The sequence below is a fragment of the Sander lucioperca genome, chromosome 13, assembly GCF_008315115.2.
Source record: "Sander lucioperca isolate FBNREF2018 chromosome 13, SLUC_FBN_1.2, whole genome shotgun sequence".
Classification (NCBI taxonomy): Eukaryota; Metazoa; Chordata; class Actinopteri; order Perciformes; family Percidae; genus Sander; species Sander lucioperca.
In genome coordinates, this window is record NC_050185.1 from 12,924,280 (window position 1) to 12,985,227 (window position 60,948).

Consider the following 60,948-nt stretch of genomic DNA (forward strand, 5'->3'; position numbering starts at 1 on the left):
ATCATGGTAAGGGGGACTAAAAGTTGCTGACTAGGAACAGCGGAAGAGAACACATACACAGTTTTAAAGTCTTTACAATGGTTGCCTGTCTTCATTCAGTTTGCATACTGATTATGACATTATTTTATTAGTTTATAAAGCAGACTTAATGGTCTTGCACCAGTTTATTTCTCTGACTTGCGATGTATGAACCATGACACCAAGTCTTTGTCGTGACACCAAGTCGTCCCTAACGCGCCAAATGTCCCTCCCCTTCCGCTATCCATTTTGCAAGGGCACCAAAGGACGGTTGTGATCGGTTTAAAGAAATACAAAACAAGCCAGAGCTTATTCCACTATCCCAGAATGAATAAGCGGTGTAGCCACTAGCCAGACCATACTCCAGCACTGACACAGCGCTGTGAAGATGTGAGACTACTGAAAATGTATTGTGTCAGCTGTGAACAATTCAAATATAATTTTGTATGTATTAATGATTAATTATCTTGATGGAGTCATCTGATGCTTGTCATGGTCAAATTATCGTAAACCCCCTATAAAATCCCAGAACAGCAGCTGAAGTTACAGACAAGATTGATGTGAGATCAAGGACAATTAGTTGGTCATTTTGTCTGTGGTAAATGCATCTCTTCTCATGTGTATCATTGTTCAGGAACAACACTGCTCCCTGTTCAGTTTCTTTGGTTAAATGGTTGAATAGAGACTTGGGCCGTGGCCTCACTCATTACCAACTGGCCCTGTTAGTATTTACAGCATCATGGAGGGTTGACCTCACAGTATTCATAGCTTCACACCTCACACCCATTCACTGTTGGAAAATAAACACAGGCTGCATTGGCCCCCAATAAAGAACCTTTTCCTCTGAAAAGATACAGAAGGTTTTGTGGCTTAACTCAACTTTTTTGTTGGTTTGTTGCAACAATGTGGGATGCTGCACAAGGAAGCAGAATCCAAACGCTAATTGGGAAATGAGGCCTTTCCCATCTTGAATGCTCTTTCGGGAATCGTTTTATTTCTGATCGGTCAACCATGCACAATCATCCACCTGCTACGTCTAAATGATGGGACGTTTTTTTTCAGATTCTTCCTAAAAGAATTTCAAATGGGTTTTCAAAAATGTGCACTTTGTGCTCAACAACACGGAAAGCACTGCCAGGCCACTGGGGTGCTGGATTGTTGTATTTGACGGCCTACAAAAACTCGGCAGTGTAAACTCTTTATTGTATGCTCTTCATTACAAAGTTGCTTTGATAACCAAATTAAAAGCTTACAATGTACGTCTAGACAATTTGGAATTGATACAGAACATAGAATAAATCCATAATTATGCTTTAAGTCTAATATTTGAAATGAATCTATATATGCGATGAATAAAGTATGCCGTTACGGAAAATTAAGAGAAAATTAAGTGAGAGGACACCTGTGTGACAAGCAGGTGACAGCGCTTTATTTAAAACAGTTGTTTAAGACACTCCACTCCACTGCTTGACGCTGAGGTTAAAGCCACAGAAGAAAGCAAAGATTAGACTACCTTTGTGCTGAGCAGCATTAAACATATTAATCTTTTGCTGTTCATTTGACTGTGAAATCTTTGGAATCACTGTTTCTAAAGACCAATGAGTGAGGCTTATCATTAAACCCGCCTCATGGAATGTTTACTGGCATTTTGAGTTCAGTAAAAGTGGCAAAATGGCAGCCCTGTGTTTTACAACCAACTTAAAATGATTAAATAATATACAGTTTTTAAATGTCTGTATTTCAAAAAAACATCTAAGTTAAGCTAACAACAACAACAGCCTCTTCATTCAAACCTCTAAAGAGGCTTTTTCTTTGAAGGCCAGGCCAAGAGAAACAATTCTGTCAGACCCCCAGCCTCAGCAAAGGCCTACAAAGGGCCATTTCTGAAAAGAAGAGCAGTTCTGAGAAATAATAGAAAAGCAAATGTTGAGAAATGAGAGCTTAGAAGACTAGAAATTGTTATAGAATCTATAGGGATAGTATTAAATGCAATTCCCAGGAGAGAACATGAAAACAAAGGCCAGCAGAGAGGGGTATCGGCTGAGGTCAAATTGTGTCAACCTGAGTTATGTTCAGATGAGCGCACTGAAATTGACCTGTGTACCAAGTGTAAGCCTGCACCGGGCTGTTTAAAAAGCCCGCTTTCATTCCAGTTCCTTGATGTCATTATATCTCCAGTGGGCCATGTGCCTTAAGTTGACAGCCTCCTGGTTTGAAGACATTATTTTTCCACAACCACCCATCAGTGAAAGCGTCCCCAAATCAGCTGCATTTGTGAAACGGCACATTTGTGATCTGGCAACAAATTAGGGTATTCATAAATGCGGAACAATGACAAGAATTCAGGTGTTTGGACTACAACTTTCAATAGCCTGTTTGAATAAAAGGGCACAGGCATACATGACGGTCATCTATGTATGAAATAGTTTAGTTTATTATTACAATTTGTTTATATGATCCAAAAACGAACCTTGTGTTTACATGTCTTAAATGTATTACAATTGTGCATTTGAAGATGCAGCTCAAACTGATTTTTAGTGTTCAATTACGATAATATTGGTGTTCAATCAAGATTCACAATAACTGTCTAACTCTAGTCAATCACCTGATCATATATGTGCCTCTTCAACACATTATGCAACATTTCTGACCAAAAATAAAGGACAAACATGCAGAATGACCATAAAAAAATACCATGTACACTGAAAGCACTGGCTTGCAGACAAGGGTTCTACCTGTGATAATGAAACTGTTGACATGTCATTATTTTAATGGTCATGTATAATGCGAAATACTCAGCTGCTGTTATATATTTCTTGCCACTTAGCTGTGATATAATCACAACATATCACAGACTGGGCGCCCGGATAGCTCAGTTGGTAGAGCGGGCGCCCATATATAGAGGTTTGCTCCTCGACGCAGCGGGCCCGGGTTCGACTCCAACCTGCGGCCCTTTGCTGCATGTCATTCCCCCTTTCTCACCCCTTTCATTTCTTCAGCTGTCCTGTCAATAAAGGCCTACAAATGCACAAAAAATAATCTTTAATAAAAAAAACATATCATGGACTGTAGTCATCTAGTATGGCAATATGAATGTTATAGTCACATTCCAGTTAAAATAGATTTTTATTTAAAAGAATAATCATGTTCACAATAAAATAGGTCCTCCTGGGCTGACTGCCTACACATACCGAGGCGGTTGCTATTAGGGCTGCACGATATGAGGAAAATATGTAATTGCGATTATTTTTGACTGATATTGCGATTGCGATATGATTCGCGATATTGGAGGGAATGATCGTTTTTGTATCATTTTCATTGAAAAATATTAAAAATTTAAAAGATGTAATTGCTTATAGTGTGATTTTTGCAAGGATCTGTACCAAACAAAGATGTTTTCTTTAGTCTGTAGGATAGGATTTGTAGCCCGGGACGTCTCTGCAGCACCACAATACTTCATTCAGAATGCTTTGACACATATTTTGCCTTTAACAAATATTGCGCCCACCCTGCGATTTGGATATTGCACTAGTCCATATTGCGATTTCGATAAAATTGTGATTAATTGTGCAGCCGTAGTTGCTATGGATCGCAGCGCAGGTAACATTAGCCTTCACTAGCAGCTAGCACAGACTATTTATTTTACTTAATGCTAAACTAAAGAAAGGCACACAATAACACAAACAAACCAACCAACCAATCGAGGCAGCGGTAGAAAAGCAACTCCCGTTTTCTGCAAGGTAAAATTGCTGTTTATATCAATGGAGTCTGGTGGCTTTGAAGAGAGTGTAGATAACGGCTTCCCTCCGTGGCACCAGCTATCAGTTTGTTAGTTTAATGTTTTTTTTTCTCAGACGAGGAGTGATACTTATTGTGCAGAGGAATTCGAATCATAGCCATTGCACGTGTTATTATATCACAGCTGTGAACCAATCAGATTGCTTGATTTGAGCTACATGTTTTATAATGCCACCTTGGCCCAAAGAGGGGACAAGAGCAACTTGCTGTCAGGAAATCTGTCAGGAGCTGAAATAAAAAGATGAATAACCTGTTGAGGTTATAAGACATTATGATGGCATGTGTTGAAGTAAAGGATATCATCTCATAGCCCAACTGCATGTTACTTCATACTGTCCATACATTAAAGGGGTGATAGAATGATTATATAGGGTATTTCACACTGTTCCTTAAGGCCTCCTAATAGGGTATGTAACATTGGTTGGGCTGAAAATTGCCCGAATGCTATTTTATTAGGCCCTTAACTACCCTGTGAATATGGCTCTATTTGGAACAAGAGCTTTTCTTCCAAATATGGTATGCTCATGAATATTTAGATGAGCTGCGCGCTGATTGGTTTGAGCGAACCCCATAGAAACACATTGGAGATGAGACAGCAGGTCTCATATTTCAGACACTGCAAAGTTATACATTGTTTTTCGGGCTATTTCGTTATTAAATTCACTTCTGATACGTTTTTATGCGAGAAATCAACTATATAAAGCTCAAATATTGGCCGTTTTACCAAAATTGATGGCTAATTGCAAATTTGGTAAGACGTGTCAGACTTTAGGAGCTCCACACAGTCTGACGAGAAAACGGCAACCTCCATACCCAGTGAAAGTCACCATTTCTCGGCTACTGCACTACTGGAGCTCCGTGGAGCTCCGCAGAGCTGGCTGGCTGCCAGCTGCCGGCATAACTAGAGTAGCTATATTTAGTTTGCATTTCGTCACGCCACTTATATAACATCTGACCCAAGGTCTTATAAAGCTAACTATGGTGTCCGATTTCAATTTAATGCATTTTTGTGAACATTAGGGATTTTGTTAGCTGCTACTTCTCGCTTCAATCCTAGCTATGTGTACAGATCGCAGCTAGCTAGTTAGCTTCACTTTCGGCATAATTAAAGTCTATTTACAGTTTGAATTTTGTCACGCCACTTATAGAACATATACCCCAAGGTCTTATAAAGCTAACTATGGTGTCCGATTTCAATTTAATGCATTTTTGTGAACATTAGGGATTTTGTTAGCTGCTACTGTCCCCTCATCCTATGGGTAGCTAAAGATCACGGCTAGCTGCAGGCCCTGGAGCTCCATCAGGACCTCGGCATTTTGTAGTCCAGTAACCCAGAACTGGTGACTTTGCGCGGGTATGGAGTGCCGCGGGCTTCCCTTCGTGACGGAGATCCAGCTAGCCCACAGCGAGTCTATGAAGAAGGACACGCCGGGCGGCGAGGCAGCACCGGCCGTTGTCACGTAGCCTGCTGAGCTCCTGCTGAACTGCGACACACAGTCGGACAAAATCTGCAATTAGCCATCAATTTTTGTAAAACGGCCCATATTTGACCTCTACATAGTTGATTTCTCGCATAAAAAAGTCTCAGAAGTGAATTTAGTAATTAAATAGCGTACCTCTGGAGATCTGCATGACCTAGCTAGATTCAGAAGACTAAGCTGACCTCAGGTCAGTGGTGTAGCCTATGCAAATGTTGGGGCGTGACAAAGACTAGGTTTTGGGATCCTGACGTCAGCATCCAGCTTTGTTGAGATTCGCCCGTTTTCAGCGGCAGTTTCAAAATGTCAGATTTGCTGAAGATAGGGGTATCAATGGGATTTTGAGCTTCTATGTATGTCCTATTTACCCACCGAACTGTCGTTATTCAACTATGACAAGGTAAAATCGGTTTTGCATTCTATCACCCCTTTAATAAAAAATGCATACAAACAATACAGATGCAGCTCTTAATCAGCTGACTGCATGTATCAACCTGACTAAGAATTTACTATCAGGCAGTTTTAAAAGATTGTTCATTTTGGACTTTACAGAGAGCTCCACTTTGGTCATGTTGCAGGAAATAAAACTAGTATCATACATAACAAATCACTTTGGCTATATACTACAGAAGCATATGCTGAGTGAGCATAATCTGACTCTAAGGACATACAGCCCCATTGGTTGCTGGTTTAAAAATGTTATGACATTTTCATTTTTTTCTTCATCAAGGGAGTATAGTCTTGTAGGCCTGAAATTAGCACAGATATAGACACAGTGAATGACACTGTGAAAAGGAAAAGCCTGTATGTATTTCACACTAACATATACTCTGACTTGGTCCTCGTAGTAAACAGATTTTGGTGCCACTGTAACCCAGTCAGACATAAACAGTAAATGTCACAGCACATAATTGAGACCATGTCGAGAGTCTGTATCAGGAAAGAGTCGAGTGGCTGGCAATGTTCATATCTCTTCCATGAGATGTACGGACATTTTATCCCACCTGACTGAAACCCCAAATTAGCCGTTTAGTGCAGGCAATATAAGGTATCATGGTTTACATATTGACTTAGGCCTTTTTGCCAGGTGCTTCATGCCTTAACAAATAAGCCACAGAATAACTGCAGTGGATTTGTAGTCCTGACTCCAGTAGCAGAGGTTTACATTAACTGACTGATTATCGTACATGCCAAAGATTCAAGAAAGAGCTTTAATTGCATGAAGGCAAGTACAGTAGTCTACTTCCAATTCCGTGTTAGGGTGCAACTCTTAAATATATTTATTGTATATTCCATAAGTCTAGAAAATACATCTTCCAAAAATAATTGATAATTTAAGAGACTTATTTTAAAGAGTTTAAATACAATTATATGAATGTCTTATAAAAGTAACAATAATTGCACTGACCCTTACTATTATAGCACGTTTCTAAATAAACAGCTATTACAAGAAGCCAGGAGGTGATTGTATAATAAAGAAACATTTACACCTGATAATGATGCCCAATTCATTTATTTAAATATCCACCTTGTGGTTAGAAAGTAGTACTACACCATTTACTGTTTTAATGAGGCTGCATGTGCGAGTATGTTGATCCATTTTGCAAAACTTCACTCTAGCAAACTAAATTCTAGTTGAATATTGCCAAAAAAATATAATATATATATTTTTTTATCAGTGGCTGCCAGCTTGTAATATTGTAGTCGATGAATGTAAATTCCCAATTCAACGAGGAAGATATAAAACGATACAAACAGTATGTTGCCTCTGGGCATAACAGATCAACATCACATCTTCAATTACAGTTATTTTGCAACATTGATCTATTCTCCTGGTCTACCACAGACTGTGACTTTATCTTAAGTCTGTACTGTTCTATCAGTAAGATGCACAAAATGTCTCTCATCATATTAATGTGAACAACAGAAAGCATCAAACGCTAATGGAGCACATACATAAAGATGGTGGCTCCTGCTTTCTAGTTTAATGTAATGTAATTTTCGGTCCCACGTGTAATTTATTTAACAAATGTTAAAACGTGACACAATGAGCAGTGACACATACGGCACTCAAAACAGCAGGATAAACTGAAAGGAAACAGTCCCTTAGTTCTTGGTACCAGTCAAATAAGAGGCCTCACGATACGATATCATCATGATACCTATGTCACAATAAGATATTATTGCGATTTTAAAGATTTAAACAATATTCTGCGATATATTGCAATTTATTATCATTTTTCCGACTTCAAATTTTTCCCCAATTTCAAATTATGTCCCCAAAAGGAAACTTTGTTAACATCTGTTTTATCTAAAAAGATAAGTTTCTCTGTTTGTTCATCTCACTTCAACTTTATTGCTGCAAAATGGGATCGTCAAGCAGACAAACTGACCAACACATATATAATAATAGATTGATACTTGGCGTCTGCGTATCGATACAGTATTGCCACGGAAAATATTCCGATACTATGCTGCAGGCTGAGGTAAAACACACATGTAAATGTGGTGATTACTATTGTATTTGGCTGCAAGAGGCCTCTGGGTGTTGCCTCTTGGGGGTACATTTGTTAATAGTCCTTAGAGACAAGATTAGGGAAAGGATTTGGCTCTGGGGCTCAGGAAAACCAGGATTGGATAAATTGACAATTTAGACAAAAGCAGATTCTTGTTTGTTTTATGATTGTGTATATTCAGCTGAAGTTTACCTGCCTAAACTAATCTGGATTGGGCATCAAATAAAGCTGGCTACTCATTCTCCCCTCTTTATATCTCTATTAGAATTGAAGTGCTTAAAACTTGCAGAGCCTCGCGTGGCTGCACTTCATGGCCTCGTCTACTTTGCAGAGATATTGTCCCAACACACACGATGAGATTCCTCGGAGTACACAGTCACACAGGCTTTTAGACACTCATTAGCCCCTGCTAATACAATAAGTGTCACCTTCCATTACATGGTGCTGGGCTGGATATCAGGATTGGAAACTCACCAAATCTCCACATAAGGGGTGCTACCCCCTCATGCATCGTATTGTCTTTCAGCCACAATGTCGAATTGTTTTCTCTTAGCCCATTCATGCCATAAGTATAAATATGTACAATAAATATACATCTATACACAAATGCACAAACTGAAGGATTTAACTGACATATAAACAATCTTATAGGCTATTTTTGAGGGTAAAAGTAAAGTGACGCACATTCCTTCATTGTGTGGATCTTCATGTTAACTTTGGCTTTTGTTTCAGAGCAGGCAGCTGTTTAAGGATCCACCGCACCCCACCCTATTCAAGTCTGTTGTCTCGCATATGAACAGCACATGCAGCGTTGTAAAAAAAATCTTAATTAAGACTCCTAATTCTCCGTGCCATCGCCTGACCAAGGCTGTGTGCTCACGTGAAGCGCTGCTGAACACAGCATGCCCGTAGATGTTGTTGGACAGGGAGTGTCGTTTTCCTGGCTTTCACAAAGCAGGGTACGAAGAACATTTGTCCGTAATCTTCAAAAACAAAACAGGGTTTAAATTAAAGACTAATTCCAAGAAGCTCTCCAGTTCTTCGTTTTTTTCAGGGTTTAAATTAGTTCAGCTAATATTTTATTGGCTGTATAGATATTCAGCTTTATATGCTGTAATTGTTGTGCTGCTGATATTGTGTTGCTTTCTGCTAACTTTACTTCCAAAGAGCCATTTGAGTAGCTAAACTTGGTTTTCAAGAATATATATATACGGGATTTGAGTAAACAGGCTTATTGTGATGGATTAGCTTCACATTTTTCATTGGTGGTTTGAATTTCTCTAAACAAACACGAGCGTTCACATCTAGAGTCTAGGAGAGACTAGGAGAGTCAGATTAATAGTTTTCATGCACATGGTAATGAATGTTCCTCATTATACCGAGAAGCTACAGTATGCTGTACATCACCACACATATAAAAATGTGAAGTGACAAGTGTTTGCCACTGTAAAGGTGATTTCAGCTATGGGTTTTGTATGTAGCCCTTTGGTTCGGAGGCTTCTCCCTCTGAGCAGTGGCAAAGGGCATGTGGTCCTCTGCGTGCAGCAGATGCCCTGAAGAAGACTTGTGACAGATGAATCGAAAATGAGCGTGACATGTGTTAAACAGGCGAAGCCCCACAACACTGACATTTGACAAGATGATGGGCGTTGGCAATCATTATTGTCTCCACTTAAGCAAGCAGTAAATATTCAGGGCTGATGTCTGTGAAAGCAAAAGCCATAATACAAATCAGCCTGAACAGATTTTCATTAATGATTGAAGTGTTTTGAATAGATCATGATCGGACTCAAACACAGCGGACTGCTGAAGTGACATCTAGTGTTTAAATGTGCAAAAAGCCTTGTGAATCCAAATTAAAGAACTTATGACAACTACTATTTAAATGTTGAAATGGTTTCAGTAATAACGTTATTTAAATTGCAAGCATCTGAGTTCATGAATTATTTTCTCAGCCACTTGTACTTGTCTCCACACCGTCACAGACATTCTATCTCGGTCCTTCCTGCCTGACAAAGGTGCCAATGATGGTGAGTTAGGCATTGGGAGGAACATGCCAAGGAGGTGCCCCCCTCCTCCCCTTCCCCCTCTACCCACCCTCCAGAACCATTTGGACCACAGGGAATGGGTTAATCACATTAGAGGCCCAGAAGAGAGATGGGAAGTAGACAGTACCGTGACAGCCGGGGTAGCACTGGCACGACTAATCCCGTTAGGGCGAGGAAAAAGGGGGACGCCATCGCGCCTACAAGGCTGAGAAAGAAAAAAACATTTTCCCAGGAATGAGTTCACCTGTATGGTAACACAGAGAAGTTGGCCTGTTGATGCTTATTAGAAGAAACAATCGCACTTGGCACATACAAATGTTTTTTCATGCTGGGCACCACTTTATTGTCAGCGCGTGAAAAAAAATCAGCAGCAGACAGTGGCATTGCATGAGATCCTCTTTCATGCCACGGTGAAGCAGCCCCTTTCAACCCAGTGCTATCAGTCTCCCAAACAGTGAGAAGATGGGGAGGGGTGCTGTAAGAAGGATAGAGCTTACTTCATCTGCCATTGTAAGTGCACCCGAGTTCAACCTTAATGTAAACCTTTGCAGGCAGGATATGAATAGGATGCTCTCTATAAAAAATATATCCTGCTGGGTAATCCGGCAGATGGCCAAAACAGTGGACACTACAAGCGCGGCTGGCCACTGCAGGGGTAACAGGGAACGTTCGATCGGCAGCCACTCCTCAGCCTGCGAGATGTGGAATCAAGATTCTTAACTCCCCTTAGCAACGCTGGGAAACAGAGCCGTCAGTTTAGATCCATCAAGTTTCTACTTAATCTCGCCCACCACTTTTTTCTCTCCATTTTCTCTTTTTTTGTATCTTCCCCTTTTGTTGTGGGGATTAAGCCAAGTGGTAAAACAGTGATTTAATGATCTTTCCATGGCTATGTGCACCACTTAAACCATGAGACAAACAAGCTGAGGCATTCTAAGAGTCACCCCCTCTAAAGGCTGCTGCTCAGGAACTGTGAGGCTTTTGATACGGCCTTAAGCTCCGGCTGATTATTTTTCCCACTGTCGTGTGATGTGCTGCACTCTGCTATGGGAAAATTTAAGGTTTTGTGTTTTGTAAAGGCCCATTGTAAACAAGATGAGAAAAAAACAGTTGGATAATTACTTGATGATAGCTTTATAATGACAAGATATGGTGAATTTTAATGATTTGTTAATGCAATAGAAAAGCGGTACTGTTTAATTATCACAATACAAAATCATTTGTAAATTAGATCAATATAACTATTTTACAGACATACAGTATGTGGTTAATTATTTTAATCAATTGACTAAACTTCAATTATAAACAACCCACTAAACAAATCCCCAAACAATACATGTGATATGGCTAAAAGCTCCCAGAAAAGTTAGTAAGTGGACCTTTAGTTGTGTTGGAATTATTACTATCATTATTATACGCAAGTTCAAGAATAATCTTCAAAGCTTAACTTTATTGCCACACAGATGAAAAGTCCTAAAAAGTGCAATGGATGGAATTTTAACAGCTATTGAGACAGCATGGCAGAGCACACTCCTGCTCATGAAGACCGTGTGAAATGGTTGAAAGCTCTGAAAAAAGTCTAGGGCCTTGATTTGTAATTGTTTTGTCATATCCACAAATACTAAAAGAAAATGTGTTTTTATTGACATTTTATTAATTTTTATTACTATTTGGTACTTTCAAAAGTCTCTTACCTGGGACTTGTGATTGTCTGGTTGTCTGAGGGGAAGAGCAGGACTCAACAGTTAGTGCTGCTCCTTAACTTCCTCTTCATCGCTCACATAGCTGATCAGCAGCAGGATCTATTCAATGAAGAAACATATTAAAACATATCTGCTTTTGTGCAAGCCTCAAATCATATATAACAAGTCAATTAAATACACACATTACACAGTCAGATATAGCAGCTCCGAAATTAAATACATATTCATAGAGATGCAAATCCTATTGGACTGCTTACAACTGCCTTTCATGGCATATTAACAAATTCTCACAATCATCTGAAAGGATATATATTTTAACCCACATATAACTGTTCATTTGTGCTACCAACCATAACCAACAGATGGCACCAGGTGAAAAGTGAAGGTGAAAAGTATGAACATCACAAGATTAATACTGTCAATATGGCACCTAATAACATAAAAATAGACGTTAAATACTACAGCCCTGGGGCGTCCTGGTAGCTCATCTGGTTGAGCGTGCACCCAATGTACAAAGACTCAGTCCCTACCACAGCGGCCCAGGTTCAATTTTGACCTGAGGCCCTTTCTGCATGTCATTCAGCTGTCTGCATGTCTTCAGCTGTCCTGTCAATTAAAGGCCTAAAATGCCCCAAAAACAATCTTAAAAAAAATAATAAAAATAAATACTACAGCCCTATAATTTTTGACTCTTCTCCAGCAATTTAGTATTTCCATAAAGTTGGGGGACTCACAAAAGACAGATAAAGAAAATTGTCAGAATCAACACAGAAGAGGCTGAAATAGGGAACACTGTATGAATGTAACTCGAGACTAAAGTTTCCAACACAAAGAATGAAGCATTTAAATGTTTCATAACTCTACATGGATACCACAAGTAAAGGCATCCTGAATCAAAAACCAGCAGAGGTCTACAAACTCCACAGACAATGTGTCTCTTTAAAGGTTATTCATGATTTCAACAAAAACACTACACAACAAGACTTCCTTATGATAGTCGGACAGTGTGGAACAAGATTATTATTCTAACCTTCAAGCTAAACATGAACACAGACATGAGTGTGATTTATACACTGATCCTCATGACACAGCTCAGTGGTTGTGTGTGTGTGTGTGTGTGTGTGTGTGTGTGTGTGTGTGTGTGTGTGTGTGTGTGTGTGTGTGTGTGTGTGTGTGTGTGTGTGTGTGTGTGTGTGTGTGTGTGTGTGTGTGGCACTCACTCACTGGGTAATAACTGGCAAGGCATTGGCAATGATCAATTTGGAGTAGGACTAGAAAGCCATAATAGGAGGACAAATATCAGAGGAGAGGCAGTCTGGGCATCTGTGTGTAATGGATGATAGAGGTGTTAGTGTTTGTGCTGGTGTGCAGTAAGTGGGTAAGCTGGTGGTTGGCTACATTGTGTGAAACCAGCAGGGTCAATGATGGTGATAATGGGGAGGGTAAATACTGTATTGGGGTTAATACTTCTAAGCTGGCCAAGAGATTATGGCACCGTCTAAAATATTGAACACCCCTCAGCAAAATGCTTTGCTCCCAGGCTTAACAGCAAACGGACACCATCAACAGAACATGTACTAAAAGACAGTCAGATATAGATCATATTGTAAGTGTTTTTTGTTTAATTAGTTAACCATGACACTGATGTATTGTAATCAGTTTTGTGCTGATACGTATACTGTACGTACGTAATCCAATGTGAGGCAACTCAGCTCTTTTTTGCACTGAATTTGATTTCCTGCACCTGCCTTAATTTAGGATGTGTATTTGAAAGTATGCTGCTCATCTTTTGCACCCTGATTGAAGCCACAATAAAGAATCCCCCCTTTGCATTCTAGGTGGAGATGTGGACATGGTTGAGGAGTACAGATACCTGGGTGTCAACATCGACAGCAGGCTGAACTGGAAAATCAACAGGACTGCTGTTTACAAGAAGAGGATGAGCAGACTCTATTTCCTGAGGAAGCTGAGATCCTTCAACATGTGCAGCAGACTGTTGGAGATGTTCTACCAGTCTGTTGTGGCCAGCGCTCTGTTCTCCTCTGCCATCTGCTGGGGCAGCAGCATCGGAGCCAGCGACACAAGCGGACTGAACAAACTGATCAGGAAGGCTGGCTCTGTTATTGGCTGCAAACAGGAGACATTTGAAGCTGTGGTGGAGAGGAGGTCACTGAACAAACTGTTATCTATCATGGATAACCCCGACCACCCTCTCCACCCCATACTGGTCCAACAGAGGAGCACCTTCTCTAAGAGGCTCCGACAGCTTCGATGTCGCACGGACCGCTACAGGAAATCATTCCTACCACAGGCAATTAAACTTTTTAACACTTCATCACTGAGTGTGAGATAAGACTCATATACATCACAACTGCACTGAACAACCTTGCACAACAGGTTTATCTACATCCTATCATTACTAGTGAAACAGTTGTACATTTTTACTCCCCAACTTGCACATTAAGTTTATCTATATCTATTGAAACAGTTGTACATGTTATTTCCAAATTGTATATATTTTAAATATTGCTCGTGTAGTATTCTATTATTATTTTGTGTATATTGTTTCCTATTATTTAATGTATACTCTGTATGTGTGCTGTGTGTCTGATATTTTTGCTGCTGCAACACCGTTATTTCCCATTTTGGGATCAATAAAAAAAATCTATCTATCTATCTATCTATCAATATCAAGATAGTTGCATTAAACAATATCTGTGAAACAAGCAATACTCTTACTCCAACAACTATGAGTTATAGTATCATGGCGTGCTACTCAAGATTTAAGCTCCTATATCTGGGTTAGATTAGTCCCTCCCGCAATACAGATGATGCCATCTGTGAGAAGAGAGCAGTGTGTAAGTGAGAGTGTGTGTGTGTGTGTGTGTGTGTGTGTGTGTGTGTGTGTGTGTGTGTGTGTGTGTGTGTGGCTTTCAAATCAAATGCTGAGTGTCTCTTTTCACTATTAATCCAGGCCGTCCCCACTGAAATGTTAATAGACTGGCTGGGAGTGACATACTGCGGTTTATGCCAAGTGGATGGTTTGAAAGAAAAATCAAAGAGAACTGAGAAAAGTTGAAAAGGTTAAATAAAAACATTTTTGTTCAGCTGCAATATATAATAATAATAATAATAATAATAATAATAATAATAATAATTATCATTATTATTATTATGAGATTGCATCGAAGGCTGCAAAACATGTTCTCTGTTATGTCAGATTATTTTTCGGTTTGGTATTTTCAAAATAAGTAGACTTCATGTTAGGCTGTGGGAAAATTGTGATGGGCTCAATGCTAAATCGACAGGGAGAACAGGTCCTAATTAGCAAATTAATCAATAATGAAAGTATTCATTACTACAGCCTTGATTTGATTAACGTTAGTTGTTACTATTAATAATTAGAAATTGCCATATTATTACCCAATTCATAGTAGGCAGATAATGACTTACAGTTCCATAAAATTGGACTAATACATCCGGAAATAGATGGCTGGCATGATGACTGTGATTGGATGACAGGAGTAAATCTGCTGGCCAAATCCCCTCATGGCTCAAGCTGTGATTTGGACCAGAGAGATTTGTTTTCAGAGTGAACTCCGCCCTGCAGACATGACTACTGTAAATGTCCAACACACGACTGCAGCAGGCCAGCAAATAGTTTGTTTAATTTGGATAAAACAGCTTGGACCCGACTTTCGCTGCTCTTTTCCGGCGTGCTGACGTGCAAAAACGTACGTTGAGCCCAACAACCTAACCCAACGCCAAATCTATGGTAGGATAGATAACGTACAATTGTTTTTTGCATGTTCTGGTGCAGCTCACATATTGTTAGATATCCCGTGTTTCGTGTACGTGTATTTGAAAAGTTACCTGCTGTTAGACGTTTAAACTTTCTGTCAAGAAGAACAAACAGCTCTGTGATTGACAGCCGCTTCAAAGAGCCTCCAAAGCAGATGACCGTCATGTTAGCATGCAGTAGCAATGTGCGGTTTTAACGCTCACGCGGGGAATTATGGGAAATTGACGCTCACCTGCCACCCTGAAAACAAAACGTATATTTGCATATTTACAATAATTGTGCCTATTTATAACGATGGGGGGCGTATGCCATTTTAAGAATTTAAATAAGGTCATTAAACGTTTTTGTGAATAATTATTCAAAGCAGAGTACTGGTGAAAACTGTCTGCTGCCATACACTGATGAGACAGCCAAAAGAATGTTAACTTACACTGCTGTCCTAGAAACCGAGGCATTGAACCCTGATTTGTGATTCATATCATACTTTATTTTTGTCAAAAATGCTATGATGTGAACTTCATATTGGTGTTATTGTTCCAAACTGTCAGTGAAGCAGCTCCATGTACTTACCTGGTAAAACATTCAGCGGTTCTCTCTGACTTGTTTGCCATGGTGCACAGATATGAAAAAGATGGTAGTTATGATATATTGGTGTTCTTAGTGTGCTGGCTCACCCATAATTACTGGCAATCACTCAACCCTTTGTTTTAAATCCATGTAATAAAGAAGTGTAAAGTGACTTGCAGATTCACTTAAAAATGTCCACATCTGTTGTCTTCACACCTCTTTTCTCACAATAAGCTCACTTAATAACACAGCTGTTGCCGAACATGTTAAATCCTTAAAAAAACAAGAACATACAATAGGTGTACCACTTTAATAGATGGTGATACATTGTGACATTCAACAGCAAGCGGTCCAGTAATTAACAGAGCAAATGTTACAAAATCATAAAAGCTTTAATTTGATTCTGTCCATTACACTTTTTACCATTACTCATTGTTAACTAATATCTTCAAAACAAAAAAGGATAACAGGCCCACCAATTGCTGCAAAATGTTAAATTCAGTTTAGATAAACAATTACAACAGGTTTTGTCTTTTTAAATATACAATTTATATCTGTTATTAGTGTTCATTTGTACACAAATGACACACCTGTGAAGTAAGTACAGAAATACTGCAAGTCACGACTCTAGGTACTGGTAAGAAAATCAGTAACAATACAGTAACAGTTACATTACATGCCTTAACCTAGAGTTAGTCTCGCATTGCCAGACCTTCCTCCACAGCGCTGCAGAGGAGGGTCTGGCTAGTCCACACAGCATTCCAGGATGGGAGAAAAACATGCTCTGGTTTATTGGCATTTCTTTAAACCAATCACAATCATCTTAGCGCTGGACGGAGCATCGGTGCCTCTGCAAAATAGCCTTGGGAAGGAACTTGTTTGGGTGGAACATGTGTAAGTTCAAAGGTTGTTTTAGTTGTGCAACAGAAAACTCAGATTGGACAGATAGTCTAGCTAGCTGTCTGGATTTACCCTGCAGAGATCTGAGGAGCAGTTAACCATAGTCCTCATAAATCCACCGGAGTACAAAATGCCAACACAAAGAAAGTGAAAGGTGAGGGACATCCAGCCGAAATGAGGGACATCCAGCGGAATTTCTGGCCGCACCTGAACAATCTCTAAAGTGGAACGTCATTGATATAGACTAACCTAGAGTCAATGCTTATATACTGATGTTTCTTTATGAATATGGATCAATGTTATAGTTATACTTTGCTAGTTGTACTGTAGTATGCAATGAGCTGTCAGAGCTGTACTCTGTCCCCCAGCAGGTGCTGTGGCCGAGATGTGAGAGGGGGTCATGCCTTTGGTCAAGAGAAACATTCAGCCTCGCCACCTGTGCCACGGTGCAGTGCCTGATAGGATTGGCAATGAGCTGGAATGTGTAACCAACAATACGTTGTCCGCCATCATCCGCCAGCTCAGTAGTCTGAGTAAGATAACAGTTACTCATATTTAGCTATGTTTGTATCAAAACATGTTCAGATGCTTCTTTAATGTGAGATCATTACAGGAGGGAAGCTGTATCACCTGTTCACCGCGAATTAGCATAAAACAAGTTAATTAAAAGTCAAGGAGTGGTGGATGATATCCCAGTGTCACTTCATTGTTATGCTTTTGACAAGCCAAAACAAAACAAATTAAAACACATAGAAGGCATTAAAAGTAATTATCATGTAACAGTTGTCAGTACTTACATCTATCTACTGTACACCCTAATCAGCCAATCTGTACAGAAGCAGAGTGATTAAAATGGTTAATGATGTGGGGCAATGTCCATATAAGCATTGGTATACCTGTGTGTGTTTGTTAATGGGTATTACAGTTTGTCTACTGAAATATGTGAGACAGAGAGAAAAATGTAGATGGAAAGACTATTTTGGGAAGCAAATACTCCTGGACATCTGGTGTGTGTGTGTGTGTGTGTGTGTGTATGTGTGTGTGTGTGTGTGTGTGTGTGTGTGTGTGTGTGTGTGTGTGTGTGTGTGTGTGTGTGTGTGTGTGTGTGTGTGTGTGTGAGCTTAGAGCTTACTGTAAAGCTTTGTATCACAGGCAGATAAGACGGAGAGTGGGCGGAGACACAAACAGAGGCAGTCTAATGAAAGTTTCCACATTAAGTGGATCAGAGCTGTTTGACGTGTGCCATTCATGCTGTTATGTGGGGGGACTAAACACGTAATGCTTGTGTATAATCCAGAGAAATAGAATGGATTCAGAAATGTACAAACATTATAAGACATATTATTTTCCTATGTCATGCAATATGCTGCACTTCTTTCTTTACCTCACAGGTTTGAAACACCTTTCTATGTATTAACAACTCCTTTTCTTCCTTCCTTTTCTCTTCTGGTTCTTTGCACTGGTTGCAGGTACACATGCAGAAAATGTTTTTGGGGAGCTTTTTAACGAGGCCAACACCTTTTATGTTCGCGCCAACTCTCTCCAGGACCGCATTGACCGCTTAGCCGTCAAGGTCACCCAGCTGGACTCCAACGTGGAGGAGGGTTAGTTCACTGGATGCACTTTATATCTTATTTTCATTCTCACATGCATTCTATTAAACTTTAAACCCCTGTCTTACTGTTTTGTAGTCTCTCTTCAGGACATAAACATGAGGAAGGCATTCAAAAGCTCTACTGTCCAGGACCAGCAGGTTTTGTCCAAAGACAGCACTCCGAACTCGGTGGCTGAGATGTACAACAGCAGCGACAGGCCTCCTCCCCTCAGCACCCTCACTGCCTACAGGTACTGAATGCGTTGTTCAAACTACAATATCTGAACAGGTTACATTCTCATTTCATGTGTAAACATTTTTTTTAAATACAGAGAGGATTCCATTGATGCGATGAAATTCTACTCAGACCCGTCTTACTTTTTTGAGTTGTGGAAGGAGAAAATGCTTCAGGACACAGAGGACAAGAGGAAAGAAAGGCGGAGGCAAAGGGTAAGAGCACTCTACTGACTGTTTTATTTTAATGTATTTATTTGGCAATTGGATTCTCATCTCCCTTTCTGTCCCTTCAATCTACCTTTCCCAGGAACAGAAGCGATGTGTGGAAAGCAGCACCCTTCAGCGCGAGGTGAAGAAGGTGAGAAAGGCTCGAAACCGCAGGCAAGAGTGGAACATGATGGCATTCGATAAAGAACTTCGTCCAGATCACCGCCATCCACAGAGTCTCCACCGAGGGGCATCGTCTGAGGGCTCGCTCTCCCCCGACGGCAGGTTAGTGCTTATTTTCTAACAGAAAATAGAGATGCAACCAGGGAATTTGGGTTTTTGAATAGAATCAACATTTAAAATGTCACAAACTGCACAGCTTTGGAGACATTTTTGCAGTAATAAGTTGTTGCATCTGCTCTTTCTGCATGTGAAATGTTTTGGGCTAGTTTAATACTCACTGACTTTCCAGTGAGTATTAAACTAGCCCAAAACATTTGTGTGTCCACAATCAAAAGTATTAGGATAATACTGTAAACAATTGCAAAAATAAGATCGGGAGGAATAAAATCTAAACTGTACTTTAGATCTACTTTACCTTGTGGTTGAAATAGCAATATCTCTGTTGTGTAAAGCTTCAGTTTTGATTTTATAACAAAGAATCCACCTTCTGGATATGTGAAGGCATCTGCATGAGAAGCTCTCTGTTTTTCATTGTTTATCCAGGCCTGACCTCCCAGACTACCCCGTCCCTCCATTGCCTGCCCACGTTGCTTGTAATCATGCCAAGTCACAAGATTACGTGCCTGGGAACGCACACCCTTCACCACCTGTGGAGCATGAATACCACAGCATTGATGTCAACTACAAGAGAGTAACCTATGCCACAGCAGAGCCTCACGCTGCAGACCGATTGAACGGTTCAATACGTCCACCTGCAAATTACAAGTATGTGTTTGTTGCATAATTAGAAAAAGAATTCAATATAATATCTATTTTCCACTGCAACATAATCCTCTTTTCTTTCACTGTCGACCAGCTCTCTCCCCCCACCTCCTTCCCCCGGCCCACCTATACCATCAGCCCAGACAGCCTTTGGTTTTCCTCTGGGTGCGCTCCCACCAACACCACATAATGGAGTTTTGCACATAGGCCCAGGCTACCCTCTCCCACCTGTACCTCCTCCAGGGCTGCACATGTTCCCTCCTCCCCCAGGACCCCCACCTCCACCTCTCCCTCCCCCAGCTGCACCCTCACACCTAGGGGGATACAATGAAGGCAGCAGAGCTGAGACTCGACCTGTGAGAGATGCAAGAAGTGACCTACTGTCTGCGATCCGCATGGGTGAGTCGCGGCACTGGCACGGTTTTAACCGGCATTGTTTTCTGCTGGTCAGATAAGAGCAGACATGGTTGAATAAAACTGTAAGATGTACAATATATGATCTTATTTTAATATACTGTATATGTGCCATTAATAGGCATCCAGCTGAAGAAAGTTCAAGAGCAGCAGGAGCAGCTGAACAAGCAGGAGCCGGTGGGGAACGACGTGGCCACCATCCTGTCCCGGCGCATTGCGGTGGAGTACAGTGACTCTGATGACGACTCTGAGCTGGAGGAAAACGAGTGGTCAGACTAAACACAAAGTGTAGCACCTGGCTGAAGTTTTGCTTAATTGGATCATCAGTGCAAATAAACCAAAATGGTGAATCCCTCTCTTTGGCTCCACCTAGTGGACTCCACTTAAACCACTGCTGCCAGAGCTCCTTTACTTCATCTTGTAGTATTAATGTGCTGCCACATTTCATGAGGAAACTGCAGGGGTGGACAGTTTGCACCATTTTTCTGAAACTAGTGAATTTTCAGATTCACATTAAGAAGTGATGGATCGTCTGATTAAATTGTATGACTAAATGTTTAATTTTCTACCACTAATGAAATGGAAGCCATTTGTTTTCTCACTTTGTCAATCTAAACTGTGCGTTCTAATAAAATGTCCTCTCCTGATAAACTGACACCTTGAACACACCATACCCATTGATGAAATGTGCAGTAGACCCTAAAATTGATGTCCCAGTACTAGGCCTTTTTCACTGAAGACATGTAGACATGTTGCAGTAGGAAAAGCACAGGAAGGTCCATAAATAATAAAATGATTTGCTGAATTCCATTTAGCTGCTTCAGTTTCAGTATACTGGTACTGTGCATTCTGGCTCATTGTCACATTGTCATGGCTTACTGGGACACTTGCATAGAAGAGAGACATCATTGAAGTTATAAGTAAAACCTGTACTTTTCCTATCATTAAATAGGATTATTATTAAGTCAAAATGTCTGTTGTGGAAAAGGCCTTTTATGTATGAGTGAGTGCAACAATTTGAAGTAAAACTTTGAAGGATTTCAGTATTTATTTTCATAATTTTATGAAACAACACAACCCTAATAATATTTTTGACTAAATATATCCCTCCCTATATTACGTGAATGTTTGAAAAGTAATTCCATTCAATATTTGGTAATGCTACCTCAATATCTGACCATTTCACTACCCCACAGTATGTGTAGTAGGGTACCAGTCTGAAAACAGTTTGGTCTGCCAATAAATAATGATCTGACTATGAAATGATGCGTCATTGAAAATGTTGATATATCATTGAAAAAAATCTGTATTAGCTATATGTTGTAATTCTATAGTAGCTATGTTGTGATTCTAGTAGCTATATTTATAGTTTATATTTATTTATAGTATAACCTAAATAGTATAATAATATATACTTGTATTTTAGTTCATATGCAGATGTGCAGCTTTACATCACAGTTTTATTATCTTGTAGCTGTTAGTTATTTATCACAATCGTAGCAGATTATCCCATAAATGATGCCACTCAATGATTGAATAAAATTAAGTATAACATCACTTTATTTTACAGTTCATGTGACTAGGTAGGCCTATTTATGTTCATGTAGTTAAAGCGTATGGTTGTAACCCAGGTAAAAGGTAAAACATATAGCCAAAAAGCTGAAATATAAATCATGTTCAGCAGATATAGTGGTTGTACTAGTACCTTTCATTTATTTATTTAAGAAAGGGTGTTGAAACCATCCTTGTTGGTTAGGTGAGGTAAACATTTTTCATTTATATCCAGCAGATGTCACTAATGCGCCTGATGGTAGTGTTTAGACCTTTACAGTCACTGGTTTAGACCGGCGGAACTTCGTCCATATCCACTGGGAAACTGTTGAGCTTCGAACGCCATGTTGGCTCCACATATCTGAGCCACCCAGAACAGAGGAAACCGGTTGAGCCACAATGGAGATGTTTTCTTTCCGTGACAGTCTGGTGCCTGACAGGTGATTACACTGTTTGCTACGTTGGAGACAAACCTGGATAATTCAGAACTGGAAATTAAAACAAGGTAAGATATTTATAGTAGCGTATAATATGAGGTTCGGGATTCATAACAGTTAGCTAGAGATTTCCTGCTTTTCTTGGACCAAATATTGCGCAAATAATCGTTAATTTAGCTAGTTTAACTTGTATGTAAATTAATGACGATGAAGATAGCTGTGTTTGCTAGCTAGTAACCTGACGCGCACACGCACAAATCAGCTTTGCTAGTAACAAACATGCTACCATCTGGCTAGCAAACATGTCCTTAGCGATGAATAGTAGTGACTTTACTCTACCTTATCTTTAAGCCTGGGGGAAAAGGGTAATGCATGAAATGTTTTGCAGCCTCAGCTGAGTTAGCTTGTGACCTTAACGTTAACGTTACACTACCAGACGTGGTCATTTATTCTGTAGAGAGTAACGTTACTGTGCTAGTACTCTGTAATGTGGTATGGTGCTCATATAAATAATTTACATCTCATCGTGGTGTGTTAAGTCTGTAGAATCTGTAGGGTGCCATATTTGATCTTTAACTATCTATATAAGCTGAAATGAGGTACTGTGTGTGTGTGTGTGTGTGTGTGTGTGTGTGTGTGTGTGTGTGTGTGTGTGTGTGTGTGTGTTAAACGATGTCAAAGTCTTCAGAGTGTATTTAAATTAACAGCATGGGTGTTTCATATTCATTTTTTCAGGACATAAACTAATATGGATACCTCAAAACTTCCTAAGATCCAGGATGAGGAGCGAGAAAGCGAGTTTGGATATGTACATGGAGTTTCTGGACCAGGTCTGCTTTTGTTAGATTGCATTGTTTAGCATATGATGGGTCAAAAGCCACTTATTTAGTTTTAATACAAAAATATTGTATTAATACAACCTTTTCTCAAAGCAGTTTGATTGATCTGCAAATACAAAAAGTAAACAAAAAAACCCTTCTATAAAATATGTGGATATTTGATGATTTTTAGCATATTCCTTGTCCAACAGATTTGTTCATTGTATCTATTTCTCTAATAGTGGTAACAGCTACTGCGATGGCAGGAGCAGCCATGTACGAGCTTGTTCGTGTAGGTCACAGTGAGCTGGTGGGAGAAATCATCCGTTTAGAGGGAGACATGGCAACTATCCAGGTCTACGAGGAGACTTGTATCCTTTCCTCTGCAATGTTACCTACCTCTACAGTTACACATGTAACAGACCATATCATGATCTTCCTTAAAACTACTAAATTCACATTATGTATGCTAATAAGGACACATTTTAGAGCTACTTTACTGATAGAAAATGTGAGTATGAATTTATAGACATGACTAGAGTGTCAATGTGCTTGCGGTTTGTTTGGTTTTCCTTAACTTTATGCCACAGCTGGTGTGTCTGTCGGTGACCCTGTCCTTCGGACGGGAAAACCCCTCTCTGTAGAGCTTGGACCGGGAATCATGGGCTCCATTTTTGACGGGATCCAGCGTCCACTGAAAGACATCAATGACCTCACTCAAAGTATCTATATCCCAAGAGGAGTAAACATTGGTGCTCTTAACAGAGACCTCAAATGGGAATTTTCCCCCGGGCAGAGTCTGCGGGTAAGAAAAATATAGCGTGGTGTGGATGACTCTGTTCTGCAACTATTCTGACTGATTTCACCTCATCTCCTCTCCAGGTCGGCAGTCATGTGACAGGTGGCGATATCTACGGTATGGTGTTTGAAAACTCCTTAATAAAGCACAAGCTGATGCTTCCACCTCGCAACAGAGGCACTGTCACCTACCTAGCCCAACCTGGAAACTATGACATTTCTGTGAGTGTTTGTCCAGAAGCAAAACACTCGGTAGTTGGATCAAACCTTCTGTGAGACTAATTTGCTGATCTCATTGCATTCAGGATGTGGTTCTGGAGCTGGAATTTGAAGGTGTGAAGGAGAAGTTCACCATGATGCAAGTGTGGCCGGTACGACAAATCCGCCCAGTCACAGAGAAGCTACCTGCCAATCATCCGCTGCTGACTGGTCAAAGAGTTCTGGACGCACTTTTCCCGTGAGTAGTTTTGTGTGAGTTAAGTTGAGCAACTTCAGCCCTCTATTTTAACTTGTGCTTTTACTCATGACCTGTGTGCTGTGTAGTTGTGTGCAGGGTGGCACTACTGCTATACCAGGCGCCTTTGGATGTGGAAAGACGGTGATCTCGCAGTCGTTGTCCAAGTACTCCAACAGTGACGTCATTATCTATGTTGGCTGTGGAGAGCGTGGAAATGAAATGTCTGAAGTGCTGCGGGATTTCCCCGAGGTAGGTGAAAGAACGAAAAGTCTAAAAAGCATTAAAAAAAGAATATATGAGTAAAGGGAAAACTAAATGATTTTAATATTTGTTTAGAGCAAAAAGACTTCAATACAACACAAGCGTTCACATTGTATTATGTTAACACTGCTTTTGCCCACAGCTTACTATGGAGGTCGATGGCAAGACTGAGAGCATCATGAAGAGAACAGCACTGGTTGCTAATACATCCAACATGCCTGTGGCTGCCAGAGAGGCCTCAATTTATACAGGTACAAACCGTTCATTTTATAGAGAAGTCTCATAGCTTATTTAAATGCTAATATATGATAAATAAAATGAAAAAAAATGTGAATTTTCCCTGAAATTCCATTCTGAATGATGTCAAAGTAGTTAACACTAAGTAAATGCCTTTGTTTCTTTCCTGTTTGTAATTGTTTGGAGAATCCAATTTGTAAATTGAATATATTTGACCTCTGCAGGGATCACACTGTCCGAATACTTCCGAGATATGGGCTATAATGTGAGCATGATGGCCGACTCGACGTCCCGATGGGCAGAAGCTCTGAGAGAAATCTCTGGAAGATTAGCTGAAATGCCTGCTGGTAAGTTTGTGATGGATGTGGTTGATTTATATACTGTATGTAATTGTAAGGACACTGTGAGGCAGTTTGTCTGTGTCGTTGTCTGTAGACAGTGGGTATCCTGCTTACCTGGGCGCCAGGCTCGCCTCCTTCTATGAGCGCGCTGGACGTGTGAAGTGTCTGGGTAATCCTGAGAGAGAAGGCAGCGTCAGCATCGTAGGAGCGTGAGTTGACTTTCATATAAGCAGGGGAAATTATTTCCATCTTTTTTTTCCAACATCTGCTACACTTAAACGCAGCAGCATGTGCATGAAAATAAAATCGACTTAGAGTAGGTGCATTAAAATCACAGACCAAGGATTTAAAATTAATTTCCTACCTTTTTTAAAGCAGTTGTTGCTTTCAGTAACAATGAAAATCAATTTGCAAAGCTCGTCTTTTTGGTGCCTTCAGGGATCCTCCACTGTCCATGTTTCTGCAAGTTTATTGTCAAAGCATTATAAAATCAACTAAAACCAATGGATGGTTAGCAATCAAATATACACACAGCACTATGTCTTTTAGCTGAACTGCATGGTGTACTGTTGAAGCTGTCTTTGGTGGTAAAGTAACTATATCCACCTCTCTAAGTTAATTTTGATTCTGTATGATTTTTAAAGGTTTTTGCAAAATGGTGTGTGTTGGAAAGGTCTTTGACAGTTAGACCTCGTAATTTAGCTTACATATTTTTTTAGTTCCCTTTTTCATGGAAGTAAGAAAAGTAAGGTAGCCTAACAAAACAAACCTAGACACACAAGGTACACTATCATATAGGGCTGAACGATTAATTGCATTTGCGATAATATCGCGATATGTTAAAACGTGATTTCCTAATCGCAAAGGCTGCGATTTGGTCACATGACTCGCGAGAGCAAATCAGTCTGCACTCTGTAGAGAAAGCATCAACTTAGCACGCTAACGCTACGCCGTACCTTGAGCTGATTTCTGTCATTCAAACAACTCTGAGTTGTAGTTTAAAACTTTTACAGCCATTTTAATAAAATGAAGGGTTTTATTCAGACTCGAGTCCATACATGCAGTTAATGAATACAGGCACACAGAACTGAAGGCTCGGTTGGCAACGATTAGCTCCGGTTAGCGGTTAGCTCCGTTATAAAGATATGGAGTGGAGGAGCTGCCACTGAGAGGGGTAACAACCAGACTGATAAATGACGTTCGGGGAGCTTTCACAGCAGCGTGGCCGCGGTGTTTCAACAGTTTTATTAGTACAGTTAATCCCACGGCAAGAACACCAGCAACTAGCTAACGTAACGATAGCCTCTCTGAACAAGTGCACACGGCAGCACGCAACTTCACGAGGGGGAGGGGCTGGAGGCAGCTCCTCTCTGTGCACTGTAAAAAATTACACTGGTGTGTGTGTGTGTGTGTGTGTGTGTGTGTGTGTGTGTGTGTGTGTGTGTGTGTGTGTGTATATATATATATATAGATATATACTATATTTTTACTTATTTAACTGTCTAGTGTGTAATTGTGTGTTCATACTATAAATTATATTATTATTCTTTGTTGAATAATACAGAAGACTAAGAGCTTAAAAAAATAATCGAATATCGAATCGCAATCGCAATATTTGGGAAAAAAATCGCAATTAGATTATTTTCAAAAATCGTTCAGCCCTACTATCATATATTAGGCTGACTTTTCCTTACATGCTGTGCATTCCTTAGTGTGTCCCCCCCTGGTGGAGATTTCTCAGACCCCGTCACTTCAGCCACATTGGGCATTGTTCAGGTAAGCAATGGGCATTGGCTCTTCAGCCCTTGATCCTAACATTTGACCTTGCAGTCAATATTTATTTCTTTCGCACCACTCTTGAGTGTGTGTCAACCTTTTTTTGTTTTCTTCTTATTAGGTGTTCTGGGGGTTGGACAAGAAGCTGGCTCAGAGGAAGCACTTCCCCTCTGTAAACTGGCTGATTAGCTACAGCAAGTACACACGAGCTCTGGATGAATATTATGACAAACATTTCCCTGAGTTTGTTCCTCTCCGTACAAAAGCCAAGGAGATTCTACAGGAGGAGGAGGACCTGGCTGAAATAGTGCAGCTTGTAGGCAAGGTGAGGCCAGCTCCTTAATTTCATTTCTAAAGGTTTTCTCCTACATGCACACATTTTTACAGCCAGGTAATCAATGTGTTTCAATATGTGAAATATGTGTTTTATAGGAGAGGTTTCTGTTAAAACTAGTTCATCATTTAAATTGTTAGCACGCTAACCTGGTTAATCAAAAACTCTGAAAAAAGTGGACTGATCTTCACGATCTTGTTTTGTTCACAGGCTTCTCTTGCTGAGACCGATAAGATCACTCTAGAAGTTGCAAAGCTCATTAAGGATGACTTCCTGCAGCAGAACGGTTATAGCCCTTACGACAGGTGAAGACAAAACATCTTATCATCCACAAAACGCATGTCTTTCTCATTCAAAAGGCCTGAAATGGCTTTCCCACCTTTCTTTTCAATAGACATATTGACTCTTGTAGACATTGAAATAGCTTCTCTCTTTGCTCCACAACAGTTGAAGACAAAAAGATGAAATAAACTTAATTATGAACTAATCAGTGGATATGATGAAGAGATGTCTCTAAATATTTTCCTTCACTTGATTATTCTATAAACAGTGAGCTTCACACAGTCTTCTGTCCCTACACACAGGTTCTGTCCATTCTACAAAACTGTTGGCATCCTCTCAAACATGATCTCGTTTTATGACATGGCCCGACACGCGGTGGAGTCCACGTCACAGAGCGACAACAAAATCACCTGGGTCATGATCAGGGAGCACATGGGAGAGATCCTGTACAAAATCAGCTCCATGAAGTTCAAGGTACATGATTGTTCCTCATTTTGTGGGGGAGAAAATATTGTGCATTGTTTGTTTTTATGTTTCACTGTTGTTTTCATCAGTCAAGATAAATAATTGATCTTCTTCTCTGTTCAATGGATTCTTTAGGACCCTATTAAGGATGGCGAAGCTAAGATCAAAGCAGACTTTGCCCAGCTGATGGAGGACATGCAGAACGCCTTCCGGACCCTGGAGGAATGAGTTTCCTACCTCTCCCAAATATCCAAACCCCCAGTGCAGTGCAACATAGTGCAGATAGAATGGCCCGTGTTCTGAATGTCTGCCTCAGTCACGTGAACTCTTATGATTTCTTAGTGTTCCTGTCCTTTTAAACATTCCTGCACACATTTCCATTTCATTTAGTAGATTTTGACTCATCTACTTAAAAAATACAGTACTGGAATCCCCTAAGACACCTGAAAGTATGGTTAGCAACACCTTCACTCAGCCCATTGCATAGCACTTATAGATCACTAGACCATCATGTTGTGGTTAAAATCAGTGGGCCCCAATCAGGTGTTTTACTTGCACTTAACCAAAAGCTGCAACAAAGAGTGAAAAGGGATTTTTTCCCCCAGATGTGACAGTGATGATAAATACAGATTATTAATCAAATGGGAACATGGGTAAAGGGAAAGATGCACTACTTTACTGTATATCAGGGGGTTAAAGGCATTTGTCTACCTCTTAAGTGTGATAGTGATGTGGACAATATACTTTATATCGTGCAAAAATGTGAATGAATGAGTCTTTTAGAGTTGTGCTGTAACAGATGTCTCACTATTATATGCGTGGTACGTTGCTGTTTCCTGAAATGATTAAAGCTTATCGTGTCAGTTACATTGCATTTGTCATGTTCAGGGGGAGTTGGTTGAATCGGTGTTTGACTTACTATAATATAATTTACACAATCACTTTCAAAATGTGGAGCTTCTGGTCTGTCCAGAAATTTGCAAACTTAAATTTACATAGCAAACTTCACTCCTTTGAAAGTCCGCTCTATAAAGCAGAAGATAAATACATTTGATTACAAATAGTAGTAATGTTAAAATGAAGGATGGGAACAGAAAAGGAAAATAAAGTATATTTTATATACATTTTTGTAGGTCTTTTATCTAAACAGCTGAACAAAGGTGTGAGAATCAACCTTTTACTGCTCCAATTCATGAACACCGATGTTCAGAGAAAGACTTACCTCTAGGTGGCATACATGTTGTTAGAATGTGCAGGGTGACTGTTAAGGAAAGTCTCTTTTTGATTAACTAACCTCTTGAAGCTGAATTTTCCACATAAATGTATTTTTAGTAGCTTTGATGAAGCGAGAAAAACATTTTTTACACACAACACCAAACACCGTATTACACTATTTTGTGTATCTACTTGTTTCAACACTTGTTTGAAGCTACAGTATATGATGCTTTAGACTGAGTGAAATATTTGTCTAAAACACCCAAGTTTTCTAATACCTGCACTGTCACATCAAATGCAAATATTCTAAACGTGTGCATTTTATTTACTTATTTCCCTAAAATTCAGCCTGACATATTTGTTAATTTTGAAATAGTTATCAGACCAACAGACAATGCCGCAAGTGCCCCAAATGTTTACAATTCAGTGTTAAATATCACCCAGAAATTAATTTTTATTTTGAGTAATCATTAAATTTTCTGCAAAATCTGACCATAAAAATGGCTTTTTTCACATTTAACAAGCTGTGCCTAACTTTGATCTTGTAAGTATAAATCGTTAAAGCCTGTAACACATTTAATATTCTTAACTAAATGTGCAACAATCAAAGTAAACGTTTTAAAAAATAGCATTCTAAATGATCATGTATTAAGAGTTTAACACTAAAAAACTCAGCTAATCTGTGTGGATGTAGTTTGATCAGATGTGATTGACAGTGACATGGAAACACAAGCAAACTGTCATCATATTTTGATTGAAATTTTGATTGAATTTTGATTGGTGCACAGAAGTACGTGACATCACATTGATCCAATGAGTTCCGCCCACTTAAAATTAGTGAGAAACACACAGACAAAGCAATAATATATCAATATCTATCATGAAATAACCCAAACTGTTTGCCAACTTTGGTAAAAAGTTGGGTGTTCATATCCGACCCTTATAACTTATCCGATTACTCATAATAAGAAGCTAATTGAGAGAAAAAAATCTTCAAGGCCTATAAACTGACTCAAGCAATGTCACTCTATTACTGTAAATAACGTGGAGGGATATGACCCCCACAGGAGAGAGCATGCTTCGTTCGTTGCGGGTACAGCATCTGTTGTAGTTTGCTGATGTGTAATCTTCAGCATGTACTCGTGGTCCAGCCTGACTCCCAGCATTAATTCCTCCAAAATAGATTAGAGCCAGTATCTCGGGTTCCGGGCTCCATCAAGACTAATGGAAGCATAACCCACAGCAGAAAGAGCAGCATCTTTTCTCTGCATTGATTCCGTCCATCTGGACTGACACTGATGCAGACATTAAGAGGTTTTAGTGGTCTCCGTCAATGCACCAGCCTCTCTTTCTCTCATTGGTCAGTTTTAATGACTGACTGACTGACTGGCAATGTGAGTGTGTTTTCCCAGTTCTCTTCTCCACTTCTGATGGATTATTTTTACAGTAGCTGCATTTTACCAATTCTTTCTCCATTTAGCTTCCATATGTGTTGGTATTCCGTATCACCAGCTAACTAACTGTTGTAACCAATTGTGTAGTTTTGTTTTTAAATGACACTCACTGACATTGTGAATGGGTAAAGACTGGATTCAAAGTCCCGTGTTGGCAAACAAGCTTTCTACTGAAGTGTTCATGAGCAAGAATCTGAATCCAAATTCCGAACACGTGCAGGGTTGTTGATTTGTATCTGACCCTGTGCTCTAACCCTCTGCAGTTGGGCAAAAGAAAAGAAGACTTCCCTGCAGAGATCACTTATCACTTTGTCCCTGTTAGTATCTAGAGTTGTCACATATGTCATACAAAGAGTGTAAAGAAACATAACCAGGAGTCCCCTGGTTATCTGGTTCCCTCTGATCACACACACACACACACATTCTTCCAGAGTTGTCTGTGTGAGAGTAGCAAGGTCAGGTTGCTTGTGGGAGGAAATGTGATCCCAGAGGGTGGGGCTGCCCTCTGGATCATTCCTCACTCTTTCATCTATGAGAGCCTGTCATGTTTCTCATATAGTACATCCTCATCCAGCTAAGTGTGGATTGTCAGAGCTGCCGTTACAACTTTTGAACACTCCAACATAGCCTGTCAGCTTTGGAGAGAGGCATGAAAGACTCCTGGCTCTCTGCCTTCCTCAACCAGTTGAGGTAACACCTATATTTACCAAGCATGCCAGTATGTAAACTTCAAATGGTAACTGAAAGAAGCTGTAAAGCAGAAGAAGGCTATGCAAGAGAACGACTTGTGAACTATTTAATGACATGCGAGGAAGATAGTCTTGGGAAAAGTGAGCGGACAGATATAACACAAAATCAAACTACTTGTCAGAAGGAATCCAGGTTGCCTTCTGTTGGGACACTTCCACCATGGGAATCCAAGAAATTAAAACCATCTCACTGCACTGATAGGGTATGGCAGCAGCACCGCCACAGCAGAAACATGCCAAATTCCTTTTTCGAATCAAATGACTGATGAGAAAGTAGGCTGCTGTTTAAATTTTTTTTTCATCAGTCATTGACAGAAGGAGCTTGGTGACAAGGGGCCATCTTCTTAATCATTTCCCTCTTCATCGTTTCCTGAAGATCGCATAACTTTTAGCTGGAGAGCGTACATCTGACATTTCAGCCCACGTGTGTTGATGGTTTTGTATTTTTGTTGCAGACACAAAAGGTAAGTTAAGAGAGACAATGTTTTATCTAGGCTTTGTGAAGGTGGCTATTCTTATTAACACAACTGGAAATTCCAGATAAAGAGTTAAATAAGTAAATGTTGTTGAATAATAGTTATTATATGGCAGCCTGATATAAAGTCATACAAAAACTGTTAAATTAGGAAACTATGATAAGAAAAACAATCAAAAGCTGAAATACATATTTTGTTTTCCTAGTTTTAATATTTATTCTGTTAATTCCTGTATAGATAAGGCTCTGTATGACAAAATAATAACTCCCACTGACAATAACTCAAGTACATCTCTAAGTGTTGAAGACTTGGGCTTGCTGGCCCAGATAGTAGAGCCCCTGTGGACACAGTGGCCTTGTTTTAACAAATTACATTTAAAGCTCTTGGGGACTGCGAATCCCCTGATTTTGGAAATTATTAATTTTTATAACAAACAGAATATCTTCTAGTAAATTACATGTACAGGTTGAGTCTAGTAAACATTGCCCATTACCTGCAAAATACTATATTGTGAGTTAAGGTGAGATTGTGTCTGTGTGTGTGTGTGTGTGTGTGTGTGTGTGTGTGTGTGTGTGTGTGTGTGTGTGTGTGTGTGTGTGTGTGCGTGTATATGTGCGTGCGTGCAATGTAGAATGAAAGAAAACATAGAAATCAATATAACCATTTTTGTTCTGAGGATTGTTATTGGTTGTGTAATACACATTTTATATGCAGCAGTAAGTTACATATTACATATTATATTATATATATTACAGATATATTTACCCTCCACCAATGTGCTGTAATTGTGTAGTTCATTGCTCAAGAGTGTACATTTTAAAATGATGGCCTTTTGTGTTGAAATGACAGCTTGTAGACTTCAAAGTCATCTTTAGCAAGCCATTATGAAATGGGAGAAGTTAAAGCCTCCTGAGCCAGATGATCCTATGTGTTGCTGTGAGTGTAACTACGACCAGTATGGATGTTGCTGTGACTGTGAAGATCTGGATGAAGCCTTTAACAGGTATGAAGGGCTTGAGGAAAAGGGTCAGTACTGAGTAGAATATACTGAAGTACTATACTGGAAAGTAAAAGAAGCCTAGCATACTTACATGTTATTCACATAGAAGTAGCACATTTGTTTAAAAAAAGTTCAGTATCTCTTTTAAAGCCTGCCATAAGTAACACTCTCTTTTTTTATGTATGATGATAAGAAAGATTGAGACCACCCTCATATCTGTCAGTGAAATTTGAGGCTACAGCCAGCAGCCGGTTTAGCTAGCTTAGCATAATGACTAGAGACATGCAAACTGGCAGATATCAGAGTGGTATCAATTTTCACATCCAACTTTCAGAAAGAAAATGTGAATTTCCCAAAGTGTCAAACTATTCCTTTAATGTGACACCAATCCTGAGGTCCTGTCTTGTATAGGGTCCCTGAGTTAAAATCTAGATTGCAGGCCCTTATTGTTTCAGTTTTTGTTGCGCTGACATTTTGCATATTCCTTAATACATGCTTTATCAAGTTACAACAAACAAATTAATTTTACTAAGTAATGCATACATAACACACACAGAAATGGGGGCCTCACAGCTCGTGTATTTTTTTCTTGGGGGCCCCTAAAGGGTCTGACACCTGAGATTTTCTCACAAAGTTTTTTTTATTATGTCATTATAGAACCAATGTAAACTGTACATCTTAAATTTGAAAAAGCACAGTTCAGTACTTGATTAAAATCTACTTATGTGAAAGCAGCATCACTGATTTTAGAATGTAAATGAATGCAGCACAAGCACATTGTAAGCACATGAAAAACTAATTACTTTCCACCCATGAAAAGAGCAACTGTATTAGCCACACTCATAATTACAAATGTTTGTAATTTTGACTTGGTGACCACTGTTCTCTGTAGGTGGCTGAAAGACAGACCACCTAAAGGTGGATCTCAGTCTCCTGTACTTGGGGCCATGATTGACAAACTGGAGATCTCCATGATCCCGGCCCTGGTGCTGCTACCTGTCCTGCTGCGGGTTGCAGCGCTGCACTACCTGCTGGGTATCATCATCCTGACAGCTCTGCCCATCCTGGTGCTGTGGTACTACTATGCCACGCACAGAAAGAAGAGACGCACCCTCTTCTTCCTCACTCTTGCACTCTTCTCCCTGTTCCACATGTATTATCTCTTCATCACAGAGATTATACCTCGTGGGGACGTCAGCCAGCTGCAGGTGTGTGCTGTGACCACTGGGGTTATTCTCACTGTCATCTCTCTTATTCACACCAAGAGAGGCACAGGATTGGTGACCACTTCACTACATAAAGCACACAGTCTGGAGGCTAACAAGGGCGCCGCACACCTTAATGGATCTGTCCAATCAGCAGCCTCCTCAGGGACTGCAGCAGAGTTTCAGACAACAAAAGAGGCCGTGGCAGCAAAATGGAGCAGCTGTCCTGTGTGCAAAATAATGCGACCCCCACGGGCCGGACACTGTCGAACCTGTGGTTCCTGTGTCCAGCGTCTGGACCACCACTGTATCTGGTGGGTTGGACAGAACATACTGTATATATTTATATATTTCTTGTGTGGCCTGTGACTTAGAAGTAAGTCAATTATTCTTTTCTGTATTGTGCATTCACAACAGATCATGAAAATAAAATATAAAAGATGTATTACATAACTGCACTGTAATTACACAACAACCATATATTTAGCAAACTCCACCCATCTCCTGTTTTCTTCAACAGTAGAGAAACTAGCAAAGGTTTACATCAACCATTAGACCATTAGATTACACAATCAACCAATTTAGTTGCACTTTATAAAGTGCACACTTCTAATACCGGGTCTAAACCTGTTGATGGCCCTTCACAAAGTGAATTTGTCTGGGCTTGACCTCTACAAATAGTCAGACACACACATACTGGTCTACAAACAGCAAATGTGTCAATTAAATGGATTTCAATCTGCAATTAAAGGGTAATTCCAACAGATCATAACAACACATTTTCTCACTTCCCCATAGTTGTATGAAGATACCTTTGGTTTGAATTCTTGCAAATTTAGTTTTTGAAATATCTGCTGCTTAGATTTCTGCTGCTACTTTAAAACAATGGAGGTGAATGGAATATAGTTTGTGTGGTGCCCAAAGCAAAAGAGTGTATTTCCAGAAACAATGTCCTGGTTATTTAGGATAATCCACAGAACTTTCTGTGAACGGTTGGGAACTATTTTCTTCCAAAGGTAAAAAAAAGAAGTTTAAAACAGTTCTTAGAAAAAATGTCTTAAAATAAAAACTTAAACTGTTGAGGTCCTAGCACCCATTTCGGGCAAACAGGAGTAAGAAACCATCACTGAATAGGGCTTATACAAACGTCATTCAAATCTAAACTTTTAAATCTTGCTATGGCATCATTTTACATACAACAGTAGTTGTATGGAGCCACAGTATCAGGTACTAAACTGGTACATTGTGTTGTGTGTCTGTGTTATGTCTGTATATGTTGAGGTGTTGTAGGATAAACAGCTGTGTTGGACAGGCAAACCACCGCAGTTTCCTACTGACCCTCTCTGTGTTCGTGTTGACCTCTCTGTATGGAATCAGTTTGGTGCTCTGCAGCCTCTGTCCTCAACAGTATCTAATGACGGCTCTCCTCTACTGCCCCGGCGTCTACAGTCAGTCCAGGTACAATACTCTTGCCCTGTCTCCATCACAACTGCAGGTGACTGTGAAACTTAAATGTAAGAGTAGAAGTCAACATTATAAAAGCTCTTATTAAAACAAAAATCACAATCTAAACTCTCCTGGTTGATATTACATAATAGTATAATAATAAAAAGAAATGTTCAAATTAATATTAGTGAATACATTAAAAGCATTAGCAAGGACATACATTTTGCAGAGAGATCTTTTCTTTCAGTACAACAATTGAAAGATGATTTTATTTGTAAATTATAGACTGACAACTGTTTATAAAAGTTTTTTTGTGGCAATATTTTACAAGAAAACACATTTTCAGCTTGTGTCAGTTAAATTGCAGTAGGTTTTTGTAGTAAAAAAGTTATTTATATATTTATTATTATTTGTTTAACTAGCATAAACAGCAGATAGACATTTGGCAAGGTGTGCATGCACATTTTTAAGCATTGCAATGTTACCTCTTTTTTACTTTGGATTTTGTCATATTGACTATTGACTATATTAACTGATTATTGGATCAACTTAAACCATTTTCAATAAAATGAAACAACAGGTTTATAGTTACGTGACACAAGTACTACAAACACTCAGATAAAGTGATCAGCTGTCAGGGTGGAACATAGCCAGTTTAAAAGAAAGTTCATAATTCTGTACTTTTAAATACTTCGCAAACATTATATTATATTCTTTATCTTTACAGCATGGCACTTTGCTTCACCTGTGCTTGGTACAGCAGCATTGTCACCGGTGGACTGCTTCACCTGTTGGTGGTACAAGTTCTGAATATCAGCTTCAATGTGACGGAGCGCGAGGCTCAGCTGGCTCTGAGGAGCAAAACGGGCAAGAGGCGCCTGTGGGGACTCGTCATCGTGACAGGAGAGTATTCACGTGGCTTCTGTCACAACTGGGTTGAGTTCCTCACCATGGCAGATGCCTCGGTTTCTCCTCGCTCCAGCCTCACTGACTTGGTCTAGTTTCACTTTGTACTCTCTAGTAGCAGTTGTAGTAGTAACATTATGATAACAGACATTTGTGAAGAATTGCATTGCTTTTAGGATATATCAGCTGATGTCTTCCAATGCTTATTGCATTCCAGCCTCTTCATACATTACATTAAAAACTATTGATATTTCCCTGCAATCTAGGTCACAGAATATCAAGGTGCTAATATTGACTGCTTGAAAAACTACACATTGATAATTGTCATAAGGCTGCAGGAAGCACCATGTTACTGTACATATTTTCTCTACCTGCAGAATGTGAACAACATTTATGCTGTCTGACTGAAATCGAAATATCGAAATATTGTTGACTGCATGTCAATTAAGAAATGAAATAAAAAAAAATCTTGTAAGAAATCAAGGTCAAGGTCAAGGTAATTTTATTTCATACCCGCAGGTAAAATTGTTTTGCAGATAAAAAGAATAATTCGGTCATCCACATAAAAGACATAAAAACATACAACTAATCACGTACAAATTTACAAGTAAACAAATAGACATCATGACAGACTGCGCCATAACACATACATATCCTCTATCCATATTAACTGTCAAGTACTAAAACTTCTCTCTTATTATTTAGGAATTCAATTGCAGCTGGAACAAAAGTATTCTTATAGCGTCTTGTTTTCCATCTCAAAGCCGCATACCGGCGACCAGACGGAAGTAACTTAAAATCATTCCTTAAGGGATGCGACCGATCACTCAAGACAGCACTTGCTTTCCGGTACAGCTGATTTGTGTAAATATTTCCTAAGTTCCTTTGATTTAATCCTATTATCTTACTTGCCCATCTTACAATTTGGTTTAAGGAGTTTCTGTTCTTCACTGACAGGCTTCCATACCACACCACTATGGAAAATGACATAAAAGATTCAATAAAAGCGAGATAAAACAAAGTCAACATACGTCTGTCAATGTGAAATTTGGCGAGTTTCCTAAGGCAACTCAAACGTTGATGACCCTTTTTACAGACCATATCACAATTCAACTCAAATGACAGTTTTGAATCTATCACTGTACCAAGATATTTATAACTCTCCACCTGATCCACAGCCTGTCCTTTAATAATCGTGGTGACGTGATCAACAGCGTGTGTTCTAAAATCAATTTAGAAATGAAAGACACTGTGGGGTTTAAGTAAAAGAAGAACAACAGCCATGATTCAGTTCTGATCTGTATTTTAGGTATCTGCCTTTGGATGCCTCCCTGTGGAGGTCTTTGGAGTCAAACTGGTAGAAATGCCAGTGACACGCTGGGGGCTTTATATATCCCATCATAGCACTTGTGTTCATTCAGCATTTGTTATAACAAAACAGGTATGAAAACCTGACCTGCATCTGAAACCTGTGAGTGAGTGGTGGGTGTACAGTCAAAAGTTCCTAGAGCAGCTTCAGCCATCTTTAATGTTATGACTGATGCAATCTGTATTAATTTAATATTCTTCTCTGCAGTGCTCTGTTTTATTGATTTTTTAATGTAATGGTTTTTGTCCATTGCTTTCGGATAGTGCCAGTGATACTCCGAAATACACATTTTAAGACATGCAGGGATTGTTTCTGTAAATGGTCAATTACTATTACATAATATAATTATGTTTTTATATTAAGCTGAAGGCCATAGTCCTGTCCACCATTGTAATGTATACGATTTAATGTGTATAAGTAAATCTATTCACTCTTATATAGCATAATAAACAGCAAACTGAACACTGTAATGTCTAGACTCTGGTGTTTCCCTCCATACATTTCCTATGATTTCCCATTTATCAATTATTATAATGCATATCTTGGGTCGAGCAAGTTGTTTCAATCAATACATTTCCTCAATTTAAATCACTCAGTCTATCAAATCTATCAACCCCTATAGCAGTAGCAGTGGATCTGGAGTATTGCTTTCCTCTGGTGCCACCCTCAGGCCAGTCTTTTTCCCACCCAGTGCTGATGATGTTATGAACAGCAAGCTGTCTATTTTTTCTTTTTTCCTCCCTCCCTCTGCCACTGTTGATTTCAGGTGTGCACTAAGCATTACAGGATGCCCAGGGTCCATCTGATGTCTAGATGTACATCTGTTGTAAATAGGCCATTTAATCAAAATTTGTTTTATCTTACATTACTACCCTACAACCTACGGTAGGCTATACATCTACAGTATGTCGAGTTCACAAGTGTTTGATAGGCTACAGCCCGTCCTGGCTGCCAGGTCAATGTGTAACAGGCTTCAACTTGTGAGTGTTATATATTATATTAATGTACACCAACTGAATAGGATGAGTCTCAGCTAAAGTTATCATTCACAGGGCTCTTAAGAAATTAAAAAAGAGAGCAAAACTTGTAATTATTTGTTTAATTTAATTCATTTTTTGGGAGTATGATGTTGTGATCGGCACTTTATTCAGAAACAGATTTTTTTTTTTTTTTAAAGGTTCATTTAGATAGGGACAGATACAAAAAAAACATAGATAAACTTCAGATGACTGTTGAAGTTTATCTATGTTTTTTTGTATCTGTCCCTATCTAAATAAACCTTTAAAAAAACAAAAACAAATTTGTTTCTGAATAAAGTGCCGATCACATCATACTCCCAAAAAATGAATTAAAATTAAACAAATAATTTGGAACAAGTTTTGCTCTCTTTTTTAATTTCTTAAGAGCCCTGTGAATGATAACTTTAGCTGAGACTCATCCTATTCAGTTGGTGTACATTCATATAATATATAACACTCACAAGTTGAAGCCTTTCCACTAGCATCACCATAACATTTTACACATTCATGCTACCCAAGACAAGGCCCAAGGGCAAACTCATTTCATTTAGTTGACTCCATGAGCTTTCCTCTAGCGCCATCCTCTGGCCGATTTCTCAACACTGTCCCCAAGAAACGTCATGATCTAAAACAGCAGATTCAGCACATTAAACTCCCACGACTATAAACTCTCTTAACTTTAAGAAATCCATGCTCTTCAACCCTCTACGCCATTATTTATTTATTTATTTATTTATTTATAAATATCACAGATTCATGCCCCCCAGGTATTGATCCTAATGGCACTTTACAAGTGAATGAATCTGAAAATGTTTTCTGCAGGGTAACATGTAATACTAGTACTATTCCAGTTATAATCAACAATAGACCATACAAAGTGTTGAATCCCCTAAGTAATAAGAAGTTGACTGCAAACATAGTCAATTTAGCATCCAGTTCACGTCAGCCACAGGTAACCAAAAAAGGGGCAATACTTAACAACCTAATTGGAATTACAACTACCACTGCAATGATAGAACAGGATAGGAAAATTAGATGCGGTCTACTAAATATCAGATCTCTGTCTTCTAAAGCAATACTAGTAAACGAATTGATATCCGATAATCAAATTGATCTATTCTGTCTAACTGAAACCTGGCTGGGCCATGAAGATTATGTCAGTCTAAATGAAGCCACTCCTCCCACTCATATTAATACTCAAATTCCTAGAGGCTCAGGCCGAGGAGGGGGAGTTGCAGCCATATTTGACTCAAACCTGTTAATTAATCCTAAACCTAAACTAAATTATAACTCTTTTGAAAATCTCGTTCTTAACCTTCAGCATTCAACATGGAAAACAGTACAGCCAATTATATTTGTTGTTGTCTACCGAGCACCAGGTCCATATTGTGAATTTTTATCGGAATTCTCAGAGTTTTTATCATGTGTAGTCCTAAAATCAGACAAAGTACTTATTGTAGGTGATTTTAATATCCATGTGGACGTTGACAGCAATAGCCTTAGTACTGCTTTCAACTCACTACTAGATTCAATTGGTTTCAGTCAGAGTGTGCACGAGGCCACGCACTGTTTTAACCACACCCTTGACCTTGTGCTGGCATATGGCATCAAAATTGAAGACGTAATAGTATTCCCGCAAAATCCTTTATTATCAGACCACTTCTTAATAACTTTCGAATTCTTACTACCCGATTATACGAAATTAGATAAAAGCTTCTACGCTAGAAGCCTATCTGACAGTGCTATAGCTAAATTTAAGGAAGATATTCCAACAGCACTAAACTCATTAACGTGCCGTAATATAACAGAGGATCTTTATGTAAACTTTAGTCCCTCTCAAATTGATCATTTCGTAGACGATGCTACGGCCTGCCTACGGACGACTTTAGACTCTGTTGCTCCCCTTAAAAAGAAGACGATGAAGCAAAGGAAACTAGCACCTTGGTATAACTCCCAAACTCGTAAATTAAAGCAAATCTCGCGCAAACTTGAAAGTAAATGGCGTTCCACCAAACTGGAAGAATCTCGTTTAGACTGGCAAGAAGTCTGAAAACCTATAGGAAGACCCTAAGAAAGGCCAGATCAGACTACTATTCATCACTAATAGAAGAAAATAAGAACAACCCAAGGTTTCTTTTCAGCACTGTAGCCAGGCTGACAGATAGTCACAGCTCTGTTGAGCCATCTATTCCTATAGCTCTGAGTAGTGACGACTTCATGAGTTTCTTTAACGATAAAATTATAACAATTAGAGATACTATTCATCACCTCTTTCCCCCAACCTCTAATGGGTCACCTTTAACTGACAGACTGCTAGAAAGAACGACTAGACCTGACATATACTTAGATTGCTTTTATCCTATAAACCCTCAACAATTAATGCTAAAGGTCTCTTCAGCTAAGCCATCTACCTGTCTCTTGGACCCCATCCCAACGAGGCTACTTAAAGAAGCGTTACCCGTGGTTAACACTTCATTGCTAGATATGATAAATATGTCTTTATTGACAGGTTATGTACCGCAGTCATTTAAAGTAGCTGTGATAAAACCTCTACTGAAAAAACCCACCCTCGATCCTGAGGTCTTAGCCAACTATAGACCTATATCTAACCTTCCCTTTCTCTCCAAGATCCTTGAGAAAGTAGTCGCTAATCAGTTATGTGATTTTCTACATAGCAATAGCTTATTTGAGGACTTTCAGTCAGGATTTAGAAAGCATCATAGCACAGAGACGGCACTGGTGAAAATCACTAACGATCTTCTAACTGCATCAGACAAAGGACTTGTCTCCGTACTTGTCTTATTAGATCTTAGTGCTGCATTCGATACTATTGACCATACCATCCTCTTACAGAGACTGGAACATTTAGTTGGCATTAAAGGAATCGCACTAAACTGGTTTAAGTCCTACTTCTCTGATCGATCGCAATTTGTTAATGTTAACAATAAACCCTCCAATTACGCTAAAATTAACCATGGCGTTCCTCAAGGCTCAGTGCTTGGACCAATTCTATTCTCTTTATATATGCTTCCTCTAGGCAATATTATTAGGAAACACTCAATTAACTTTCACTGTTATGCGGATGACACCCAATTATATCTGTCAATCAAGCCAGACGAAACCAGCCAGCTAGCTAAACTTCAAGCTTGCATTAAAGATATAAAATCATGGATGGCCTACAATTTCCTGATGTTAAACTCAAACAAAACCGAAGTTATTGTCCTGGGCTCCAAACCCCTACGAACCACATTAGCAGAAGATATAATAACTCTGGATGGCATTGCCCTGGCCTCCAGTACTACTGTCAGAAATCTAGGAGTTATTTTTGATCAGGATCTATCCTTTAACGCCCATCTAAAACACACCTCTAGAACAGCCTTTTTTCACCTTCGTAACATTGCTAAAATTAGGAACATCCTATCTCAAAACGATGCAGAAAAACTAGTCCATGCATTCGTTACTTCCAGGCTGGACTACTGTAATTCCTTATTATCAGGATGCTCAAATAAGTCCGTTAGGACTCTCCAGCTGATCCAGAATGCTGCAGCGCGTGTTCTGACAAGAACTAAGAAAAGAGATCATATTTCTCCTGTATTAGCTTCTCTCCATTGGCTTCCTGTAAAATCCAGGATTGAATTTAAAATCCTTCTTCTGACCTATAAAGCTCTAAATGGTCACGCTCCTTCATATCTTGAGGACCTCTTAGTACCTTATTGTCCCACTAGAGCACTACGCTCCCAGAATGCAGAGTTACTTGTGGTTCCTAGAGTCTCTAAAAGTAGAATGGGAGGCAGAGCCTTCAGCTATCAGGCTCCTCTCCTGTGGAACCAGCTCCCAATCTGGGTTCGGGGGGCAGACACCGTCGCTACATTTAAGACTAAACTGAAAACTCTCCTCTTTGATAAAGCTTATAGTTAGGGAGTGAGGAGTTGCAGTGAACGCCTAGACCGGCGGGGCAGGGTGTATAGCTGCAGACACAGCACCCCTGCTTTTCTCTGCTTCTCTTTACAGTCATCAGATTTACCTATCGTATAATCAATAATATAGTGCCTCTCCTAGTTATACTGTTATAATTCTAGACTGCCGAGGAAGTTCCTTCTTATGACACGCTCTTTTCTTTTGTTTCCTTTTATGCACATCCTGTCTCAGAAGTGCTTGTTACTCACCTAGCTCTGGGGAGTTTACTCCCCGGAGTCCTTATGTTTCTTCTTCGCCCAGAACATCGCCTCGGATTAGGGCGACACCAAGACCTGGGTCTTGGGTGCAGCTGTGGCTATGGACCTGCTACACCCTGCTACGCTCTGCGATTCCCTGCAATGCCCGGCTACGTCCTGCTGCGTCCACCGCATCCACCCATGCTCTGCTGTGCCACGCTACATCCTGTACCGTCATAACCCCAACCGTCAGACACCGCCCACCAAGAGTCTGGGTCTGCCGAGGTTTCTTCCTAAAAGGGAGTTTTTCCTCGCCACTGTCGCAATAGCCACTGCTAATGCTTGCTCTTGGGGGAACTATTGGAATTGTTGGGGCTTTATAGAGTGTGGTCTAGACCTACTCTATCTGTAAAGTGTCTCGAGATAACTCTTGTTATGATTTGATACTATAAATAAAATTGAATTGAATTATTTTATTTTCATGCCCTGATTCCAATCTTCCCATAAACTTAATTTCTGGGATTTTATTACTATCATTTCATTCATTTTTTTTCTCTTCGCCTCAATGGATGTACAGTATGTTTGTGTACAGTGTGTATGCATACCTGCCTCGGAGCTCCTTATGATGTACAGATAGACAGACAGATAGAGACTGTGATTGCTTTGAGCAATGAGCTGTTAACAAAATATTCAGTCATATTTTCTCTGTGATTTACTGTTTTATTGATAGTCCAAGCTATTAAATGGGGAGAACTATTACCTTTCTGACACAGAACCTTTGCAGGTAATTTGAGCTTTTGTAAAATCTGCATGATGCATAAATAATAAATCAATCTATTGTCTAAATGTAAATTAGTTTTAAGATTTAGTACATTTCTGCACTGCTTGTGACAATTCACTAATTACTGGCAAATGTGCACTATGTAGATTTCTGCAGCTGCAGTGTTTTGTATGAGCCTGCCTGTCTTTATAAAAATGTGCAAGTATAAAATACTTCTCTGGCACAACATTACTTTAACTATTTGTTGTCTTGGGGCAAAAGGCATACCTGTTTACACTGGTGAGGTATGTAGGTTGGAGGAATCTTTGTAATGTGGCGTGTATCTGCTTGCACCTGACTGCTTCCAACTAATGAACACTAATTCATCTCCTCATCATCACTCCTGGATTCATATTTGGAGCTGTGCAGCAGACATAAGATCCTGCAGAAAGTCGAGAGCTCACACACAAAAGTGACAATACGATCAGAATTACAGGCAAACCTGATTGTATTGGAAAGGTTCAGTAAAAGTAGTGGCATCAAAATATACTTCAAGTATCAAAAGTAAACATACTCATTATGCAGAATGGCATGGGGCTACTTTAAACTACTCTATATACTGCTGGGTAGTTTCATCTATAATAATACATCATAATATATGTGTTATGTAGTATGTATGTAGTATATTTTGTATCAATAATCTGAATCTCCAAAGTAAATAAAGCTTTAAGATAAATGTAGTGAAGTACAAAGTACAATATTTCCATCTGAGGTGTAGTGGGGTTGAAGTATAAAGTAGCATAACATGGAAATACCCAAGTAAAGTACAAGTACCTCAAAATTGTACTTAAATACAATACTTGAGTAAATGTACTTCGCTGCTTTCCATCAACAGCTAGGCCTATCGGTGAGATGTGAGGTTGTTGATGTTTGAAACTTAATGTGAAAGCAGTTTTCCTATTTCCTGTGAGGAAGCTGCGAGCTGCATACAGAACACATCATTATTTTCTTTCATGTCCGTAATTCATGTCATTCATATTAAAGACCCTAAAGTTTCCCAGGAAAGAATTTCAATTCACCGCATAGTGATGCATGATTAGGAATCCAATCATGCATTTGTGCTGTCTCTGTGTTATACTATCACAACTGCTGACAGATGACTTTGATTCTGTGGTCTCTGCCACAGAAAGCCCTGGAGGGCAGCCACTGACTTGTTTACCACTTTTGGTTACTATGTTTTTACTGCTTAATGCTCACAAATGGGAGGCTGTAAAATGAAATAGCTTTATCAAATAATGCAATTTCTTTCCAACTCTACAGTAACCATGTAATAGACAGGATATAATCTCGAACCCACTTCTTTTTCAGGTTATGTAGTTTATCTCCTGCTTGCTCTCTACTGTCATGTGTTCCCCCTCTCACATGGTTGATTGAATTCTGCTCTGGCAGGACTAAAAGCTTATTTTGGGGCTGTGAAACAGTATGTGACGCTTTTTTACGTGTTTGAACCCATCCCAGCTCCAGGGTCTGTGTCTGTGTGTGTGTGTGTGAGGGAAAGGGTAAACTCACTCTCCACTATATAAAGGGTTGTCAGCAGAACTTCAACAACAGATCTTCATCCACACTCTCTTCCATTATCGTTCCCGCAACTGATCCTGCTCCTCAGTAGCTATGACTTTACTGCTGGCAGTGCTGGGAGCCGTGCTCTGCTCCTTGACGGTTTCTTCTGAAGTCGTTCCCCAGGCAGACTTCAATATACAGGGGGTAAGAAGCCTAACTGGGTGAATTATCAACAGTATTTTATCTTCGTCACATTATTGATTTATAGTGCCTCTATGCATTTGTTAAATTCCTCCCCACAACTGACTTATCTTGCAGAACAAACGATTCCGATGTGCCACGTGTCGATTATTAAATTGTCAAAGGAAGTTATTTGAAGGCATGCATAAGATTAGCTAAAATAAGGAAGACAATGAGTATTTTACTTTGTCTGGTGTTGTATATACTTCTTTGATATTTGTAAAATATCAGCTCTGTACTTGAATTTGTTGTGTATTTGCCACTTTTTTGCAATAAGTAAGGTGATGTTTAGGGTACAATATATGTTAGGGACCAACTTTTCTAAACTTGCCATCACATTCATGTGCACTAATGGACAAATGTGTGTATATTCTGAACTTGTTCGCTAAGTAATGGATGAACACACTAACAAATTTTAACTTGAATGTGCAACTTGCCATTACTTAAAACACATTTAACGTTTAAATGCAGGCCACAGTGAGTGTTACTGTAAGTATGGCTGTTATGTTTGCCTTGTGTGTGTCCACAGATGGCAGGGAAGTGGTACCTGATTGGATTTGCCACTAACGCCCAGTGGTTTATCAACCATAGAACCAGCATGAAGATGGGCATGGCCACGTTGACTCCAACTGCTGATGGGGACCTGGAGATATCCTACGCCAGTCTCAAGTGAGTGTGAGAGGAGGGAGAGAAAGGAGGTTAAAAATCATTGGTGTTAATATTTCAATGTTTTTTTTCTTTGCAGCTCTGATGGCTCCTGTTGGAGAATGAACAACCTGGCCAAGAAGACTGATGTGCCTGGAAAGTTCACGTACACAAGTGAGCAAACAAACACACACACACTAAACACAAAGAGGCATGCATGTAACATTAACAATTAAACCACCAACAGCATTTCTGCTTTCAAATGATCTCTTTTGCCATCCTCCCTTCATCAGGCTGGGGGAATATAAATGACATGTGCATGGTTGATGTGAAGTATGACGAGTACGCCCTGACTCACATCATTAAGAACATGGGGAATGTTCCCACAGTTGTCAACAAACTATATGGTAAAGCTCTCATTAGCCATGACGCTACCCTCTGTCCTATGAATCTAATATTCAGTACAGTAATGCATACTGTAGCAGATTAATATAATGTGGTCTGACAGGCCGTGGAGTGGACCTCAGCGCTGATCTGATGGAGAAGTTCAGGCAGTTCTCCTTGGAGACTGGCATCCTACTGGAAAATATTGCTTTCCTTCCCAAAAATGGTATGTTTCCTATCAGTGGAAAGGTTGTATGTTAAAATAACCTGTGATTAAGTGTGATGATATGCACTACTCACCTTACTTTGTTCTTTTTATCCTTGTTTAGCGGAGTGTCCAGCTGCCTAGTTTTCTGCACCGGCCATTGTACGTCAACAATGCTGTCTGAAGACTTAAATGTTAATTATTATTTTACATCTATTGAGGAGCCATGAACTCAATTCAGGTTGTTTACTCTGCTCTTTCAAACATATTAAACAGTTCCTAATAGCACTAAACATGATGTGAAGCCTGGTTTCAATACACAACACTTTGCTTTTATCTACCAAAATGATGCTTGTACGTACTCCTACTAAAAGATCTTAACACAATGTGTTTTAATGAGCTGACAGTGACTGAAACACTGACTGTAAACATAACTTTTGTTTGTTTACAAGAAAACTACCTAGGGCACCTTTAAAGTCAGATTTTGGGTGACCACACGATCAATGTAAAATGACTGGAAAAAGCGGTCTACTGTGAAAAACTCTGCACAATATCCAAGTGAACTAACAATAAGCAAAACACGTTTGAGCAGTAGGGGGCTTTAACAATGAAGGTAACTAGAAGACAAAACGGCTAAAATACTTTGCTTTTATTAACTTTTTTAACAAATACGTTGAGTACATCCATAACAACACAGTTCAGATTTTCTTTTTATCAAGTGTTCACATCTACACGCTTTGTACAGATTTGTATACAAAACAATAATTTACGTCCCATAGAAGTCTAGTTACACTTAACTATACAACAACTTGTAAATGAAATAAATATAAAAACAGGAATAATCACAGGTGATAACAAAAATGTAAAAAGCCATAGTACACCACCAGCACCTGGTGCTTCTGAAGTTGCATCTAAAAAGATATACACTTTCCCTTTCTACTGGCAAAAGTACATCTGTGAGGGCGAAAACAAAGAGTTCAGTCCATAGTTTCATAACAGCCACACCAGTTACACTGTATGATTCCTATTTTGGCCAGACTGTTATATTGGGACACTGAACAGTTTTTTTAACCCAGCCTAATATCATCCTGATGCTTGCAGATTATGCTTTTTCTGTGATTTAAAAGACATGTCAATTAATATGAGAAACAAGTTTGTTCATAGAAAAAGAAAATGTGAAAACATACATTTCCCTCATTTATCTGCTTTTTTAAAAATGTATGGGATTTCGCTCTCCAGGTAGCATTAACGGATTAAAATTACAGTCAGTCAGGGCTTCATCTTTACTGCTTTGGGCACTTGTTCTGAACAATTTATAGGACACTTACTGACTTGAAACTGAAATATCATAGGTGTATGATAATCAAGTGATGGGGTAATGATCGCATTGTGATATACAGTATGTGCATATGTGAACCTTTAGTCAATACCATGACATCCATTATTTTACTGTGTACTTTGTGTTAATTCAATGATTGATGATCCCTGTGTACAAAGCTAAGAATTAATGTTTCTTTTCTCTGAGTGCTGTACACAGCCAGCCTTGTGTTTTTAACAACAACAAAAAACACTATGTTACAGAGTGGTGGGGTCGGAGCACCAGGAAGCACAATAGACGCTTTGTTTGTCATTTACTCTCTTTCTCTCTCACACACACACACACACACACACACACACACACACAATTCATAACACACATGACTTGATTACTGCATTCATCATGATCTTTACCAAGATGGCAAGTGCTACTGGAAACAGGTTGCTAATCTATACTGCTGTGTTTAGTACATTTTAACAAAATTATGCAAAAGATTAGCAAATTACACTTCAGTTTGAGACAAATAATTAGGACCATTGTGATTGACAACTGATTTCTGCCTGCAAAATTAAAAATGTATATCTACAAAGAGACATCTGCACAATCTGCCATGCACACTGTTACCAGCAAAGGGACATGCAGTTAAAAGTGCAAGTCTACGGAGGGGTTCTGTTGCCAACTCGGACAAAGCATCAATGTTATGTACATGTGTTTACATTTCTGAACAAACATTAGGATGAGGATCAAAAAAAGAGCAAAACAGAACGGACTAAGTGCAGCACGTCACATTATTTCAATATGACTGGTGTTGTGCCGAGGGTGCAGAGAATGGGGTGTGATGGTTGCTTTAACATTGTTCTTTGTTGTGGCACAGAATTTGGCTCGGTCAGAGTCAATCTGCCTGCACCACGTCCTTGTGGTGGCGCATGATATGCTGGTTCTTCTCAGAGGGTCGTCGGAACCCTTTCGAACAGATCTCGCAGCGGTGCGGATAGTCTTTTGTGTGAATGGAAATCACGTGCCGCTTGAAACCCGAAGCGTCCCCGGTGCTGTAGTCACAGTACTGGCACTGGTAAATTCTCCTTTCTTTTTGTCCTTTGCCAATAACTACAGTGACACTGCTGGCTAAGCTGGCTGCACTGACTCTGCCAGGCGGGCCAGAGGCGCTGGACGCGCTAGGTGCAGACTTTTTAGGTGTCACAACAGGAGTGTGCGTCTCTGTCCTCTTAGACTCACTCTTTTCAGGAGAGGCCTGTTGCTCCTTTGTGTGGACAGACAAGATATGGCGACTGAGAACAAAAGGGTCTGCAATTTTGAAGTTGCAGTGCCGGCATTGATGGAGTTTCTTGGTGCGGTGGGATACTGAGTGCTTCTTCAGTTCAGACGGCCGGTGGAAGCCTTTACCACAGATGGCACATTTGTGTGGATAGTCCTTGGTGTGAACAGATATGATATGGCGTTTCAGGTCACTGGAGTTGGAACTTTTGTGATCACAGTGGGCACAATGGTGGGTCTTATTCTCTTCGTGTGTTAGTCCGTGCTGCATTAACTCCTCCTCCTCTGCAAAGGTCTGGAAACAGCGCTCACATTTGTATGGCATCTCTTTGCTATGCTTAGTCTTGATGTGTGTCTTGAGATTAGAGGAATCGGCCGACTTGTAGTCGCAGTACAGGCAGGAGTAGGGCTTCTCGCCCGTGTGCGTGCGCATGTGTTTCTTCAATTCTGAAGGGTGTCGAAAGCCTTTTCCACATTCCACACAGATGTGGGGGAAGCTTTTACTGTGAACTGCCAACAAGTGCCGATTGAGCAGTCCTTGCTCAGCTGTTTCATAGTCACAGAACTTGCATTTATGCATCTTGTTGGGCGTTGGAGGCGGCTGGCTCTTGGGCTCTCGGTGGTGGTGCTGCAGTCTGTGAGAGAACAGCGCCGCCTGCTGGTGGAACTCCTTGCCACACATTTCACACTCGAAAGGGGCCTTGCTGCTCAGAGCATGCACCTCCATGTGGTTGTGGAGGCTAGCTTTCTTGTTGGTGGTGAAGTCACAGTCTGTACATTGGTACTTTTTCCTTGTCAGAACATCCTGGTGATGATTCTTGGTGTGGCGTTTCAGGAAGCCTCGAGACTTGAACTTTTTACCACATAGCATGCAGGGGTAAACGGTCAGAGGCTGACCATATGGACCGATGATGATGGCTGGAGAGAAAAATGACAAGAGGGAGACGGAAATGACAACATGCCCATTATCTTGTTTCTAAACTTTTGGTCACCTTCCATTTTGGTGTTTAAAAAGGTGCAATATGTAATACTGACAGCTAGTGTTTAAAATAGTTACTGCCGTACAAATTCAAAATACTGGAGAGAGTCGTCTCCCCCGTCCCCTCCTCCCCAGATCCGAAGTTCACGGAGGTTACCAGGCTGACCGCAGCATCCACAACAATGTTGCTAGATGCTTGTCTCACATAGCCAGACATTACTTCACAGCACAGCTGAGTAGCCAACGTTAGATGATGGCTATATTGACAGTCATAAAAGCCTGTGCTCACGCGGAGCTCTGTACCCAACTGACAGACACTTTTTCGGCTTAGAATTACGGTAGGAACCGCTAAAAACACAACAACCTCGCTGCCCTCTCCACCCGACGGAAAGACACTTCCTTGGGATAGAGTTACGGTAGGAACCACTTAAAATACCACTACCTTGCCGTCCTCTCCTCCGGACTGAATACACTTTATTGGCTTAGAATTATGGCAACAATTGCGTCCCAATTTACAGCCACCCTCTCTTGGCTTAAAATAACTCACCGTTGTCGGCTACTGCCGCTGAACAGGCTACACGTTGTAAACAGCCGTGGCCCGCTTGCCTGGTCCTCCGGTAACGTTAGCGGTTAGCAGGGTTAGCAAGGCGGTGTTAGCCAGGATCAGTCGGGATCACTTTACTGGCTGTGTCTCAATTGTTTTTGCAAATAACCAACTCAATGTGAGTTAATTCAATGTGAGTACGCAAATGCTGAAATGACATAAAATGCCCGTCCCTTGTAGCCATAATAAATTAGCCTGAACCTGATACTTAGCTACCTGTTCAGGAGGAAATTAGCCAACTCTGTCCTTTTGGGCTCTAAGCTGACTCCATCTTTCAAATACATCTCCAATATTTACCCAGATGGGTTTGTTATGTCTCTGGTCACGCAACTGTTAGAAACATGTAGTTTTTTTTTTAGGTCTGGTAGAATCTATCACCGTTGATCCCGTTTGTTTCTTTGCTGCTTTCAGGCTGTACTAACGTTAAAGCTGTAGTGTGCTGGGTTTACGTTTTTACAGCTATATCTGGCAACCTGGCCTGGCTGTCAAACTGGGCAGTTGATAACAACACACAGGCCCAAATACAAACAGAAATTCCGTCAATGAACGGAAATTTCAAAAGAAGAAAATACTGGCATTAGCATTGTTGTCAGAAAAGATAGTATTTCAACTTAGCATGTTTCCTTAATATCTGATGACGCATTGGGGTCATTTTTGACTTTATTACAGTAAATATATTACATATTGGACCTTTAAATTCATTTAAACTAATAAAAACCATGTATTTAAAAAGGTAATAGGCATTGTATTCTTCACCAATAACAATCCCAATAAAATATATTGTTATATCAAGGAGTTTGATTTTAAATATAATAAATAAGCAGCATTATTATTAGTGCGTACATAATCAATCTTTGAGGTTGTTCAAACACAAGTGGGACTGCAGATATGAAAGATTATTATCATATGGAATCAGGGAGGACAGAAAATTTAAAACCAAGGAAACACGTGTTCGTTCCTTGGGAGTGTTTTAATCCAAACCACGATCTTTTTCCTAAACTTAACCAGTCGTTTTGGCACCGACGTTGTCGCCATTTTTTTCCGGCTTAACGCCATAGCTGTATCCCTTCTAGCCACAACCGTGAATAAGACAGATTCCTGTGCCACATTGTTATTTCAAAGCAGGGGCATCTGCACAATATTTTTCTGAATAATCAATAGGATGAAGTAGTGGAAGGCATCCGCTGGACAGGGAAGGCAAATGACCAACAAATAAGTCCCTTAAACTTTGGTTGGACTGACTGGAGTCGTGCTAAAGTCAGAAATTGCCACCCACAACAAAGGAAATGTGTTTCTTTCTTTTCTTATCAATTTAAAATTCAATATGTTGGAGTTTTGACTGACGCAAATTTAAAATCACTGGGCTCTGACAACATGCATCTTGTAGGGGTGGAACGGTACATGTATTCGTAATGAACCGAAAGGGTACGGGGTCTCGGTTCGGTACATGGATTTAAACGGAGAATACACGGTATAAAAATAAATAAAAATGAATTAAAGTGCCCATATTATGAAAAAAATCACTTTTTCTGGGATTTGGGGTGTTATGTTGTGTCTCTGGTGCTTCCACACACATACAAACTTTGAAAAAAATCCATCCATGCTGTTTAGAGTGAGATACGGTTTCTGAATGTGTCCTGCCTTCAGTCTCTGGGTGAGCTGTTCAAAATCGGCACGGCTTGTGACGTCACAAGCCGAAACGAGCAGGCTAACCGCAACCATTAGCTAGTAGCATGCTAACGCTAATGCTAACGCTAGCATGCTACCTCGTTCTCAATAGCAAAGCACTGCTACAACACACACAAGTTCACCATAATCTACAAAAGAACTACTTCCATGTGCGCCCTCATTTAGAAGTCTCCCAGCTAATCCTGCCTTGTAACTGACCGAAGTTGTAGAAACAGCCTGTCTTTTACTGTCTATGGAGCTAGCTAGCTGACATGATCTACATCTGAGCTACTGCACATGTGCAGTGCAATCAAATATAGTACAGAAGAAGAAGAAGAAAAGAGGTCTCACTCTGTAGCTAAAACAGAGACCAGCTGAAAAGAGGATCTGCAGCAGTGAGAGAGAGCACTGCAGTACAACAAAAATATGGTGTTTTTTGAAAATGAAACCATGTAAACCTATTCTGGTACAACCTTAAAATACAATTATGAACCTGAAAATGAGCATAATATGGCTGCTTTAATGTAATGCGGAACTACTGTTAGATACGCGTTTCTATAGGGACATCTTATCTGTAGCCCCCCGCTCTGAAGCTCCCGAGCACCGCCTACATGTCCAGTGAGTGAGTCAGAGCTAGCAGCACTAAGGATGATTAGCCTAGCCTATGGTGAGTGGTGGCGACCCACAAGACCCGCTGGCCTCTTTAAGATCGCAAGTTTGGGAAAACTTTGGTTTCCCAGTCAGTTACAGTACTACAGGCGAGAGAGTGGTGGATAAGACGAGGACTGTGTCGGCGTTGTTCAGCAGTTGTTGGGTATGTGAGTGGAAATACATCTAACATGCTAACGCATATCCAACGCCATCACCCAGATGTGCCAATCACTGGAACGAGACAAAAAAAAACTGTCTAACTTCTCCGCCCTATAGTGCTTAACCAGCCTTTAGATACAAATAGGGCCACAAAAAAAAAAAAAAAAAAAAAAAAAATCACTGAAGCAATCGGAATTTACATGTCATCTTCAATGCACCCATATTCACTCCTAGAGTAGACTTATTTGCTGTATGTGCTCGAACCTCGTTACAACATGCCATCCCATCTACACGAGGCAAACTGTAGTCCCTTCCATATACAACCAAACACGGACGTTGATGGAGCACGAGTTGTCAGCTGCACCCTCCGTTTCACTAACGACTGATGGTTGGACTTTGCGTGCTACGGCAAGCTATCTCACGGTGACTGCTCATTTTATTGACTGAGTGGGAAATGAAAGCGTCAGTTCTACAGACGCAGCCCCTGTATGAGCAGCACACAAGCACTCACCTAGCTGAGAAGCTACAGAAGATCGTGGCAGAGTGGAAACTAGAAAGGTATGCCTGTCGCATTTAATAGCAAGAATACTTTCTTTTATCTTTTGTGGGGGAAGGTCTCGCATAAGTAGATTTTTTTTATTATTCTATGTAATTTGCACTTTCATAAATAAGAGATGCTGTATTTTCAGTTAGTTCAGTTAGTAGTTTTATAGCTGATTGTCTTATTTTGTTTACAAGTTACAGATGGAGTCTGGAGATGATGTGGGGTACTTATTGTTTACATCTTACTTTACATACTTCAGGCTGTTGCAGCTAGCTCAGGGGAGAGACTGTATGACACTAGGTGGTACAGCCGGAGACATGCACAATAAAAAAAAATGCCTTCTGCATTTTTGTTTTGCCTTTCCCTCCATTGTACCGAACCGAACCATGACGTCTGAACCGAACCACGACTTCTGTGTACCGTTCCACCCCTAGCATCTTGCATTTGTTACTGATCAGTTAAATCAAATATTAGCAACTTATCAATGATGAAAATAACGCAGTTGGAGCTTTCATCCTTAATGAACAGCTCCACTGTAGCATTTATGATCTAAAGGGCTTCTTTATGGAGCGATGAGAGAAACATGAATTTGAGTTGCTCTTACCTGTCTGCACCTGGCGAGGCTCCGACCGCCTCCTGTTCTTGTTACGTTGTCTATTGATTTCATCAACCCCGTCAGATTCATCGATGTGCAGCAGTGCGCTGGCTGCACCGTTTCTGTTTTCACAACTCTCGCTATCCTCCGCACCTGTGAGACCGACAGAATGTCTTTAACACAAAAATAAACAAAACCAGCATCTGTAAAGCTTAAGCCAAGACACTCAGAGACGTGGTTGATGCACAGGCTTCCAGTGTTGTTTTAAAAGCAATTTAATAGACAGGGGGGGCTGACCATAAGCAGCTGCCCAGGCCACAGGCATGAAGTCCTTGCTTAGAGACACGCTGTCATACGAGCGGTCTTGAGTTACTCGCTCTTCGCCTCCTACCACCACCTCCATATAAACCTCATCAGTCACCTTGGACCCACCTGTAGATGAGCCCAACATGTACAAAACCAAAAAAAACTAGTGACGTTTAGTTTCATGACAGCCATCCCCGCTCGTCAGATCTGAACGACTCACCATGGTTTCCTTGATTGTGATGAGAGTCTCCGACAGACATGTAAACCATCTTCTCTCTGAGTGTTTGGCCTGAAGATTCGGTTAACGCCACACTCTCCGTGTCTCCATCGCTGATGTCAACCGATTCTGCTGCAGAATTAAAACATTTTAAATCGTCCACTTTTTAGCAAATCTGTCACAAATTCTTAGTCAACCTGTGGGAAACTGAGCCCTCAAACCTTTTCCAGGACTTCTGCAGGGTTTCACCAAGTTACATTTAAAACTGATACCTTTTTAATAGCATCATTTAAAACTTGTTTCACAATTATATCAGCCAAAGTTTGATGGAAAACCAGTCTTAAGACTTTTTAAAAACTTTTAAGGCCCCCTATTTTTTAAACATTTAAAGATACACAAGAACAGAAAACAATACATTTGGCCAATAAAATTAAGGTTTTTGCAAAACAAAGAAATATTCCACATAATTATTTATTGGTTTTTTATTTGGTGTTTTTTTTTTTGTTTTTTTTTCAAAGAATGTTCTAAGTCAATATGAAAGCCCTTTCAGGGCCAAAACCCACATCTAATATTGTGTTTTGTGGCAATCACTAGGACTCAGGATATAATTGCACCCTTCATTATTCCTAACAGAGGTTTAAGCTTAACTGCTACTCACCCATGTCATCCTCCCCAGAATCAGCCTTGAAGATGTACACCTTTATTACTTCCTGCCCATCCTCATCCTTCTCCACTTCCTGGTCCTCCACAGCTCCCTCCACCGTTACCTCCGTTCCATCCTCAGACACCATTTTGCCAGCTTCATCCACTAGTGAAGGGGACACACATCACAATTCATTAAAGACGTGCAAGTTCGGGGCACCCTGGGAGCTCACCTGATCGAGCGTGCACCCCATGTACTAAGGATCAGTCCTTACTGCAGCGGCCCGGGTTTGATTCCAACCTGCAGCCCTTTGCTGCATATCATCCCCCCCTCTCTCCCACTGTCCTGCCTTAGCTGTCTTATCCAATAAAGGCCAAAAAAGCCCCAAAAATAATCTTTAAAAATAAATAAACAGGACGTGCAAGTGTGTGCGGTCTGCCAGCCATTAGCTGACGACAGTATAAAAAAAAAAAAAAACGTATGTTTTGTGAAGATGAAGCTCGGATATGGTTTCACCATTTCAGTATATCTATAAAATCCATTTAATTTAACACAATTAATACTATTTCCATTCTTGTACATGCTTGTCAGAATTCTCAATAAATCTTACCCAAAATAGTTGGTTTAGAAGTAATTCTGGTTTATCAATACTACAGAAAATCTAAACTTAGTTTAAAGTCTACTATTTCTGTCATCTCACCTCTCTGCATGTCCATTAACACATTAAATTCAGATGAAATCCTGACACTTAATGGCAATGACATACCCATCTTTAGACTGAACCAAGTGCCACTTTGGGTTGTTCGCTAAGGAAAATTTACAGTGGGGGAGTCAGCTCTGCATAATTGCTGCAATTACTGCAGAATGAAAGGAAACTGGCTGCTTGTGCTATGCATTTCAAACAATCTTCAAAGTTGGTTTGAGCAATCACATTTTTAATCCGTCTTGAATGCTTCTTGGATGCATTTACACTTAGCTTTTTTGAGATCAGATAACCATCTTAGGGTCTAAGTAGGCTTTCCAGAGGAGCAATGACACATTTAAATCCAACCTCAGCAAAGCAGAGATGTAAACTTACAGGATATCATGAGATAATCTCCACAGCTGTCTTGGTCGTCGTCGTCCTGCTGCTCTGGGTCCAGCCCATCTTCAGGGATGTCTCCCATGGCAACACCTTCCTCCTCACCTTCAAGAGCCATCACGCAGGTTTCTACTGCAACATCGTCATCCTCATCTTCATCTTCATCGCAGTGCACATACTCAGAAACCACATCCTCAACAGCATCCTGGATGACTAGCTCGTCTGGCGCAAACCTGTGAACTGCCATGCCTTCCCCCTCACCCTCTGACACCAACACAGTCTCTTGAAGCTCCACAACAAACTCCTGTCCGCCGGCACCACCCTCATCTGGAAGTAGCAGGATTACCCAGTTAATCAATTATTGTGTATGAATGTTTTAAATGGCAAGTTAAATGTTGTTACTTATTTCCTACTGACATCATGCAACAATAACATCTCGTTTCGAACAACACGTTAGTTAAGTCATTTAAATATTTCAAGGTATGCTACCATATTTATCAGAACTCTCCCATACCCAAAAACATACTTTGTGTAAATTAAAACACACACACACTAATATAAGCATGGCTAATTACCCGATCCGTGTAATATTATTTTAGGCTCTTCAGAATGTATTGCAAGCCTGGTGACATCCTCATCCATTGTCCTCGCACTGCATTTGTTACTGGACAGCTGAAATAAAATGATGATATAAAGTTTAGATATTTTGTGACCAAAACTGTTGGAAACAAAAGCTAAAAACAGAAGAACCATGCAAACCCCAATTAATCTCAATGATTGATAGGTTATTAATTATGCTGTTACTCAACAAAGTAACTTAAATCAGTCTGTAACTACATCCTCACATATTTCATACATGTACAGTAATTCTTTTGCAGTATGATGCTCACCTAGCATACTGGATAATGCCCTGCAGGTCACCCAAGTCCAAAAATTTAGAATAGGTATTTAAAACAGTCTTGAAAATGTTGTGTTTTTCCTTGTGCTAGAACTGTGAATCTCAAGCACCCACACACTCAAAACTCACGTGTGTTCATGGTCATTAATGTGATTAGAAATTACTTGAAATTTTCCAATGAAAGAGAGACAGATTATGCAGGCCATCAACATGATTCTAACGGTGTGTGTGTTAACCTTAATAAAATCAAGTCATGTCTTTTCCAGATGTGGCCAGGAAAAATTACAATAAGCTTGTCATACTTTGCTTGTTAAAGAAAAACATGGTGTGTACGTGTTAATTTTACATTTAAATGTGATTCACATGATAGACCACTGGCCTATTGTTGCACAACTATTGCAGGCTGAGCATCGCCCTTACAGCTAATAGGCCTACATTTCAATCCTTAAAAGACTTGGTGGGAATCACCAGAGGTCTCACGATACGATGTCATCACGATACAATTTTATTGCGATTTTAAACATATTGCAATATTCTGCGATATATTGCAATTTATTACCTTTTTTCCAACTTCAAACTTTTCCCAATTTCTAATTATATCCCCAAAAGGAAACTTTGTCAACATCTGTTTTATCTATATTTTATCTAAATTTCATGTTCATCTCACTTCAATTTTATTGCTGCAAAATGGGATTGTCAGGCAGACAAACTGACCAACACACATAATAATAGATTGATACTTGGCGTCTGTGTATCGACACAGTACTGCCAAGGAAAATATCGCAATACTATGCGGTATCAATTTTTTCCCCCACCCCTAGTATGTTTGTGGTTTCTGTGGGCTTGATAACGTAAACATTGTGCACACATGACATTTTCTATTAGAAACAGGGCTGCGTTACACACCTCAATACATTTGGTAGCGATCAAAATATGCCCAAATCTGCAGCACCATGTATTGGAAACTGGCATTGAAGGATTCATTTTTAATTTGTTCTTTGCAGTACTTAATTGATTCAGCATTAGTATAGAAACATTTCAAACAATACCCTGTCCTAATAAGACACTTATCCATATAATACGTAATTATAGAATTGTCAGTTATGTTCTTTTTGAAGCCATACTAACTGCTGTTGATATCCCACCGTACTTTGTTGTATCCTGCTGCTGCAATGAACAAGTTCCTCTGAAAAGCTTCATTTGTTTTGACATTTTATTCACATATATTCACACACAAACAAGATAAGGCCACCTAAAAATGCACTGAAAAAATAACTGGCCTCACAGGCAAATTGAGTAAATGTTTAAGGAAAAAAATACTCAATAATCGGTTAAATTACTAATAAAGTTTTGCAGTGTTAGCTTGTGTCTGCGGTAAAGGACAGCAAGTGAAACGACCTCATGTAATGAAAACGACAGTCATGGCATAATTGCCATGACTGCATCACTATCTCAGCTACAAAAAACTAAAATAACTCATTACAATTTGCAGTACCTTCATCAAGGAGATGAAGGTGAGGTAATGCGCGACAAAAAATATCTCCCTGTCTCACACACACACACACAGGGGGATGCAGAGATGTAAACAGTGGTGTGGACGATGCAGCCGGGGTGTACTTTCCACTAAATGTACCATCCCCCACTTCCAGGTGGAAAATGATGACAACGGTGTGTGGAGATGTGGCGCACAACACAGTGCATCAGTGTGCTAGATGATGCTGCAAACACATTAAAACCTTCCAGGGTGATGATCGGACTAACTTAGCTACTCATTCATACCAGACTAAACACAGTGTAACCCCCCGATGAGGGGATTAACGTTAACGGTAATGTCTTCAAATGACCACTGGAGCAGCGTTAGCACTGATTACACACGCAAAGTGCCGACTGGCACGGCCAAAACACACATTTAACAGAAGATTGCACCGACATGCATACAACAAGACAAAACTGCAAAATAAAGTAGTATAGTTATGTTAGGTCTACACTGATGCCACTCTGTAGTAGCCAGCTAGCGAGAGGAGGGCTAAACACACACACACACACACACACACACACACACAAACAAACACATTCTACAACCGATTTTTTATCACACTAGCGTCCGCCATTTTGTTAGCTTGATGTCTGGACGAATGCTACCTTTAACACTATTTGAAAATACGCATTGGCGATGAGAACGTGTTAATTGCGCTTCTGTTGAATGCTATAATGCATATTAACGGTTATATTAAATCACAAATAACGTCAGCCAACGACGAGTAGCGACTACAAAAACCCTCTCATTTTAGCAGGCTAGCTAGCTAACTGGATAGGCCTGAATTACCAATTACGGCCTCTATTGAGGCCCGGGCCTGAGAAGAAAAGGCCCAGCCCTTTGCGGCCTCTCAGGGACGATGAAGAAATAAATTAAAATAACACATGCATGCAAAAACAAAGAGACACGGACACGCACAGGTACAAGCATAGCTCTGCAAACATGCGCCCAGGAGCAAAAATGACCCACGTACCAGATTTATGCTGCAGGGATGGCCTCCGTCCGTACCTCGGCTTCCCAGGCCGCCTGGTTCCCCCAGACTCGGGCAGGATTCAGTCGGGAATTTTGTGTTATTTGGGCGGGCCGGAGAGGAGCAGAGAAGGAGGGGTTAGGGGTTGTTTCTGGAGCTCCGGTGAAAGCAAAGCAGGACGTCTGGAGCCAGATCTTGTCATACTACAGCCCCCCGCTCCTCCAGCTCCGAGGCCGCCGTCAGCACGACACGTCACAGCCCGAGAGCAGCAGGAAAATGCGGAAGGGTTGTGGTGGAAATCACACCGACAGGCACCAAACAGGCCATAAGCTGATGACCGTTGTTCAAACGGGTCTTGTCAAAACGTGCACTGTAGTGTTCATTTTAATTAGTTTATGCCCTGAGGTTGGTGTAGATATGAATGGGCTAAGGACAGTGTCGGTTCCCCAAACAGTAGACTTGTTGTATGCAGCGGAGAGGTTGACAACAAAAAGTGATTTAAATTATGACCTCCACACGTAGAGCATCTAACATTTAAACAAACCGCTGACTAGTTTCCAATAAGAACCCCCTGTCACAGTATCGGTTTCATCCCGAGTGTAAACAGTCTATGAATTGTTTATTCACAAAAACCTCAACCTGCTGTTCAAAAATAAGAAAAATAGTGGACTGTAACTATTTAAGCAGTGGTAGAATATAATTACTCAATACTGTAATTTAATTTGATGTTGG

General features: G+C 40.0%; 5 protein-coding genes and 1 long non-coding RNA gene across 11 annotated transcripts; 4 read left to right on the top strand and 2 right to left on the bottom strand.

The window, feature by feature from the left end:
• Positions 1-9,898: 9,898 nt before the first annotated feature.
• Positions 9,899-15,557, bottom strand: LOC116065001. The gene is made up of 3 exons (XR_004108645.2): positions 15,435-15,557; positions 11,553-11,660; positions 9,899-10,063 (listed from the first exon to the last, which is right to left on the bottom strand). It is a non-coding gene; the product is annotated as an uncharacterized LOC116065001 (long non-coding RNA).
• On the top strand, positions 15,085-20,882 carry wasf3a (WASP family member 3a). 2 transcript variants are annotated; one of them, XM_031320439.2, is made up of 9 exons: positions 15,085-15,336; positions 17,199-17,363; positions 18,300-18,434; positions 18,522-18,675; positions 18,757-18,874; positions 18,969-19,153; positions 19,595-19,816; positions 19,908-20,212; positions 20,349-20,882. In XM_031320439.2, the coding sequence occupies exons 2-9, from the start codon at positions 17,231-17,233 to the stop codon at positions 20,504-20,506; spliced, it is 1,410 nt and encodes a 469-aa protein (XP_031176299.1). In that variant the 5' UTR covers positions 15,085-15,336; positions 17,199-17,230; the 3' UTR covers positions 20,507-20,882. The 2 variants fall into 2 exon arrangements, with proteins under 2 accessions (XP_031176299.1, XP_031176300.1); XM_031320440.2 differs by having other exon boundaries at positions 15,094-15,336; positions 17,202-17,363.
• Positions 20,883-22,077: 1,195 nt separating this feature from the next.
• On the top strand, positions 22,078-28,366 carry LOC116064917 (V-type proton ATPase catalytic subunit A-like). The gene is made up of 15 exons (XM_031320297.2): positions 22,078-22,283; positions 22,951-23,045; positions 23,276-23,404; positions 23,624-23,838; positions 23,916-24,053; positions 24,137-24,288; positions 24,375-24,537; positions 24,692-24,800; positions 25,011-25,133; positions 25,222-25,336; positions 26,840-26,903; positions 27,025-27,228; positions 27,448-27,542; positions 27,822-27,993; positions 28,120-28,366. Exons 2-15 carry the CDS (start codon positions 22,964-22,966, stop codon positions 28,210-28,212), a joined length of 1,854 nt encoding a protein of 617 aa, XP_031176157.1. The 5' UTR covers positions 22,078-22,283; positions 22,951-22,963; the 3' UTR covers positions 28,213-28,366.
• A 2,822-nt stretch (positions 28,367-31,188) lies between these two features.
• LOC116065039 (palmitoyltransferase ZDHHC23-like) lies at positions 31,189-38,254 on the top strand. Of its 3 annotated transcripts, none has more exons than XM_031320489.2 (5): positions 31,189-31,866; positions 32,728-32,881; positions 33,771-34,397; positions 35,374-35,541; positions 36,257-38,254. In XM_031320489.2, the coding sequence occupies exons 2-5, from the start codon at positions 32,763-32,765 to the stop codon at positions 36,528-36,530; spliced, it is 1,188 nt and encodes a 395-aa protein (XP_031176349.1). In that variant the 5' UTR covers positions 31,189-31,866; positions 32,728-32,762; the 3' UTR covers positions 36,531-38,254. The 3 variants fall into 3 exon arrangements, with proteins under 3 accessions (XP_031176349.1, XP_035846948.1, XP_035846949.1); XM_035991055.1 differs by having other exon boundaries at positions 32,754-32,881; XM_035991056.1 differs by having other exon boundaries at positions 31,191-31,343; positions 32,754-32,881.
• A 6,989-nt stretch (positions 38,255-45,243) lies between these two features.
• On the top strand, positions 45,244-47,064 carry zgc:153704 (uncharacterized protein LOC767759 homolog). Of its 2 annotated transcripts, none has more exons than XM_031319994.2 (6): positions 45,244-45,501; positions 46,067-46,206; positions 46,283-46,362; positions 46,476-46,589; positions 46,691-46,792; positions 46,896-47,064. In XM_031319994.2, exons 1-6 carry the CDS (start codon positions 45,409-45,411, stop codon positions 46,913-46,915), a joined length of 549 nt encoding a protein of 182 aa, XP_031175854.1. In that variant the 5' UTR covers positions 45,244-45,408; the 3' UTR covers positions 46,916-47,064. The 2 variants fall into 2 exon arrangements, with proteins under 2 accessions (XP_031175854.1, XP_031175855.1); XM_031319995.2 differs by having other exon boundaries at positions 46,283-46,356.
• A 341-nt stretch (positions 47,065-47,405) lies between these two features.
• Positions 47,406-60,629, bottom strand: LOC116064758 (zinc finger Y-chromosomal protein 1). Of its 2 annotated transcripts, XM_031319991.2 has the most exons (8): positions 60,220-60,629; positions 57,387-57,483; positions 56,809-57,138; positions 55,746-55,895; positions 55,091-55,219; positions 54,862-54,996; positions 54,574-54,717; positions 47,406-50,282 (listed from the first exon to the last, which is right to left on the bottom strand). In XM_031319991.2, exons 2-8 carry the CDS (start codon positions 57,451-57,453, stop codon positions 48,982-48,984), a joined length of 2,256 nt encoding a protein of 751 aa, XP_031175851.1. In that variant the 5' UTR covers positions 57,454-57,483; positions 60,220-60,629; the 3' UTR covers positions 47,406-48,981. The 2 variants fall into 2 exon arrangements, with proteins under 2 accessions (XP_031175851.1, XP_031175852.1); XM_031319992.2 differs by lacking the exon at positions 54,862-54,996 and having other exon boundaries at positions 60,220-60,620.
• Positions 60,630-60,948: the final 319 nt, after the last annotated feature.

Excerpts from the sequence above, each read along its gene's own strand:
- wasf3a (XM_031320439.2), top strand. The coding sequence starts at position 17,231 with ATGCCTTTGGTCAAGAGAAACATTCAGCCTCGCCACCTGTGCCACGGT. Across the intron at positions 19,817-19,907 it reads CGTCCACCTGCAAATTACAA|CTCTCTCCCCCCACCTCCTT; the intron begins GTATGTGTTTGT and ends ACTGTCGACCAG. Across the intron at positions 20,213-20,348 it reads ACTGTCTGCGATCCGCATGG|GCATCCAGCTGAAGAAAGTT; the intron begins GTGAGTCGCGGC and ends TGCCATTAATAG.
- LOC116064917 (XM_031320297.2), top strand. The coding sequence starts at position 22,964 with ATGGATACCTCAAAACTTCCTAAGATCCAGGATGAGGAGCGAGAAAGC. Across the intron at positions 25,134-25,221 it reads ATTAGCTGAAATGCCTGCTG|ACAGTGGGTATCCTGCTTAC; the intron begins GTAAGTTTGTGA and ends CGTTGTCTGTAG. Across the intron at positions 26,904-27,024 it reads CCACATTGGGCATTGTTCAG|GTGTTCTGGGGGTTGGACAA; the intron begins GTAAGCAATGGG and ends TCTTCTTATTAG.
- LOC116065039 (XM_031320489.2), top strand. The coding sequence starts at position 32,763 with ATGAAATGGGAGAAGTTAAAGCCTCCTGAGCCAGATGATCCTATGTGT. Across the intron at positions 34,398-35,373 it reads CTGGACCACCACTGTATCTG|GATAAACAGCTGTGTTGGAC; the intron begins GTGGGTTGGACA and ends GAGGTGTTGTAG. Across the intron at positions 35,542-36,256 it reads GGCGTCTACAGTCAGTCCAG|CATGGCACTTTGCTTCACCT; the intron begins GTACAATACTCT and ends TTATCTTTACAG.
- zgc:153704 (XM_031319994.2), top strand. The coding sequence starts at position 45,409 with ATGACTTTACTGCTGGCAGTGCTGGGAGCCGTGCTCTGCTCCTTGACG. Across the intron at positions 46,207-46,282 it reads ATATCCTACGCCAGTCTCAA|CTCTGATGGCTCCTGTTGGA; the intron begins GTGAGTGTGAGA and ends TTTTCTTTGCAG. Across the intron at positions 46,590-46,690 it reads AGTTGTCAACAAACTATATG|GCCGTGGAGTGGACCTCAGC; the intron begins GTAAAGCTCTCA and ends GTGGTCTGACAG.
- LOC116064758 (XM_031319991.2), bottom strand. The coding sequence starts at position 57,453 with ATGGATGAGGATGTCACCAGGCTTGCAATACATTCTGAAGAGCCTAAA. Across the intron at positions 55,896-56,808 it reads AGATTATCTCATGATATCCT|TGGATGAAGCTGGCAAAATG; the intron begins GTAAGTTTACAT and ends CCCCTTCACTAG. Across the intron at positions 54,997-55,090 it reads TCACAATCAAGGAAACCATG|GTGGGTCCAAGGTGACTGAT; the intron begins GTGAGTCGTTCA and ends GCTCATCTACAG.